At 38.6% G+C, this 71,932-nt stretch overlaps 3 protein-coding genes and 2 long non-coding RNA genes across 11 annotated transcripts; 3 read left to right on the top strand and 2 right to left on the bottom strand.

Moving 5' to 3' along the window:
* Positions 1–15,681: 15,681 nt before the first annotated feature.
* Positions 15,682–23,373, bottom strand: LOC138900569 (uncharacterized). Its single transcript, XR_011411675.1, has 3 exons — positions 23,013–23,373; positions 18,261–18,329; positions 15,682–17,994 (listed from the first exon to the last, which is right to left on the bottom strand). It is a non-coding gene; the product is annotated as an uncharacterized lncRNA (long non-coding RNA).
* Positions 23,374–25,547: 2,174 nt separating this feature from the next.
* Positions 25,548–29,437, top strand: LOC104106070 (heparanase-like protein 2). Its single transcript, XM_009614553.4, has 9 exons — positions 25,548–25,819; positions 25,959–25,995; positions 26,665–26,848; positions 27,598–27,752; positions 27,833–28,066; positions 28,278–28,467; positions 28,555–28,680; positions 28,774–28,873; positions 28,977–29,437. Exons 1-9 carry the CDS (start codon positions 25,607–25,609, stop codon positions 29,286–29,288), a joined length of 1,551 nt encoding a protein of 516 aa, XP_009612848.1. The 5' UTR covers positions 25,548–25,606; the 3' UTR covers positions 29,289–29,437.
* Positions 29,438–29,628: 191 nt separating this feature from the next.
* LOC104106069 (uncharacterized protein At3g61260-like) lies at positions 29,629–32,199 on the top strand. 3 transcript variants are annotated; one of them, XM_009614551.4, is made up of 6 exons: positions 29,629–29,772; positions 29,849–29,943; positions 30,046–30,285; positions 30,560–30,992; positions 31,683–31,764; positions 31,885–32,199. In XM_009614551.4, exons 1-6 carry the CDS (start codon positions 29,750–29,752, stop codon positions 32,074–32,076), a joined length of 1,065 nt encoding a protein of 354 aa, XP_009612846.1. In that variant the 5' UTR covers positions 29,629–29,749; the 3' UTR covers positions 32,077–32,199. The 3 variants fall into 3 exon arrangements, with proteins under 3 accessions (XP_009612846.1, XP_009612845.1, XP_009612847.1); XM_009614550.4 differs by having other exon boundaries at positions 31,846–32,199; XM_009614552.4 differs by having other exon boundaries at positions 29,633–29,772; positions 29,869–29,943; positions 31,846–32,199.
* Positions 32,200–32,284: 85 nt separating this feature from the next.
* LOC104106071 (uncharacterized) lies at positions 32,285–36,569 on the bottom strand. Of its 2 annotated transcripts, none has more exons than XM_009614555.4 (2): positions 36,380–36,569; positions 32,285–33,354 (listed from the first exon to the last, which is right to left on the bottom strand). In XM_009614555.4, exon 2 carries the CDS (start codon positions 33,248–33,250, stop codon positions 32,468–32,470), a length of 783 nt encoding a protein of 260 aa, XP_009612850.1. In that variant the 5' UTR covers positions 33,251–33,354; positions 36,380–36,569; the 3' UTR covers positions 32,285–32,467. The 2 variants fall into 2 exon arrangements, with proteins under 2 accessions (XP_009612850.1, XP_009612849.1); XM_009614554.4 differs by having other exon boundaries at positions 32,285–33,332; positions 36,380–36,568.
* Positions 36,570–36,690: 121 nt separating this feature from the next.
* On the top strand, positions 36,691–64,499 carry LOC138900510 (uncharacterized). 4 transcript variants are annotated; one of them, XR_011411569.1, is made up of 6 exons: positions 36,691–37,041; positions 38,687–38,738; positions 55,021–55,088; positions 56,094–56,160; positions 63,137–63,204; positions 64,203–64,499. It is a non-coding gene; the product is annotated as an uncharacterized lncRNA (long non-coding RNA). The 4 variants fall into 4 exon arrangements; XR_011411568.1 differs by lacking the exon at positions 36,691–37,041 and adding an exon at positions 37,048–37,554; XR_011411571.1 differs by lacking the exon at positions 56,094–56,160.
* The last annotated feature ends 7,433 nt before the right edge of the window (positions 64,500–71,932 follow it).

Raw genomic sequence — 71,932 nt, 5'->3', positions numbered from 1 at the left:
CGGATTGTACGCCGCAACAGACTTATTTAAAAGTCTATACAACAGACTTATTTAAAAGTCTATATATGTACTTGATTGAAATAAATATATGACATGCTTGATTAAAAGAAAAATATTGGGAGAGCGGGTTGCACGCTGCAACAGAATTTATGGAAATGATAATTGGTTATAACTGCTGAGTTGGCTTCAACCATTATAAATGAGTTACCTGATTTATTTCTATTATTGATGTTGTTACTAATATTGCGTACAGGTTAATGTAAGTGAACCGCCTTAGCCTCGTCACTACTTCGTCGAGGTTAGGCTCAGCACTTACCAGTACATGGGGTCGGTTGTACTGATACTACACTCTGCACTTCTTGTGCAGATTTCAGAGTTGGTCCCAGCGGCGTACCATAGATTTGCTCGGATTTCAGCTACTCAGAGGAGACTTGAAGTATAACTGCATGGCGTTCGCAGTTCTGAAGTTCCCGTCTACTGTACCTTAGCTGTGTGTTTATTTCCAGACAGCTTTATTTTATTCAGACCTTTATTTTTATTATTTTAGAAGCTCGTGCACTTGTGACACCAATTCTGGGATGGTATTCAGACGTCGTTATTTTTATGGATTATTCACTATATTTCAGACCTTACTTCTGCATTTTGTTTCTTTATTATTAATAAATTTAAAAATTGTTTAAAAATGGCTAATATTATTTTAACATTGGCTTGCCTAGCAAGTAAAATGTTAGGCGTTATCACGGTCTGAAGGTGGGAATTTTGGGTCGTGACAGTTTGTAGCAGAGCACTAGGTTACATAGGTTTCACGAGCAAGCTTAGTAGAGTCTGAAAGATCGGTACGGAGACGTCTGTACTTATCTCTCAGAGGCTATGAAGTTTAGGAACAATATCACTTCTTTCTTATTCTGTCGTGCGATTTTATTCTATCATCGATGATTGAATCATTCTACTCTTATTCACTCGCAGATGGTGAGAACGCGTAATACCTCTACCGATGGACAGGGACCAGAACCCCCGGTGGCAACTATGGCCAGGGGTAGAGGTCGAGGCCGAGGTCGTGCTAGAGGCCGAGGTCGTGCTAGAGGCCGAGGAGAGGCCGAGGTCGTGCTAGAGGCCGAGGAGAGGCCGAGGCAGAGGCCGAGGTAGAGCTCAGCCCAGAGCTCGAGCAACTGCACCTGTTGAAGAACCTCAGGTAGACCTTCAGGAGGAGGTCCCAGTTCAGAATGTACCAGTTGAACCAGTTCAGGTCCCGGAAGGATTCATAGCCACTCCAGTGCTTCAGGACGCTGTAGTCCGATTGGTGAGTCTTATGGAGGGTGTGGCTCAGAATGGTACATTTCCAGTGGCACCAGTCGTCTCACAGGCCGGGGGAGGAGCACAAACTGCCACTACTCCCGCCCCGGAGCAGATGGCTCCCCAGAATCAGGCTCCAGCAGCCCCGCCAGTTGGGGTAGTTCAGCCAGTTATTGCGGCACAGACCGGTGATAGGCCCGCCATGTCTTTTGAGGCCTTATTGAGACTGGATACGTTTACTAAGCTCTTTCCAGTTCACTTCACTGGTACACCTTCTGAGGACCCTCAGGATTATCTTGAACGCTGCCACGAGGTGCTGCGAAACATGGGTATAGTTGAGACCAATGTAGTTGATTTTGCTGTATTCCAGATGACGGGTTCCGCCAAGAGGTGGTGGAGAGATTATACATTGACCCGACCAGTCGGATCACATACACTTACCTGTGAGCAGTTCTCTCAGCTATTTCTGGAGAAGTTTCTCCCTATCACACTGAGAGAGGAATTCCGCAAGCAATTTGAGCGTCTACAACAGGGCAGTATGACTGTTACTCAGTATGAGTCCCGTTTTGTGGATTTGGCCCGTCATGCTCTCCTTTTACTACCTACGAAGGGAGAGAGAGTGAGGAGGTTCATTGAGGGACTCACTCACCCTATCAGACTTCAGATGGCCAAGGAGACCGGAAGTGAGATATCTTTTCAGGCGGATGCTAATGTCGCAAGGAGGATCGAGATGGTTCTTGCACAGGAAAGAGGGAAAAGGTCCGATAAGAGGCCTCGTCAGTTCGGTGGTTACAGTGGTGCCTCGTCTGGAGGCAGGGGTAATTTTGGTAGGGGTCATCTTCCCAGACTGTTTCATTCAGCACTTCATGTATCTCCCGGTGCTTCAGGGAGTAACGGTCCTATTATGCCTTACTCTGGGCAGCCAGTATTCAGTGCACATTCAGCTCCTATCAGTGCACCACCACTCCAGAGTTACTACAGTGGTTATCCGGCCCATCTGGGTCAGCTTCAGCTTCAGCAGCCACATCATCAGGATGGGTGTTATGATTGTGGGAACATTCGTCACATCAGGAGGTATTGCCCTAGATTGGCGAGTAATAGATCTCAGCAAGATTTTCGTGCCATCATACCGGCACCGGTTGCTTCACCGCCTGTTCAGCCAGCTAGAGGTAGGGGTCAGGCAGTTAGAGGTGGAGGTCAGGCCATTAGAGGTGGAGGTCAGACCGTTAGAGGTGGAGGCCAGCCAGTTAGAGGCTGTCCCAGAGATGCAGTTCAGAGTGGTGGGGCCCAGCCCCGATTTTATGCTTTTCCAGCTAGGCCTGAGGCCGAGTCATCTGATGCTATGATCACATGTATTATTCCAGTTTGCCATAGAGATGCTTCAGTTTTATTTGATCCAGGATCTACTTATTCCTATGTGTCCTCCTATTTTGCTTCATATTTGGTTGTGCCTTGTAATTCTCTGAGTGCTTTTGTGTGTGTATCTACACCGGTGGGAGACTCTGTGGTAGTAAATCATGTCTACCGTTCGTGTGTGGTTACTATTGGTAATATTGAAACTAGTGTGGATCTTCTACGTCTTGATATGGTAGATTTTGATGTCATCTTGGGTATGGATTGGCTGTCTCCTTATCATGCTATATTGGACTGTCATGCCAAGACAGTGACCCTAGCTATGCCGGGGTTACCTCGATTAGAGTGGAAAGGAACTCCTGGCCATTCTGCCAGCAGGGTTATTTCTTATATGAAAGCTCAGCGTATGGTAGAGAAAGGGTGTCTAGCCTATTTGGCTTATATTCGCGATCCCAGTGCGGATGTCCCTTCTATGGACTCAGTACCAGTTGTTCGTGAATTTTCGGAAGTATTTTCTGCAGATCTGCCGGGGATGCCACCCGACAGAGATATTGACATCTGTATTGATTTGGCTCCGGGCACTCAGCCCATTTCTATTCCACCATACCGTATGGCCCCGCCAGAGTTGAAATAATTGAAAGAGCAGTTACAAGCCTTGCTTGATCAGGGATTCATTAGACCCAGTGTCTCGCCCTGGGGTGCACCAGTATTATTTGTAAAGAAGAAAGATGGCTCGATGCGGATGTGTATAGATTATCGGCAGTTGAACAAGGCCAACTATCAAAAACAAATATCCGCTGCCAAGAATTGATGACTTATTTGATCAGCTTCAGGGTGCCAAGGTATTTTCGAAAATTGATTTGAGATCTGGTTACCATCAGTTGAAGATTAGGGCATCTGATATTTCTAAGACAACTTTTCGGACTCGGTATAGGCATTACGAGTTCCTAGTGATATCATTTGGGTTGACAAATGCTCCAACAACATTTATGGATTTGATAAATCGGGTGTTCAAGCCTTATTTGGATTCTTTTGTGGTTGTATTCATTGATGATATCTTGATTTACTCCAGCAGTCGAGAGGAGCATGAGCGGCATCTTCGAAGTGTGCTTCACACCTTGAAGAATAATCAGTTATATGCCAAATTTTCAAAATGTGAGTTTTGGTTAGACTCAGTTGCCTTTTTGGGACATGTTGTATCGGCAGAAGGCATAAAGATGGATCCTAAGAAGATTGAGGCTATTCAGAATTGGCCTAGACCTGCTTCGGTTACAGAGATCCGGAGTTTTCTAGGTTTGGCAGGTTATTATCGTCGGTGAAGGGTTTTCATCTATAGCAAGCACCTTGACCAGACTAACCCAGAAGGGTGTTCCATTCAGATGGTCAGACGAGTGTGAGTTGAGCTTTCAGAAGCTCAAGACCGCTTTGACTACGGCGCCAGTATTGGTATTACCCACAGGTTCAGGATCGTATACGGTATATTGTGACGCATCTCACATTGGGCTTGGTGCAGTATTAATGCAAGATGGCAAGGTAATTGCATATGCGTCGCGACAGTTGAAAGTTCACGAGAAGAATTATCATGTTCATGACTTAGAATTGGCAGCCATTGTCCATGCGCTGAAAATTTGGAGGCATTACCTCTACGGTGTCTCGTGTGAAGTATTTACTGATCATCGCAGCCTTCAGTACCTGTTCAAACAAAATGATCTTAATTTGAGGCAAAGAAGATGGATGGAGTTGTTGAAAGACTATGATATCACCATTTTGTATCACCCCGGAAAGGCCAATGTGGTGGCCGATGCTTTGAGTAGAAAGGCTGTGAGTATGGGCAGTCTTGCGTATATTCCGGTTGGTGAGAGGCCATTAGCTGCAGATGTTCAGACTTTGGCTAATCAGTTCGTAAGGTTAGATGTTTCAGAACCCAGTCGGGTTCTAGCTTGTATAGTCGCTCGGTCTTCTTTATATGAGCGCATCAGAGAGAGGCAGTATGATGATCCTCACTTACTTGTCCTTAAGGACACGGTGCGGCACGATGATGCCAAACAGGTTACTATGGGGGAAGATGGAATTCTGCGAATGCAGGGCTGTATTTGTGTGCCTAATGTGGATGGGCTTCGTGAATTAATTCTTGAAGAGGCACACAGTTCCAGGTATTCTATTCATCCAGGTGCCGCAAAAATGTATCAAGATTTGCGGCAACATTATTGGTGGAGGAGAATGAAAAAGGATATAGTTGCACATGTAACTTGGTGTCTGAATTGTCAGTAAGTTAAGTACGAGCATCAGAGACCTGGTGGTTTGTTTCAGAAGTTAGAAATTCCTGAGTGGAAGTGGGAGCATATCACAATGGATTTTGTTGTTGGGCTCCCACGGACTCGGAGAAAATTTGACGCAGTTTGGGTCATTGTGGACAGGTTGACCAAGTGAGCCCATTTCATTCCAGTGGCAGTTACTTATTCTTCAGAGAGGTTAGCTGAAATTTACATTGGTTAGATTGTCCGCCTTCACGGTGTGCCCGTGTCTATTATTTTAGATTGAGGTACGCAGTTTACCTCATATTTTTGGAGGGCTATACATCGTGAGTTAGGCACGCGGGTGGAGTTGAGTACAATATTTCATCCACAGACAGACGGACAGTCAGAGCGCACTATTCATATATTGGAAGATATGCTTCGCGCTTGTGTTATAGATTTTGGAGGTTCTTGGGATCATTTTTTGCCACTTGCGGAGTTTGCTTATAATAACAGCTACCAGTAGAGCATTCAGATAGCTCCATATGAGGCATTATACGGAAGGCGATGCCGATCGCCAGTTGGTTAGTTTGAACCGGGAGAGGCTCGGTTGTTGGGTATCGATTTGGTACAGGATGCCTTGGATAAGGTCAAGATTATTCAGGATCGACTTCGCACAGCTCAGTCTAGGCAAAAGAGTTATGCCGACCGTAAAGTTCGTGATATTGCATTCATGGTTGAGAACGAATATTGTTTCGGGTTTCACCTATGAAAAGTGTAATGAGGTTCGGAAAGAAGGGCAAGTTGAGCCCTAGGTATATCAGACCCTTTGAAATTCTTGAAAGGGTGGGTGAAGTAGCCTACAAGCTTGCATTACCACCTAGTTTATCAGCGGTTCATCCGGTGTTCCATGTGTCTATGTTCCGAAAATATCATGGTGATCCGTCCCATGTGTTAGATTTCAACTCAGTCCAATTGGACAAAGATTTGACTTACGAGGAGGAGCCGGTGGCTATTCTAGCTCGGCAGGTTCGACAATTGAGGTCTAAGAGTTATCCTTCAGTTCGGGTGCAATGGAGAGGTCAGTCGGTAGAGGCATCTACCTGGGAGTCCGAGTCGGACATGCGGAGTAAATATCCACACCTTTTCTCCAGCTCAGGTATTTTTTTTTCTAACTCCGTTCGAGGACGAACGCTTGTTTTAGAGGTGGAGAATGTGATGACCCAAAATATCATCTTTAAATTTAATAAGTAATTCTATGCTCTAAGACCTCGAAAATCACCATTTATCCTTCCTCGACTTGCGTGCGCAGTCCGTAAAATTTTCTGGAAAGTTTTTATGTGAAATATGAATTAAAATGTGAAATAGAGCTTTAAAATTCAAGTGAGTTGACTTTGGTCAATATGTTTAGCAAACAGACCCGGATTAGTGTTTTTCCAGTTCCGGTAGCTCCGTATCGTGATTTGGGACTTGGGCGTATGCCCGGAATTTTATTTGGAGGTCCCTAGCTTAAGTTATGACCATTTAACGGAACTAGCAATTTAAAGGCTAAAGATTTTCAAGTTTGACCACGGGGTTGACTTTTTGATATCGGGGTCGGAATCCGATTCGAAAAATTGAAATAGCTCCGTTATGTCATTTATGACTTGTGTGCCAAATTTAAAGTCATTCCGGATTCATTTAACATGTTTTGGCACAAGATTTGTAAATTGAAAAGTTTGAAAACTCAAAAGATCGAATCGAGGTGTGAATTGTAATTTCAGCGTCGTTTGACGTGATATGAGACCCCGAGTAAGTCCGTATAATGTTTTAGGACTTGTTGGTATATTTGGTTCAGATCCCGAGGGCCTCGGGTGGATTTCGGGTGGTCAACGGAATTTAATTTTGGCATTTCAAGAACGTTCGACGTCGTTTCTTCAAGAATAAGTGGTATCCCATCAAGCAAATGAATTCCAAATTCAGTTGTTATGGAAGAATTAGATCCGTATTGAAATTTTGGAGCCATAGCAAAAAGAATCATCGAATTCGGACATCGTATGAGAGAGTTATGCCCATTTTCGTGTCGGAAAAGATTTTTCGTAGCCGCCAGTGCCCAGGGTAGCGTGGGGCGCTAGCCCTAGCGCTGGGAATTATTGGTGTTCTGGAAAGTGCGCCACAGGCAGCGCCCCACGCTACCTGTGGTGCTCGAAAACGCCAGAAACCCCATAAAATGGGGAGTTTAGCCATTTTACTCATTTTTGAATTTGGGGAGCTCGATTAAGGCGATGTTTGGGCGATTTTCACGGGAAAAAATTGGGGTAAGTGTTCCTTATCCTATATTGATTATATTTCATGATTCCATACTCATTTACATCATGAATCCATGAATTTATGGAAGAAAAATCAGATTTTTACAAAACCTTCCAAAAATGTAAAACGAAGATACGAAGGTCAATCCGATGTCGGAATTTGATAATTTTTGTATGGTTGGACTCGTCTCGGAATGGGTGTTCGGATTTCGAAATTTTTTTCGAGATTTGATATGTGGGCCCCACTGTCAATTTTTAAAGTGAATTTTAGATTTTTATCCTGAAAATTAGTAAATTCATATGGAATTAAATCTTACGATTTGTATTGAGTATATCGAATTATTTGTGAATAGATTTGAAGATTTTGGAGACAAATTTAAAAGAAAAAGCTGTGGTCGAGTAATTTATTGGAATTTGCATAGCGAGGTAAGTGTCGTGGTTAACCTTGACTTGAGGAAATAGAACCCTTAAATTATTTGTTACGTGAAATGCATGTGAACGATGTATAGGCGAGGTGACGAGTGTCTATACGTCGTCAAATTAATTATTTGCATAATTATTTGAAAATCATATATTGTTCTAAGACACGAATTAATTATTATAATAATTATTTCTTTCCTATTCCTTCACAAATATTAATTCTTGAATTCTTACAATAATTGTTACATGCTATTTGATTTATGTGTATTAATTGCTACTTGACATTTAGCATATTAAATATTAAACTGTCTATTTTCTTCCCGATTTTCATAATAAATTGCTAATTGTCATTGTTTGTTTCATAATTAAATCATAACTATTGAATGCTTGTTGTTTTAAAATTTTATATTAATTATTGCATTTATTGGGGCAATCTATTCTATAAGAATTGGTAAATGAATATATTGGAGGAGCGGGTTGCGCGCCGCAACAGAGTTGATTGAAATGAATATATTGGAGGATCGGGTTGCACGCCGCAACAGACTTGTTTAAAAGTCCATATTGGAGAATCGGGTTGCACGCCGCAACAGACTTGTTTAAAAGTTAATATTGGAGGATCGGGTTGCACGACGCAATAGACTTATTGAAAAGTCAATATTGGGGGATCGGATTGCACGCCGCAACAAACTTATTTAAAAGTCTATATATATACTTGATTGAAATAAATATATGACATACTTGATTAAAAGGAAAATATTGGGAGAGCGGGTTGCACGCTGCAACAGAATTGAATGTGAATATATTGTGAGAGCGGGTTGCACGCTGCAACATAATTTATGGAAATGATAATTGGTTATAACTGCTGAGTTGACTTCAACCATTATAAATGAGTTACCTGATTTATTTCTATTATTGATGTTGTTACTAATATTGCGTACAGGTTAATGTAAGTGAACCGCCTTAGCCTCGTCACTACTTCATCGAGGTTAGGCTCAGCACTTACCAGTACATGGGGTCGGTTGTACTGATACTACACTCTGCACTTCTTGTGCAGATTTCGGAGTTGGTCCCAGCGGCGTATCATAGACTTGCTCGGATTTCAGCTACTCAGAGGAGACTTGAAGTATAACTGCACGGCGTTCGCAGTTCTGAAGTTCCTGTCTACTGTACCTTAGCTGTGTGTTTATTTCCAGACAGCTTTATTTTATTCAGACCTTTATTTTTATTATTTTAGAAGCTCGTGCACTTGTGACACCAATTCTGGGATGGTATTCAGATGCCGTTATTTTTATGGATTATTCACAATATTTCATACCTTACTTCCGCATTTTGTTTCTTTATTATTAATAAATTTAAAAATTGTTTAAAAATGGCTAATATTATTTTAATGTTGGCTTGCCTAGCAAGTGAAATATTAGGCGCCATCACGTTCCGAAGATGTGAATTTCGGGTCGTGACACTATACACTAGAGTGTCTATTAGATGTACATGCACATATAGATATTTTATCAAGAAACATGTTCGATGAATATACCTGCATTAATAAAAATTTAAAGCCCACATGCTGCCTGAAAAGTTACATCCCCTCCACCCCCTAAATCCCTCTTAATATATGAATGCTTAAATCTCCCTCCATCCCCAAGTTTACTAGTTACCTTTTGGACAACTGGACTGTCCTAGGAAATGTGAATGATCTGTATTTAGGTAGTGAAAGAATCAAAGAAGTTAAGACACACTTTACTTGTGTCAAACATGTATCTATCCAACATCTGTCATGTTGCACTAGAGCACATCTAGTCTGCAACTGCAGTGTCTTACATAGGGTCAGGCATGGTACAATGACCATTTGTAGTTGCCATTAAAGTGCCGTGCAACACAACCTTACCTGGGCTATACACTATGATGTTGCAGATGAATGGTCAACTCCCTCCCACATTTAAGCTTGTCTCCAAGTTATTTAGCAGCCCTCTGTTCTGGACCTTTCCAAGGGCTATACATTGTAATATTGAAGATGCATTGTCCTAGGCAATAGCATGTTATTGCAACTAACAACTCCAAACATAGGTTTAAATGTCAGTTTAGGTGCCTCCAACTGGTAAAGGTTGAGAGACTTGTGTCTTTTTTTTTTTTTTGATGAAGTAAGAGAATTGCATTAAAGGCATCGAGAAGATGCAAGAAGTACAAAAGAGAGAGATACATAAAGACATAGTGCTCTACAGACAAAAACTAGGCTAAAGCTAAGGAGCTGACGAAGTCCAAAAGATTAATAGGACAATTGACAGGAGCTAAGTTCTGCCAACTATATAACCATAAAAGACATCTAGTCTTAAGTGCGTATGTTGGAGTTGATATCCCATCAAAACATCTGCAATTCCTTTCTGTCCAAACTCCCCCCAAAATACAAGAAGGGATCATCTGCCAGACTTTACTGATGGATTTATCAACTTTCCATGAAGACCAGCTTTCATAGGCATCCTTAATGTTCTGAGGCATGACCCAGCTTAAACCAAAGATGGCAAAGAATATACACCAAATATCTGCTGCAACTAGGCAGTGAAGAAAGAGATGCTTGTTAGATTCTGGCTGCTGCAAACACATATAACATCTGTTGCCAATTGAAAACTTCTTCTGCTGAGATTGTCCTGGGTTAGGCATGCTTCATTTAGGGCTATCCAACTGAAACAAGAGATTTTTGTAGGTAGCTTGGTCTTCCAAATGTATTTCCAAGGCCATCTATCAATGATTTCATTGGTGGCGCAAAAGTGAGTGTAGCCTGCTTTCATGGTGTAAAAGCCATCCTTGGAACTTCCCCACCTTATACTGTCAAAAGTATTTTCTTTGAGAGGCCTTCCAATTTTGCCAGCAGATTTAGAAGTTGTGGAAGCTCCCAGTCTTGCATATCCCTCCTGAAAAGAATGTGCCAACTATTGTCTTGCCAATTTTGAGAAATAGTGGAATCTTGATTCTGAGCTATCCGATAGAGGCTAGGAAAGTCAAACATTAGGATGGATCCTAACCATTTATCTTTTCAGAACTTTATGTGATTGCCATTGCCCAATTTAAAATAGGAGTTCCGGGAAAATTCACTCCAGAGCTTCCTAATGTTCTTCCATGGACTGACCCCATATGGACTATGGACTTCTGGACAACTTAGTACACCAATGATTCTTGGACCCATGCTTGGCCCTGACCACCTCTTTCCATAGTGAATTCTCCTCTTGATTGAATCTCTATAGCCATTTCATCAGCATGCATTTGTTGTGGATGGAAAGATCTTTGATGCCTAGGCCACCCAAATACTTTGGCATGGTGACCTTTGACTACTTAGCTAGATGAAATTTATGAGCTTTGCTGTCTCCTTCCCATAGAAATGTTCTTCTGATCTTGTCAAGCTGCTTTACAATTTTGTTGGGGATTGGTATGAGGGACATTAGGTATGTTGGGATGCTATCTAGCACACTGTTGATAAATGTCTGCCTTCCTCCCATTGAAAGATACTGTTTTTGCCATGAAGCTAACTTCTTTTCAAAATTTTCAATGACTCCATTCCACACCTCAATTGAGTTATGTTTTGCTCCAAGAGGTAGACCAAGGTATGTAGTAGGTAATGCAGCAGTACCACAACATAGAATTCCAGCTAGTTCCTCCAGATTGTTGACTTCATTTACAGGGTAGATAGTGTTTTTGCCATGTTAATGTGCTAACCTGAAATAGCTTCAAACAGATTCAAAGTTAGGTTAAGGTATAGGACTTGGGATCTTTCAGCCCCACAGAAGATCAGAGTATCATCTGCATAAAGCAAATGAGATACTGAGAGAGATGGCCCAGAGTTAAGCCCCACTTGAAAGTCACTAATCCATTGGAGCTGCTTCGCTTTGTCCAATATCTTGCTAAGTCTCTCCATGGCCAGAATAAAAAGGAAAGGAGAGAGAGGGTCCCCTTGTCTAAGACCTTTATGAGGGGAAAAGAATCCCACTGGCCCTCTGTTGACAAGTACTGAGAATTTAACAGTGGTAATGCAAAATCTATTTAATCCACCTGTCACCAAAGTCCATCTTCCTAAGCACGGTTAGAAGATATGCCCAATTCACCTTATCAAAGGCTTTTTCTACAGCTAGCTTGCATAAAATACCAGGATTTCCATTCTTCAATTGCCAGTCTAATACTTCATTTGCAATGAGGGCTGCATCAGTGATTTGTCTGCCTTTTATAAAGGCATTCTAATGTCCAGAAACTAGACCACCGACCACTTTCTTGAGCCTTTCTGCAAGTAGTTTGGCTGCTATTTTGTAAACACTACCAATCAGACTGGTTGGTCTATGGTCCTTGAGTTCAATGACTCCCTTTTTTTTCAGAACTAAGGCTATAAAAGAGGCATTGCAAGACTTCACCATGTGACAGTTATGATGAAAGAAATTCGGGGTAGCCATCACCTCTTCTTTAATGATCAACCATGCTTTCTGGAAAAATGCCATTGTGTAACCATCTGGCCCTGGAGGCTTATCTCGATAGCATGCTTTAATAGTAGAAAGGACCTCCTCCTCCTCAAAAGGAATTTCCAACCATGCTTTGTCTTCTTCTGATATTCTTTCTAGATCATCAAGACTATTAAAGCATATCAAAAGAAGACAAAGCATAGTTGGAAATTCCTTTTGAGGAGGAGGAGGTCCTTTCTACTATTAAAGCATGCTATCCAGATAAGGCTCCAGGGCCAGATGGTTACACAATTGAGAGACTTGTGTCTTAGGTCACAGGTTCGAGCCCTGCGCCAAGCGAACTAACTCTGGTATTTAAGTGGAGAATGGTAGAGGGGAGGGCCCATCATTCCCGAGTTTCGAAGGCTATGGTTGGCCCAAAGAGTCGGCTCCAAATGGATTTCTCGGTAATCAAAGAAAAAAATGTCAGTTTATGTCTGGCTCTTCTCCCCAGTCCTCTTCCCCCAACCACCAAAAGAAAGATGGATCGAAAAGGGTATGCTTTGAGCAGTGAAGACTCTGTCGCGATATGAAGCTTAACCCAAATATATTTGGGAAATAAGCTCGTCATTTATAGTACTTGTTTCTTTCACATGATGGTCGTAGGCCTGCCAAGAAATGAGCATGTTAGTCTATCAACATATATTCCTTCTAGTACTCAAAGCTCACTATGTAGGAGTCCATACTTGAATCGACCAAATCAAAGTTATTCAAGTTTGTTCCTTGTCCATTTTAAGTGGTTAACGATAATCTCTTTACTCTTCATGACTGTATAATAGATCCTGTACTTGCAAACCATCTTTCAGCGTCCATTTGATTTTGACTCTTGAATCGCGGTGTCTGAAGCTGTATCTGTTTTCAGGTATCTTGATCACAATCAGTTTTCTGGGAGGATCCCTGATACCTTCTACAAACACCCTATCTTGAAAGAAATGTAAGTTGTAACTATAAGCAACTAAACTTTCTGGGTACCATGCAGATACTGATATTAAATTATGTTACAGGTACATTGAGGGCAATGCGTTCCAGCGTGGTGTAAATCCAATAGGTGTGCACGAAGTTCTAGAACTTTCAGATTCAAACTTCCTGTTTTAGAGCGCTATGCCAATTATTTAGTCATGATCAGCCTAGAGTAATTACCTCATTGAAAGAAACAAAATTCATTTGTCCCTATTCTTTAGTTTCCAGCTGAATGTAGGTTATATTTTTCTGTGCAAATAAGCGTAGTCCAAAATTGTGGTTGGTCTAGCTTATAGTGCCACCTGCAATCAGCTTTCTTTCTCGCTTATTTAGTTATTAGGGTTGGTCTCAATTACACACGGGTCTCTCGTTTCATTGACCTACTCGCAATGACACGCTGATAGGACTAAACATATTGCAGAACAGACTTTAAGTTTTGTGCTCCCTAGCCAAGCTACTTGCGACAGGTTTTGATCTGCAAAATCTTTCTTTGACTTGTATTTATGGATCACATTATGTAATGCAATGTGACAGGAATTTGCTTTTTTTCAGGCGTTTTTTCATTTTCTGATGGATCATAGGAAACTTTAGTCACGTAACAGGCAGCAGACTCTAAGGTATGGCTGTCTAACGGGACGGGACAAAATTAACGGGACGGGACGATATTTAGTCGGGACGGTGGCGGAACGGGACGAACCCGCTAACAAACGGGACAGGACGGTTTCGCGGGCCTTAAGTGGGCCTTTTTTTAAAAAAAAAAATTATTTAAGCATTAAGATTGGCAATAGCTAGTTTTTGATAATGACTAAGTTCTTAAAGTTTGCAACGGCTAGTTTTTTGACTTATTTAATAAACTTAAAAGTTAAAACGGAAATTAGAAAACTAAATAAAGAATTATAAAATATTAAAACAAAAGACTTGTAATAAAATATTCTAGTAATTATAATAGAGTTATAATTTATTTAATATAATTTCAAGCCATTAAGTAACTAAGTAAGAGTGTAAGACAATTCATAAAAAAATTCAACGCTTAGAGCCTTTTATTTTATTAATAGAACTTTCAAATCTCGCATACAAATATAATTCTTTTGAAGAGCACCAAATCTACGCAACCACCTTCTAGGAAGGGTTTTGTTTGAACTAGGCCTCTTAGTAGCCAATTACAAATTATCATACTAATATTTGTAAGCTCCTATATAGCTTCGTTGTAACTTATCTATAAAGCACGGTGATAAGGAAAAGTAAAAGGTAAGCCACAGACAGTCACCATTTTTGCTAAGTTCTCACCATCTCTATCTTTGTTATAGGGGCGTAAAATAGCACCAGAAGCAGGGTCAAGCTGCTGTTGTAAAAAATTAGAACCCCCGCCAGATTCACTAGGAGTGCCAGTACCGGTGCTAGGATCGAGTATTTTTCCGGCTTCTATTTTAGCTTGTATCCATAAAGATTTGTGCTCCTTAACTAAATGCCTAGTTAAACCCCCGTCCCACCACTTTTGGTGTGCACAAATCGTTGCTTACATTTTTCACATATAGCACGTTCATTGACTTTATCATGTTTAAAATTTTTTCATACAAGTGATATTTTGGGACGTTCACCCTTAGGCTTACCCCTTACAGGAAGTACAAGGGGGTAAAGCTCCAGATCGAGATTAACTCTGAGTTAGAGCTTGTGTTGCGGGACTAGTGGGTATTTCATCTAATTCTTCTTCCTCATTTTCTTCGTCCTCAATAAAAATATCATTGCCAAATTGTCTTTGTAAAGTTTCATGATCTAGTTGTTCTCCGAAATTAATATTATAACATGCGGGGGTTGGGAAAATGGAGTTTCATCAACATGAGTTATTTCATCTATATGTTTTTTAATTTTAGGAGAAGGATTAGGATTAGGATTAGAATTAGGATTAGGATTAGAACTAGGATTAGGATTACTACTACTTTTACCTTTACTACTTTTTTTAAATACGCCAAATATATTTTTAGGTGCCATAATTTAAATACTAAATTAAATTTAAAAAGTTAACACAAAAATTAAACACACAAATAAAATACGAAAATAGAACACGTAAAGTAAACACAAAAATTAAGCACTATCATGATAAGAAAAAATTATATATTAAAATTTGGACATGAAACGAGTACACCATGATTAAATATTGAAACTTAAAAAAATTGCCCAAAATATTGCTCCAAATACTTGACGAATTAATTTGAAGCTTGAAAGTTGCTCCAAAAATATAGATAGAATATAAGAGATTTGAGAGAAAATATTAATTTTTTATGGAAAAAAATAAAGAAGGATGGGGGTATTTATAGTAACAAAATAAGGCCAAAGTATAATTTAATAAACTTAGGGGTTATATTAAAAATTAGGGGGGGAGGGGGGGGGGGGCAAATATGGACGTTTTTGGCCGTTGGGAACGATTACATTTGCAATTGTGGCCGTTGCCCAACGACTATATTTCAAAAAAAAAAAATTAAAAAAACAAGTGGGACGGACGGGACAGATGGGAAGTTAGAGAGGAAAACGGGAAGTTAGAGAGGAATCATGAATGAAGAGTTATTCCATTATAATTAGAGAGGAAAACGGAATAACTCTTCATTCATGATTCTTCCAAATGACAAGTACAACTGACATATTGAAAAATAAAAGAGGGACTAGGAAACAAATAAGAAACACTATTAATAAAGATAAAGGACTAAACTGCAATTCCACTCTTATTTGTAATAACTAATTTCTAACAAACTTAGTACTCTTCTACAAGCCTAAGGTACTGCCTGGTACAGCTTGGGACCTCTCAAAATTGGATCATTACTCCCTCATTTGAAAGCTTCCTTGACCTCAAGGAAGAAATGTAGGAAATCTAGTCTTCACCACAACAACATCTTCCTAGGTTGCCTGCTCTTCAGGAACTTGTTCCCATTGCATCAACCACTGTGTGATAGCTTTGTTACCTTTTTGAACCATTCTACGCTTTGGGATTTTTACAGGTTTTGGACAATAGGGATTAGAGATGTCTAGTATAGGGGTGGTTAACCTGCTTAGGAATGTCATAACAAGATTTTAACAAGGACACATGAAAGGTGGAATGAATCAATAGCTCAGGAGGAAGAGCGAGCTTGTATGCAACTGAACCTACTCTGTCTGTGATCAAATATGGACCATAGTATTTGTAAGACTACTCATTGAAGTGGTGCGTAGACATCGTGATCTGCCTGTAAGGCTTCATCTTCAAGAACACCCAATCTCCAATGTTGAATTGTCTATCAGATCTGTGTTTATTAGCCTGAGAAATCATCCTTTGTTGAGACCTCACAAAATGATATTTGAGCAACTGCAATTTGAATTCCCTAGTTACTAGATTCCTGTCCACCTCCTCAATCTCAGAATCTCCAGATACATATGGCAAATAGATAGGAGGAGGTTGTCCATATAGGGCCTCATAAGGTGTGCAATGGATAGAAGAATGGAAAGTAGTGTTATACTACCACTCCGCAAAGATTAGATAATTGAACCAGCCTGCAGGTGTCTCTGAATAAAAACATCTGAGATACGTCTCCAAATATCTATTCAGTACCTCAGTTTGTCCATCGGACTAAGGGTGGTAAGCAGTTGAAGTGCTCAAGGTAACTCCTTGGACTGAAAAGAGCTCTTGCCGTAGTTTGCTAGTGAATATAGGATCTCGATCACTGACAATGTCTGATGGCATCCCATGTAACTTGTAGATGTATTCCATGAACAACTTAGCAAGCTCACTAGCGGTGTAAGGATGAGATAGGGCAACGAAAGGGGCATATTTGGCCAGTCTATCGACTACAACCCATATAACTGATCGCCCCTTCGATTTTGGAAGGCCTTCAATGAAGTCCATGCTAATGCTACTCCAAGCGGTTGCGGATATTTCGAGGGGTTGAAGTAACCCAGGGTAAGCAGAGGTATCATACTTGCTTCTTTGGCAGATGTCACACTGTTTGACAAAAGTGACAACATCTTCCTTCAACTTCTTCTAGTAAAAGATGGAAGATACCCTCGTATAAGTATTATCAATCCCAGAATTTCCTCCTTGAGGGGAAGAATGCCACATTTTTAGGATTTCACTTCTCAGTTCAGCATTGGCCCCTACGACCAATTTCCTTTTTCTTCTTAGTTGCTGATTAACAAAACTGTACCCCTTCTGTTCTCCAGTTTGGTTTTGTAACTGATGTATGATCGTCTGAATGGTAGTATCCCCCTCCCAGCTATCCATGATTGATTGTAGTAAGTTAGTTCTAACAGTGGACAATGTCAGAGCAGCCAATTCAATTGCAGGCATCCTTGATAATGCATCTGCAGCCTTATTCTCCTTACCTCTTTTGTATTCGATTTCAAAATCAAACTGTAATAGTTTGGTAATCCATTTAAGCTGAGATCCAGTATGCAATTGTTATTCAAGCAAATACTTCAAAGCCTTCTGATATGTTCTAACTATGAAATGCCTCTCTACCAAATACTGACCCCATCTAGTGACAACCATCACCAACGCCAGTAACTCCTTATCATAAACTGAGAGTGACTGATGTTTAATTGATAATCCCTTGCTAAGATAAGCAATAGGTTGTACCTGTTGCATCAACATAACTCCTATACCAACATCACATGCATCGGTTTCCACTACAAATGGAAGAGCAAAGTTTGACATAGCCAACACAGGTGCTGAAGTTAGGACTGATTTTAGTGTTTCAAATGCTTGAGTAGCTGCTTCAGTCCATTTGAAACTATCTTTCTTCAATAAATCAGTCAAGGGTTTGCTCAATAATCCATACCTCTGAATTAATCTTCTATAATACCCGGCTAAGCCCAAGAAGCCTCTCAACTGCTTGAGCGTAGTAGGAACATGCCAATTTTGAACTGCCAGTATCTTTCTAGGATCTGTTGTGTCAGGACTCGAAATTCCCACCTTTGAGGCCGTGATGGCGCCTAACATTTCACTTGCTAGGCAAGCCAACATTAGAATAATATTAGCCATTTTAAAACTATTTTAAATTAATTAATAACAAAGAAACAAATGCTAAAATCAAGTGAATAATCCATAATAATAGCAATGTCTAAATACCATCCAAGAACTGGAGTCACAAGTGCACGAGCTTCTAGAATGATACAAATAAAGGTCTAAATAAAATAAAGCTGTCTGAAAGCAAACATACAGCTAAAATAGAGTAGACGGGGACTTCAGAACTGCGAACGTTGTGCAGTTATACCTCAAGTCTCCTCTGGGTAGCTGAAATCCGAGCAAGTCTATGGTACGCCGCTGGGAGCAATTCCGAAATCTGCACAAGAAGTGCAGAGTGTAGTATCAGTACAACCGACCCCATGTACTGGTAAGTGCCGAGCCTAACCTCGACGAAGTAGTGACAAGGTTAAGGCAAGTCACTTACATTAACCTGTACGTTATAATAGTAATAACAACAATAATAGAGATAAATTAGGTAACTCATTTTAATAGTTGAAGCCAACTCAGCAGTTATAACCAATTATAATTTCGATCAATTTTCGTTGCGGCGTGCAACCCGATCCCAATATATCTTTTCAATCAATTCTGTTGCGGCGTGCAATCCGCTCATCCAATATATTCATTCCAATCAATTCTGCTGCGGCGTGCAACCCGCTCCTCTAATATATTCACTTTCATTTCCGTTGCGGCGTGCAACCCGCTCCTCCAATATTTTCATTTACCAATTCTTATAAAAGAAATTACTCCAATAAATGCAATAATTAATATGAAATTATAAGACAACAAGCATATAATAATTATGATTTATTAGAAATAAGTGATGACAAGTAGCAATTCATTATGGAAATTAAGGATGTAATAAGCATTTTAATAATTAGTATACTAAACGTCAAGTGGAAATTATGTCACATAAATCAAATAAGCATGTAGCAATTATAACATGGATTCAAGGCATGAAATTGAACAAAGAACATGAGAGAAATAATTAATTCATGATTTAAAACGATTTATAATTTTTCAAGTAATTATGCAAACAATTAATTTGACGACATATAGACACTCGTCACCTCGCTTATACGTCGTTCACATGCATTTCACATAACAAATAATTTAAGGGTTCTATTCCCTCAAATCAAGGTTAACCACGATACTTACCTCGCTTTGCAACCAAATTCAAGAATCCAATAAACCCTTGCCTCGCGAATTCGTGTCCAAAATTCTCAAATCTAGTCATAAACAATTCAATATACTCAATACAAATCGTATAAATTAATTCCATATGAATTTATAAATTTTTCGGATAAAAATACGAAATTCATTTTAAAAATCAATAGTGAGATCCACGTCTCGAATCCCGAAAAAACTCGCAAAATCTGAACACTCGTCCCGATACGAGTTCAACCATACAAAAATTATCGAATTCCGACATCAGATTGGCTTTCAAATCATCAATTAAAGTTTTGTTTGAAGATTTCTACCATTTTCAATCCAATCTTTACCCATTTGAACTCAACAATCTTCTCATAACCTTATTGGTACAAGCATGTATAACTAATACTCTCACATGCAAGAATCATATTTACAATCACCCATCTTTACCCAAACTCGAAATTGAAGAATAGGGGCTAGAACCTTACCTCTTGGGTGAAGATTTTGTGATAATTCCTTGTTGGATTTCAAAGCTTGAACAAGATTTTTGATGAACAAAGCACTTGAGCTTCTTCCTCTCTCTAAAACACTCTCACTTCTCTCTAAAATCATCAGATAATTGTCCCACAATAAGCCCCATAACCTATTTATCAAAATGGGGTTGGGTTATGAAAATAGAAAAATTAACCCTCCGAAATCGGGTCTGCAGTCGCATAATGGACAGCATGATGGGTATGCGGGCCGCACAATGGTCGCAAAAATTGGTGCCCAGAACTGGGCTGTTCTGGTCCATTCTGCGACCAGTTTGCGGTCGCAGAAGCAGTTTCGTGATCGAATAACTATTTTGCGATCGCAGAATTGGTCGCAAAATCGCATTTTTTTCAGCTTTTGGTAATTTGGTCATAACTTCTTGTAGGAGTGTCCAAATGATTAATGGTTTAAAGCGTTAGAAACTAGACTCGAAAACCTTTCATTTGATAGGTAGATCATCACATAATTCCTTATATATAGGTATATATGCTTGTTTAAAGTTTGATCTTGTGTGTACCCATTTGAAACCTTAGTCTATTATGAAATTTTCCAACTTGACTTAGACTTAGGCCTCTCTCTAGACCTCACATCACTTATAATATGCCTCGTACACTTGTTATCATATCCAATTGGTATCTATAATATTAATAGTCCTCAAATGAGAAGTAGTGTCCGCCCCCAAACACATAACATAACTTATCTCTTCTTTCACCCATTTCAATTTACCGAATTTTTACTAACTTCCAAAATTTCCAAAACTTTCGCCAAAGTTTCCTTTATAACCGGGACTATCCACCTGCTAGAGAATCTCAGAAGCCAATCCTAACAATACATACATAATCCAATCAACGTAACATAACATGAAAATAATACTGACAGTGGCATCATAAGTAATATATTACTAGAAAAGGAACGCCATTAACATCAACTATTCAGTTGAGACATAACTCATAGAAGGTAAGCTCTCAATATCTTCATAGAATACATAAATGAACGTTTAAATTAAAGATGACATTTTTGGGTCATCACATATTGCAACCCCATTGGCAGAGATATAATGTCCCAAGTACTCAACCGTGGTAGCAGCAAACACACACTTTGATCTCCTAGCATACATGTGATGTTGTCTTAACAGAGCAAAAGTAACTCTGAGATGTTCCTCACGCTCCTTAATATTCTTGCTGAACACTAGAATAACATTAAAGAATACCAAAATGAACTTCCTCAGGTGTTGTTGAAAAAACTGGTTCATCAACCCTTGAAAACTAGAGGGAGCATTAGTTAAACCAAAAGGCATGACTAAGTACTCATAGTGCCCCGAATAAGTATTGAATGCAGTTTTTGAAACATCTGCAGGGGACATCCTGATTTGATGGTATCCGTACCTCAGATCAATTTTAGAATATACCTTAGAACCCTAGGTTCATCCGGCAGTTTCTCAATAATTGGAATGTGGAACTTGTCTTTAATAGTTATCTGGTTCAATGCCCTCTAATCCATACACATTCTCCAACTTCCATTCTTCTTCCTAACTAGGACCACTGGTGAAGCAAATGGATTACTACTGTGTTGAATTAAACCTTGGGCTAATAACTCATGCACCATTTTCTCTATAACATCCTTTTGCATGGGGGAATACCTGTAGGGTCTGGTATTCATTGGTTTGGCCCCTTCCTGTAAAGGTATGTGGTGATCAAATGGTCCTCTGGTGGTGGTATGGTCTTTGGTTTACTGAACACCTCCTGAAATTCTTCCAGGACAACCTGTATAGCACTAGGATTTTCAGTTGTTGTCTTACCAACAGATGCTTCTACACTGGACACCATAGGACTGACTTTTATCATAAAGAAATGGGCATTAGTGCCGCTGGGTACTGGCCTGGTGCAGGGACTCAACTTCTACAGACAGTGCCTCCGAGCAACCATTCCCATGCTAGACAACACTTGTGCACTTGAATAGAGTTTCCATCAACAACACCAACATTCAGGGGAGGATCTAGGGTTTCTATTTTCCACCCCATCTTAATTGCAAGTCCTTCATTAAGGAAATTATGTGTAGATCCACTATCGATTAAGATATTAAGCCCCCTATGTTGGCAAAACCTCGGAACTCTCAAAGTATGATACCCTCTGCTACCATTGAGGGCCTGCAGAGAATTCTAACAATTCTCAATCACTCCAGGTTCTCCTTTTGTCACCACCTCTTCCTCTTCATAGCCTTCACTTTTCTCCAGTTCCAACAGAAATACCCGAGCCTTGTGTTTACAAACATGTCTTTTTTCACTCAACTCAGTATGGGTGAGTCTCTTCTTCTTGTTCTGACTATTATATATTGCCATCAAATACAACCGGAACCTGCTTTGGAAGATGGTTAATAGGTGTAGTCACAGTCCTGGGATTCTGAGTAGTGGGTCCAGGATAGTAACCCTTGATAGCCTTAGCTTGTTTAAGAAAAATAGATTCTTGTAGGCTTGTAGCCTAGCAAGGTGATAGGCTTGGGGTAAAGAATAAGGCCGGTGAATCCTCACAACATCACTTATCTCTGGCTTCAGTCCCCATAGGAATACACCCCAATATGTTTTACTTTAAACAATTCACACATGGGATCGTCATACTCAGCCTCAAATCTGTCGGCTAACACAAATAAATACTCATCCCACAAGGGAATGGATAAATGAGCTCGACTTCTCATGTATGCTTTATGCCACTCAATGCAATGTCATCCAAGTGCAAAGCAGCCACTGTGACCCTTTCTTCTGGTAAGACCTCATCCAGTGAAAAAAATTGATCTGCCTTATACCACCAATCAACAAAATTCTTCCCATTAAAGAGCGAAAATTCTATTTTGGATAAACGAGTGAGTGAATGAGAGGCTTAGTGAGAAGGACCATTATGTGGGTGGACGGGTTGAGGAACGTGTAGGGTGGGCAATTGCTGGTCCTGAAATGGATACTGAGGAAGAGAATATTTAGTTGAAAATGAGGAATAAGGAGCAAAGGAGCTACAGGGGAAAGGAATCTGGCCAGTTACTGATGGATATGGAATCTGAAAACTAGGAATATAGGTCTGGTTATAGTTGGGTGGAATTTGCATCTGGTGAAGTGGGTTGAGGTTGGGTATAGCTGGTAATTGACTCGTAGAGATTGGCATAGATGATACGTGGCTAGTAAAAAGTGGAATAGAAATGGGGGGAATCAGAGCACGCAAAATCGGGGTAGACACAGGTTTAAGGTTACCGTAATTTTGGGAACTATAGAAACGACTAGGTGTCGAAGTAGTAGAAGAGGAATTTTGAGGATTGGAGCTTAAATTCACAATACCTGAGCGTTGTTGAGGTCCCGCCGTCGTAGAATATAAGCTCTGCCCAGTATCACGCATCATCACTGTCGATTTAGCTTTATCCAGTTGTCGACCTTCATCGATGGACTCCTTAAGCTCACGGAAGGAACGCTCATGCACTGATTTGAGCTGATTCTGTCGCATGCCTAAATTGACTATATCAATTGCCATTCGATCTAGCCGATTAAGAACCTCCACCATATCGGTCGCCATAGTTGAGCTCTTCCATAGTGCGAGGATCAAAGTTCTGATACCACTGATGCACTTTGAAGCAATTGAAGCAGAAAAGTGTAAAAGAAGAAGGAAAAAGGGAAGTTGAGAGGAAAATATAATAACTCTTCATTCGTGATTCTTCCAAATGACAAGTACAACTGATATATTGGAAAATAAAAGAGGGACTAGGGAGCAAATAAGAAACACTATTAATAAAGATAAAGGACTAAACCGCAGTTCCACTCTTATTCGTAATAACTAATTCCTAACAAACTTAGTTCTCTTCTATAAGCCTAAGGTACTGCCTTGTACAACTTGGGACCTCTCAAAATTGTATCATTTTTCTCACTTAATGATGTAAGAGGGCCTTTGCAACATTCCCATTCATAGCAAATCCATAACAGATGAGATATCTTGTGGCATCATAGGATACAACAGTTTTACTGCTGCTCTAAATTAAAATCTTGTAGGAATGACCTAAATTAGTACAGAAATTTAATTAGAATTAAAATTTGAATCGTTTTCTTTCCAAAGCTAGTTGGATACTTAAATTAGTACTACAAAAGTTTTTACTTGAAACAACAACAACAACAATAATACATTTGTTCGAAATAAATTGGGGTAGGCGATATAAATCCTCATTCCTTTTAAATTCAATTCATTACCAAAAAAAAATTAAAGTGCAAGTAAAAAAATATAAATAATAATAGTAATTAATAATGATAGAAGTTCTCTACTAAGTCCAAAATCTATCACCTATAACTTTTTCTTCCATTTCATTGTGCCCTATTTTTAGATTCCAAAGAATTGTAGGTCTTTCAAGATAACTTTCTTCCATGTGGTTTTAGGTCTACCAAGTGATAGTTTTATATTTACGGTTCGGTGCATCTGCATATCGACGCAGGATATGACTAAACCATCTCAAGCGATCTTCTCTCATTTTATGCTCATGTGCAATATTTGCACCTTCTGACAAATGCGGCATTTTCTAATCTTATCTGATCTTAATTAGCGACTACTTTCCTAAAACTTGTCACTTAATTATGATTAGAATGCTTATTAGATTATTTTTATCTAGACGCTTAAGATGTAAATAGTACTTGAGGAAATGGACAGAAGCCAAAATCCGTTCACATGTTAGATACCGCAATTAAAATTTTACTTAATTGTAGCACTAACACCCAAAAATACCATAACTTTAGATTACGTTATGAATTACGAACATGATAATATTCTCTTTTCCCGAAACCTAACATGATTGTAAATGATGTGCGCAAGTATTTCATGACAAGTAATTACCTTACTAGCTAATCGCTTTTGTCCTATGTATTTTCTACGGAGCCAAACTTCTCGTTTCGTCGTTAGTACTTTTTGTACATTTTATCTTTAGTAAATACCTGATGCGGGTAAGTTTTTACCTTTAGATCATGATTTAGTACATTTTGTGGTATTTCTTTACTTTTGATTGTTATATATCATCGATAGGCAATTATCGTATCAAACCTTTAAAGTGGGAAAGCTTTCTAGTGGTTGGGTGGGCCGGCTATATGGGTTAATTCTTCATAAATTTATTTATCTGTACCAGATATTTATATCAAATTAGATTTTCTTACTAGAGCTAAGAGATTTAGTAAGATGAAATTATGTAATATTTAACAATTGTTAAATGGAAAAACGTACATGTAAATTCGTATCATGCATCTATCAGTTTGATCTAAACATCAGATAAGAGTAAGTCTTTACGTTGACTTCGGTATCTCAATAGTATATCATAAGTTGTGTTTGTCTTAAATCCTACTGAATCTTAAAATCGTCTTCTATAACCTATTTTTATAACATAAAGTAGGAATTTCAGACTACAAACTATAAATTAATTTTCCTAGTTAAAGTAAACAGCTTAATTTAGTAGTCAACAATGGGTGAGTTTAACTATATTGGTAACTGTTCGTATAAAAAACAAAAGCTTAAATTAGTAACCTAAAAAATAAAATAAATTATTAGTACAACAAGTTAAAGTATATTAATAATGTAAAAAAATTTAATTGTGTGTATATAAGTTAATCCTACAATTGAATCCTACCAAATCTTGAACTCTTCTTCTATATTATCCCATTTTTAGCAAACGAATTTTAAGTAAAAGAGGATAATTACTGGATATGTTTTTTTTTTTTTTTTTTTTTGAATATATAGAATCCTAGTTGAAATAGTGCGCTCATTTGTAGCAGTAGCCAACGAGGATTTAAAATCCTTAGCTATTATATCTCTATATAAACTTTCCAAGCTATCATAATTTTATATATCCTTCTTCTTTCTTTCTCCTTTTTTTATTCTTTCACGTATTTCATTAATTGTTCGTTAAACAATGGATTCAAGAACTAGGTTGTTTTGTTTGGTTCTTTTAGTGTTTTCTTGTTTTTGTTTGTCTAAGGCAGATGAATTGAAGGTAATGGTAAAAGGAGTGACATCTATAGCTAAAACAGATGATAATTTCATATGTGCAACTTTAGATTGGTGGCCAGAAAACAAGTGTGATTATAATCAATGTCCATGGGGAAAAGCTGGTATTCTTAATCTGGTAATTTCTTTTTCTAAATTTTGATCTCTCCAAGTTTTTTAGCTTTTTTTTATATATAAGATATTCATGAAAATAAGAAGGAAAATTAGGAGAGTTTAAATCAAGTTTTTATTGATTGATTGTGAAAAAAATCATGCAGGATTTGAAGAACAAGATTCTTACAAACGCCGTTAAAGGTTGGTACTAAAGTTCATTGCTTTTTAATATATCTTATGTGTGTAAATAATATTGTGCTAAAAATATATGTATACATAGGTCGATAACACTCGAAAATAAGACAAAGGAAATATATACTTGCGACTAGAAGTACAATCTTAAAACTCCCACAGTCTCATGCTATCACTTAAAATTTAGGCGAAGCCATAATTTGAAATTTATAGGTTTAGAATTCTTGGTTTACGTTACTAGGTCTACACTTTTAAGTTACTAGGTTTTATGTTAATAATTTATACATATTAAATAAAATTTTAAGACAAATAAAGGAAATTTTGGCCGTACACTAACTCTGTCACTGCTTACAAGTAGAATTGTGACAATAAATTGACATTGCTTGCACTAACAATGTGCAGCTTCATAGAATGCAAGAACGAAATAGAAAAGAGTTTAGAGAATATAATAGAAACGGAAAACAGCTAGAGAATATAATGCAAACAAAGGAACATTTTGCTTGAAAATAGAGTTTAATTATGGAAACTTGTCTTTTCCTTTAGATGTTCTCATGGTTTTCATGACCCAATCTTGTTTTTATTCCAAAACATTTGAACCCCAAAAAAAAAAGGACGTTAAAAATTTGCAGTTTTTTTTTTTCCTCTAAATTAGTTTGATTATTTTTGAAAATTTTGCAGCATTCAATCCACTAAGAATCAGAATAGGAGGTTCACTACAAGATCAGGTTTACTACAAAGTTGGAAAATTCCCAAAGCAATGCTCAAACTTAGAGAAAAAATCAGATGGCCTTTTTGGATTTGCTGAAGGCTGTCTCCACATGAATAGATGGGATGAATTGCATGATTTGTTTAACAAAACAGGGTAAGCTCATCATTTTTCTTCTCCTTTAATTTATTTTCTCTTAAATATACTGCACCACTTAAATTTTATATAGTAATATTCTACATTCTTTTACTTTTATATATAAATGTACATGGTCACGAGTGAGACAGTGAGTGTAGATGGATCTTAATTAGTTGTAGTACAATATGGGGTCGATTTATGGACTAGTTATACGGAGATTATAATACATAAATGTTATGTGCGGCATAATATAATAGGTGTTGTTATGTGCGAATTGATACTTTAAGAGTCTTTTTGTCTTTGGTTATTCTTATTCATGTATCTTTACTACTTCTATAAAGAAAAAAACTGGAACTCCGTGGTTTGAAAAAACCATTAAAAGCATGTCATTAAAGGTAAATTAAGAAATATAAAGCTAAATTGTTTGGTAAAATTGAATGGTGTGATTTTTTAGAACATACTAATAAGGAAATAATGTCACATAAAATAGAATAAAGGGAGTATTACTTTTGCAAAATTTTATGCTGAGATTATTTTTTATTAGTGTGTCAAACCAAATGACTCCTATGCAGGGGTAGAGCTAGGGGACGGACTTCGCCGAAAAACTACATTGTATATATTAAAATTATTTTGATGCATAAATATAAATGTTTAATCCTGTTGGCTTGTTCATATATTTACTTTTTAATATTCTGAATCCCCTTAGTAAAACTTCTGGGTCCGCCATTTCTCTATGTTAACATTTTTATCTTTGTGAATTTATGCAGGGCTGCATTAACATTTTCATTGAATGCCTTACTTGGAAGGATACAATCAGATGAAGATGATACTCTTTGGGAAGGAGATTGGAATCAGTATAATGCAAAATCATTGATGAAATACACTGTTAAAAAAGGATACAAGATTGACTCATATGAATTAGGTAAAAATACAAACTATAATCCTAAGCCAATGAATTATGTTTCTTGTTTATAAAAGTACTTAACATATTTCTTTTGGTAGGTAATGAGCTTTGTGCAGGAGGGGTTGCTGCAAAAATAAAAGCTCAGCAATATGGCAAAGATGTCAAGAAATTGAAGAAACTTGTAACACATATGTACCCTGACCCTGCTTCTAGACCAAAAATCTTGGCCCCTGGTGGATTTTATGATGAAGAATGGTTCAAAATCTTCCTTCAAACTACCGGTCCGGACGTCGTCGATGGATTAACACATCATATTTACAACCTTGGAGCAGGTACATAACAATGTTCTTACATCCAGAGGCCGATCCAGGATTTAAACTTCAAAGTTTTTCAGCCTTTTAATTTCCTACTACTGAACTTGTCACAATTATCTCACATATATAAATCTATGTTCCGCATAAAAAATGTTGTATTGTCTCCTTGATTTCCCCCTCTGGTTTGAGTTTGACTTGTTTTTGGACTAAGAATCTTGGTAAATTGCAGGTGTTGATCCAACTTTGATTAACAAACTTCAGGATCCATTTTACCTTAGTCAAATAGCTCAAACTTTTAATGATGTTTCAAATACTGCTAAATTGTTTTCACCATCTTCTGGACCTTGGGTTGGTGAATCTGGTGGAGCTTATAATAGTGGTGGCAAAACCACTTCACATACCTTTGTCAACGGCTTCTGGTAACTCTTCATAGCAAGTCTGATATAGTAAATAACTCTTCCTCTCCGTTGGCTAGAATGTCTAATGTAGTAATCTTTGTGTTGCAGGTATTTGGATCAACTCGGAATGACATCAACTTTCAACCATAAGGTATACTGCAGACAATCCTTAATTGGTGGAAACTATGGTCTTCTCAACACTACAAGTTTCATCCCAAATCCAGATTACTATGGGTATTTAACGCGATTCTCATCATCTCAAATCGCCTTTTTCTCATATTTTAAGTCTAGCTGTTTTACAATGTTTTTTCCTGATAACTTTTGCAGTGCTCTTTTGTGGCATAAGCTCATGGGAAAGAATGTGCTTTCTACTACTCATGAGGGCTCGCCTTACTTGCGCACTTATGCTCATTGCTCAAAGACAAGTGTAAGATACAACATTATCAAGAATTTCAACTTTACTATGATCTTATTAAGTATAACAAGATTTTAACAGTTGGAGAAAACATCTGTATTATTTGTGTTTTCAGGGTGTTACAGTTCTATTAATTAACATGGACAAGTCGACAACATTTGAAGTATCTGTGGTAGATGACTTGAACATGTATCCTAGTAGGATTGAGCCTATACATCAAAGGGAAGAGTACCATTTGACACCAAAAGATGGCAACATTCAAAGTGATGTTTTGTTGCTAAATGGCACTCCATTGAAGCTCACTGCCTCATTCGACATCCCAGAAATGAATCCTCAGCTCGTTGATCCAACGTTGCCTATCTCCGTTGCTCCTCGTTCTATCGTCTTTGCCACCTTGAGAGGGTTCCAAGCTCCTGCTTGTGCATAGATAAATTATAAATTTCATTTAGTTTTAGATTAGGATAAAGACGTTAGATTCCTTTCATCAACATGTTTAGAGAAGTTTCAGATCAAACTTAATACTTTGTTTTATTTTTCTAGTAAGTTGCTTTATATTACATTCTCAGTTTTGTTTTCTTTCTTTCTTCTATGGGATTCTGATAAAGGAATTTTTATCTATATAAAAGGAATCTGAATCACTTCAAGAAAAAGCAAACCATTTAACAGAAGAAAAGAATGCTTGATATCTTTGTTTTCAAGATCCAAAACCAACCCTTGCATGCAAAGATATCTTCTTTAATAAGTACATTCAAAGATATCAAAAAGCAGAACACAGCTTTTATCAAACTGAAAAAGAAAGCTTCCTTTTTTCTCCTGTGCTTCTCCTTCAAATTTCACTATTATCAAATCTTTGAGATATCAAAATAAGGTCCTCATTACAAAGAAAGAATGGATATGCTTAAGCAAATGAGGTAACGTAACACGTCAACTTCAAATTCTAACATAGAGATATAGCTTTTTCGCGTTACAATTAATATACTGTTCTAGGGTGAGATTCTCCGGTGTAGGAGAAGAAGAGAAAGGAGGAAGCAGCAGCACAAGAGATAGAACAATACCGCCACAGAAAACTCAACCTTTTAAAGGTAGTAACCTAGACTCAAAATCTCAATCTTAGGAAAACAAGAACATTGTAATAGTAAAACTTCTGAATAATATACTAAAAGTTTGGTTTTTGTTTTTGGCAGAGACAAAAAGAGCACCTAGCTGGTTGTACAGACAGTTTATAAGAACAATGAGTCGCGATTATGATTCTAGCGATAGTGTTGACTATCCAGCTGCAGTGGCAGCAGCTGCATTTGCTGTAAAATCAATCGAAGACAAGAGTGAAAAAGACCACAGAAGGACAAATAGTGGAGGAGCTGATAAACCTTTTACCAAGACTAAAGCAGATGATATTATCCCTAAGAAGCCCGAAAAGTTCTCAGGTAGGAAGAAATCTTGCAAAATTTCCATTTTTTTTGTTTTTTTGGGGGTATAATGGTGGTGTGCGGGCCTACTTGTACGAACCTCTAATACTTCATCGTAAGCCCGTTACCTCCCACCAACACAGGTATTAGGTAATTTTGTCCACCAAGAATAAAGCAGATGTGAAGTAACAACCTAACGTTGAATTTGATCCCCCGTCTCACACAGTTAAATTTATAGGTCTTTATTACTACTTTGTAACATAACTTTCTTCTTAACATTGAATCTTATCAGATGAAGTTTCAAAACCAAGACCAAAACTTCCAGATAAAAGTGTGCCAATAAGGACAGCAACAATCAATCCAGAGCCACTTAACACTGTTCCATCTATTAAGAAGAAACCAACTTTTGGAGATACCAAACCTGAAAGTGAAGTTGCTGAAAAGGCCAAAAGAGTTCCATCTATTAAAAAGACACCCACTTTTGGAGATACCAAACATGAAAGTGAAGTATCTGAAAAGGCCAAAAGAGTTCCATTAATGAAGAAAACTTCAACATTTCCAGACCAAAGCAAAGCTCCCAAAGCTCCTGAGGTTCCTGTTCGGCCAACTAGACAATCTTCATCTCAAACAGGCATGGCTAAAGGGCAAAATACAATGAAGCTTGGAAGTGGAAATTCTAAGGCAGATATTTGGGAGAAAGAAGAGATGGAGAAGATCACAGAAAGGTATTTTGTTAAACTGATGCCTTATAATTGACATCACACTAAAAACTTTCATTTTAGCCGAGGGTCAATAGTAAACAACCTCTTTGCCCTTCCATGGTAAGGGTAAGGCTGTGTACATCTTGGTGTTGTCTCCAAACTTTCATTCATACCCTTTTCATTAACTTTCCCTCCTTTCTTATTTTGCCTTTTAGAAAGAAAAAAATTTGGTGCAAGCTAATGTATTTTTCGTAACTTATTAGCTTTAGTTCTTCCAAATTTACATAATTCTCAAAGGCAACCCGGTGCATTAAGCTACCACTATGCGCGGGGTACGGAGAAGAGTCGGACCACAAAATTTACATAATTCTCAATCCCCAAATTTGATTTTGTATATTTTGGTTTACATTGCATTTTGACCCGTCGATTTACACAAATATTTGACCAATATTTACCCAATAATTTGATGGTTTGTTCTCGGGTTCAACCTGTTGAGTCAAGTCAACAAGCGGGTCATAGCCCAATCCATCAAAACCTGGACGAGTTGGCCAGGTTATTAGAAAATGGGTTGATTTTACCACCTCTAGCTGCAACATAAACATAGTCAAGGAGTTAACAATAATACTATTCTCTAACCTCAAAACAGGAAATGGGCTGATTTTGGTTGCTCTATTATATATGACCTACTTCTTTACCCTTTTACTAAAATTTCAGGTACAAGAAGCTCATAGCAGAAATTGTGGAATGGGAAACTAAGAAGAAGAAAAAGGCAAAGAGAGATTTGGAGAGAATTGAGGTAGACTCCCATCTTAAATTTTTTGTTATAGTTAATCTGCTGGAATTCATTTATTTACCAACACACTGAATGGAATTACAGGCTGAAATATTGTCAAATAAAAACAATATGAAATTACAGGCCGAATTAAACAGGCGTAGGGCGAAAGCCATGCGACATTTCAACAATGAAGTTGGAAGGATTGAAAGCATTGCAGGAGGAGCCAAAGAACAAGCAGATCAAAATCGCGAAAACGAAGAGCTTAAGGTTAAAGAGAAGGCAAATAAGATCAGATCAACTGGGAAAATGCCAGCAACATGTTTATGCTTTTAAATACTACCCTTCATAATAAAGCTGTAAAAATTTTAGAGATAGCTTTTCTACAGGGAAAAACATGTATATATATACTGAGGCACAACACTCAGCCGTATATAAGCTTTCATAAGATCATCACAAGTCAATACTGTTATAGTCGAAAAAATTGAATGTGAAAGGATCAGGCTGTGAACCGCGGTATCATAAGTCCAATAACAACAGCAGATTCAAATTTTCAAGGAAAATTAACATTAACTTCCACGAAAAACCAACAAATATTTACAACATCTCTTGATATAAAGACTAAGATCAAACTGATGAGACATTGTTTACTAGTGCAAGCAGTAATTTGTATTACAGACTCGAAACTCTAAGAAATAATTCTCAAACAAATTGAACCGGCTACATTTCAAGCAGTAATCTCTCTCACCAACCAATCCAGAGCAGGATAAGCGAAGTATAATACTAGCAAAGATGGAAGTCCAAAGAGAATTGTGATCAGCAGGTATAGAAGTAGGATGCCCACACTGGAAGGTATCACGAATATAACAACCAGAAGAAGTACAATAACCAACGGAAACTTGGATGTCAGTCGGAAAAAGAAATCAAGGGACTTCTGAAGAGAAAACTGGGACCTTTGCATTGTAGTGATACCACTTGTATTGCTAGTTCTAGGACCAGTAGCGCTAGACACTGAAGAGCCTAGACGATGAGTCCGCCTACAGTTCGTGACAGAAGTCTGGTTCCCGGTAACTGAAGTTTGATCCCTGTAAATGGCAGATGGAGACGTCACCCTGTCGCCATTTCTGCTTTCCACCATCCAGAGGAGGAAGAAGTTCTTGCTAGGAAACTTGAGATTTCCCTGGTAAAACAACCGAAGTGTCAGCAAATTGCACCATGGGCAGGAAATGAATAATGGAATCTGGACTTGTTGAGTGGAAATCTTCACAGAAGCTGGTTTAAGTCCCAACAGACAATTCTTACAAAGAGAGTGGCCACACCATAATACATAGGGAACATTCTCGACAATGTTAAATGACTCCCAACATATTGGGCATTCTAGTCCTTCCTCGGAGCTGTCATTAGAACAGACATCATCATCATCTGAATATTCATGACAAGTTTGACTGGGCGCAGCAGAATCCTTCTTCTGACCGAAGCTTGTGATGGCATTTGAAATGGATTTCCACATAGCACAATGAAACAAGTGCTATAAGGATCTGGTAGGAAGAACTTGTTCAATGTAAAACACCTCTTTTGGAGCTCTTTTGAACCTGAAATATAGAGCAAAAAGAACTGCGGCATTTATCAGCCATCTCTAAGCAAACAATTATGGAGAGAGAGAAGCGATGATGTTTACACGCCTCATAAAACTGCAATCACAACCCTCTCAAATATCTTTCAAAGGCAAAAACGAATATATCCACTTTATTGTTCCTGCTGACAATCATTACGTATCAGCAAAAAGAAAAAAAGTACATATTCCCTAAATCCCTATTAAAAAAATCAGCTCCCTATCCAAAAAGAAATCCTGAATTGGACCTTGTTTCCCCTCTAAGTGGTGAAAATTGTAACCAAGGCCAAATTAATTCCTCCAAATGAACCCTTTCATTGGTATGAGCAGATGGGCTATTGACTGCTATATCGAACAGAAAAAGGGACTTTTACATGGCAGCCGCACCTTTGATGCTAGTTGTAAATCATATATTCTATATGCTGATAAAAAGAATGCAATTACAAGACAGAAGAGAAACTTTGAGAGAAAGATCTCTTGTTTGTGGTCTCTACCAATAGCTTGAAGAACGACACTGATATGAGAGAGTTGCATGAGAGTTTCCAGACATACCACCAAATATTGAGGTATGCAAATAGAAGTCCATGTACTAAATAACAAAATTATCATGACTGCTTCTAGGCATAGCTCATGCCCGTGCAGCAAAGGAGCTCACCTAACTCTATGTCAACTTACAACACCATGAGGGCTATGGAATCGTCTATTTGGTTTTCGTGTTTCCGTATCTTTTCAATGCCCAATAATTTGTTTTTCAAGACAAATTAGGGGTCCTCTAAAACTATTGTCTAATCTCACCATTATCCTTAATAAAAAAATCTCTAACCAAACTGAAAAAGCTCTTCGGAAACACCAACACTCGAATATAAGTTTTACAAGAACAACTAAAACTTATTAGGGATTTGGCCCCAAACCAGCTATTGAGCTGGTTTTGGGATTTGGGATTTTGCCAAAATATAGGCAAAATCTATGGCCAAACATGTGTTTGCCAAATAAAACCCAAGTTTATTTTGGCAAAATCTATGGCCAAACTGGTCCTTAGTCTCAACTACTTGGTATCGCCTATATGGATCCTTTGCTTCCAGTGTGTTCTCCTTTTAGCTAAATCTACGTGAATTCCGAGAGATTCTAAGTCTTTGAAACAACTCTCTTCCATAAGATTTTAAGTCTATCTTGTCCTCTTTTTTTTGGGTGTGGATAAGATAAGGTCCTCTTTTCTTATCACAGAGAAATCTCTAAGGGTCAATTGGCGCATGGTTTGAAAATCGGTAGATGATGGGCCCACCCTTCTACCTTTCTGCTTATATACCAAGTTTTTGTAAGTCTATCTTGTCTTCTTGTAATAGCTTCATGCGTCATATCAAACATATCCGCCAGAGCATTTGAAGGCCAAAATAGGAACAAGTCATTTTAGGCAATCGTTTTTATGTTATCATCTCTACTCGCACACTAGGTTGCGATATTTCAAATCTTGTTTAATTAAAAATGACTACACATCCATCTTAACATTCAAATCTTTACATCAATCATCCTGTGGATATTTTAGTGCTTCACTCCTATAAAACATCATTGTCTCACAACGTTTTTATAGAACTTGCCTTTCATTTTGGTAGGTATCTTCTTATTGCATAACACTCCTATAGCAAGCCTGCATTCAGTCACCCTATTTTAATTCCTGTCTTCATCTAAGAAATGAGTGTCATCATCCTTTAAAGTTTTTACCTTATACTTTGTAATCATAGCTCACATTCTAGTTTCACAATTGTTGCAATATATTATGGAAATCTATCATATATGCATACATCAATCTACCCCTCTGATGGTAGTTAGACTAACTCCTTCATTACAAAATTATGCTCTGAGAACAGATAATGCTCAAAAGGAGATATCTTAAGATTCTTAACAAGTACAAGACTCAACCCTTGGTTACTCCTTCAACCATTCCAGTCTCGAAATAAACACTCTTAAAGGCGAAAAGATGACCTTAATTGCTATAGCTCATTTTATTCCAACAACGACAATGCATTAATCCCAAGTTAGTTGGGGTCGAGTCGACTATATGAACCCTCACAACTATGTAAACTCCATACAGACCCGTATCAGTGCAATATGTAAAAGGGTAGATTCTCTAGCACTAGAGGTTCTCTACATTTTCTACGGGCATACAAATCTCTAACAAGACTATAGCCTACATCTATCTTTTCTTCCACCGCACACTTTTTGTGCTATCTGCATGTATTTCAAGAGATTGTTGGTCTTTCTAGATAACTTCCTAATACCTCATCCCCTTTAACAGATCCATCACCATTGTTTCACACCTATAAATTGGAGCATTGAGAGGCCAATGTAGGACATGAATAAATCATGTCAAGCGACCTTCTCTTATTTTTACTCTCTAAATGTGCTATTAGCATATTCTTCCGAATGTGATCGTTGCTAATCTTGTCTAATTTTGTACTAATGCACATTAATTTAGCAAACAATCACAGCTCTGGGATCTGAATCCATGCCCTCTCGGGCCAGAGCCTAAATCCGACACCTTAGACCACTCTACTTCATTTTACAGTTTTAAAAGTTTACTAATCCAATGACAAGAACTGAGTCAAACATTCATTAACAAATGCATACCAATCAGAAAAGTTTCAAAATCCAAACTTTCTTTCAACTCTTTCTTTTCAAACTAAAATTACATACACAAACAAGATGAAAAAAGAACAAGAAGCTAAAAACCCAAAAAAGGGTTAGAGCTAGAATTTGAATTCCACAATATTTGGCAGATCAATAGCATTGAACCAATCACAAAATACCCACAATAATTCAAACCAAGAAATGGATTTATCTCACATGTAACAATAATTTCAAGGCATAATAAACCCACAAATCTCATAAAAATCCAATCTTGAAATTTAGTTACCATCAAAACAAGATAAAAAAGAATTAAAAATTTGCAGAATCAGAAGCAGAATCAGAATGAGAATCAAAGATTCAAGAAACGGTGATGTGATTCATGAGATAGGGAAATGAACTTACTTGAATAAATGGGTGATTATAAAATTGCCAAAGAATTAAACAGAAAGAGAAAAGAGGGAGAGAGACCAAAAGAGAGAAAATGGGAAATTTATGTGTAAGGTCTCTCTCTTCTTTTTTCTCTCTGTACGTTTTCTGAGGAATCTGTGTGAGGAGATTTTACGTGGGACTATACTGTAGATACGAGGCAGCCAAGTGGAAATATTTGATTTTCTGTTTTCTTTTCATATATTTTAATTTAAACCTTTTTTTAGGTGGGGAATTAGGTATACTATTTTTTCTCGTCTTACGAATTTTGGAAATTTGTTAAAGACCCGTTTGGCCATGAGTTTTGCCAAAATAAATTTGGGATTTATTTGGCAAACATATATTTGGCCATAAATTTTGCCCATATTTTGACAAAATCCCAAATCCCAAAATCACCCCAATTGCTGATTTTGGGCCAAAACATGACCATTACATTTTTTTAAAATTTTTAAATATTACCCCAAACTTTTATAGTTTATAAAAGAGCCCACATTTATTACTACCAACTAAACCATATCTGCTCACTTGCCTCTCGTTAAACTCACACGTTTGCTTTGCCCTCTATAAACAGAAGAGAACTCCACCGCAAATTCTCCGTGCCAATCGATTGCAATCCACAGCAAAGACGAAATTTGAAGGTAATTTGGTAAAATCTGCTAATACTTGTTTAAATTTTCTGCATATTTGTATGAATTTTCTTCGGATTTGTTTCGCTAGTTCTGTATGAATTTTCTTCAGATTTATTTTGCTTAATTTGTATGAGTTTTTCTTCAGATTTGTAAACCCTCCCATGTATATGAGGTTTCTCATCTCCTACATTGACTAATCTTTGCTTGTGATGACGATAAATGGCTATCTCTTTTTTTTTTTTTTTTTCCGGTTATGTTTGGTTGAAACTGTGGTCTTGTGTTGGCTGGAAAAGTGCTTATGCCGTTATGTAATTTGGATATTGGGAAGCAGACGTAACTCAAAAAAAATAATTTCTTTCCCTTTTATATAGCATCTTTATGCTTTATTTTTTTCGTATCATTCGGCTGATGCAGCTAATGTTTTGGCCTTGCTTTTAAAGTTTTGTAATGCCCATAATACCTGAAGCTGGTTTTGAGATTTCCGACGAGAATTCTGTGGCTCTGCCTCTACCGGTTAATAGGGTAACATACTTTAAATTTTAATACTTCTGCTTGTGCTAGTATGCCTTCCATATAGTTTAAGGCATGCTTTTGGATTTTATGCACTCTAAGAAAATGAAGTTAGGCATGTGATATGTTGTCATATTATTGTTGTATTGTAGAAACGTAAAAGAATGTTTGGTACTATTGGATATTTGTGATAGTTTTTAAAATTTGTGGGTATAAGTCATGTTTCATGTTTTTTCAAATAAAAAGTGAAATATGTTTTGAAAAATCATGTCCAAACACATTTTCATCTTCAAACCAAACTTCACCCAAATCAGATTTTTCAAAACAAATTTGAGAATCTATGACCAAATGCTAGCTAAGAATGGATTCTTTGCTAATATTATTATGTACTTTGACTGATTAATTTCATCAAATGTAAGCACATGAAAAGAATTTTCCATATTTTGGAAAAGGTTGTTCTTTTTGTTTATTTTATTTCTGGTTCTAATTTGTTTACTTTTTCAGTAATGTTTTATTGTTTATTTTTCCTTTATAACTATATTTGTGGGATTATATTAGATATGTTGTTGTTGTTATTGAGAAGAATTATAAAACCGTCACATATTTTCTTTTTTCTTTATTAATGTTTGTTATAAAAATAAAAAATAAAAATTACAAACATCATCAGTATTTTTTTAAGTGTTAGTCAAAGCACATATAATATTATATCAAGAGCCACTTTTGGGCTTGCTTAGCCCAACGAACGGTATTAGCGTTCATAATTTGACGGAATGAGCATGGAGATGATACAAATATTGATGTCGATAAAGAGTAAAGAATTATAGCACAACAAAGTGATGGTGTGAAAGTGGTACCCTTGGTTCGTAGTTTGGAGATGCATACAATGGTGGCCTTAAAATATTATAGGTGACATATAGTGAATCTCTAGATAAAACTCGATTCTTGGTGATAAACAAGTGGTATTTAGGTCGGGGAGAAAACTGTTAGGTGCACAAACAAAGTCTTTAGTAGAAGAGAAATAGAAGTTACATATAGCAATGAGACCTCTTGAGCTGGCTTAACCCAACCCACACAAGATCTAACATAGAAAAATTTAGTTTTTAATTCACTTATCAAGGTTCTATATTTTCTTCGGATATTGCAGGAATTAATTGTCTTGGACATGGTCTTATGATGTATTATAAGAGACTTGGAAGGTAAGTTTATTAGTTTAAATTTTTCTTTCATCTGTGGAGCTATAAATGTTTAATTTTCACTGTTCAGTTCCAGTGGATTAACATATCCTGCTTAAGTCGTTGTCGTTTCTGTTTTTTGGGTGCTTTCGAAATGTGAAGGATCTTCAATATATGGTGAAGTTAAGGTATTGAGTTAGTAGTTCTTTTGTTATTTTATCCAAATGACATATTTGACTCTGCAAATACTTACTCAAACAGTATAACAACAACAACGCAGTAAAATTCCAGTATATTTATTTGTCCGTAAAACGGTACAGTTGAATTTATACGTGGTTTCTAGACAAGTGAATTAATTTGATCCTGAAATAATACAATAATTGAAGAAATATACAATACTTATCCTTGAAATATAGATGAAACAACAGAGATGACGGTTCCGGGAACAAGATTTTCGGGTATAGCAATGATATAATTGAAGAAATATACAATACTTAGCCTTGAAATATAGACAAAACAACAGAGATGACGGTTCCAGAAATAAGGTTTCCGGGCACAGCAATGATGGGATCAAAAAGTAAGAAAATAAGATTGTATTAAGCTTCGTATAAAATATAGTATAAGTTTTGCCAGAAAATTCGTGTCCCTTACAATGATAACTGAGCTCACTATTTATAGTTATCTCTAGGGAAGGAGGTCCTAGGATCATGTTCTCCTTAAATGGCAATTATGAGGGTCATTGATGAATGTGTAACGGTGAACATAAATGTCAAATTCTCTGTAATGGACCGTCGCTCTTAATGCTGCAGAATATTCCCTATTAAAGGTCACCGGGCGCAGAACATTTAATACACATTTATGAACGTTATCCTTTTCGGTGACAAGCGGAATGGTTGCGTTCGGTCTTCGGCCATCCTTGTCTTTGGTTTCACGTGTCCTCCCTTTAGGCGACCACGTGTCATATCATATTTCACCCTATACAGATAGTCCCCCTGCTTTTCGGTGACATAACTTTATGTTACCGAAAAGTTGGTAGAAATACCTTTTTGGCGGAAATTACTATAACTCCCTCTGAAGGTCCCTGACAGTTGATTAGACGCACGTCTCTCCACATTTAATTCCTCGAACACACGTCATCCCATGATTCAGTACGGCTTTTGCCGATTATCGAGGTAATCATGGCCATGAATTTAGCCACCAAAATTTTGCTTATACACCACTTCTTTTCCTTTTCGTTTCATAATTTCTCGAACTCCTGATTTGCATCTTTGCTTTCTATTCTTCCTCTAGTTTTCTTCAAACACAAAACCTTTTTCATCTTCTTTTTCAATGGCTTCTTCCTCTAAGCGAGCTGGTTCTACAAAGAACAAGAATAAAACCGAGGACTCTGTTCCTCTAACGGTGGGTTCCATCATCCCAAGAAGACTTAGTACTTCAAAGGATTTTGAAGAGAAATTCCTTACTGGTAACCCTCGTGCATGGGCTGTTAGTCGGTACCCTTCTTCCATTCGTCCTTACAGTATTCCTGCTGTGAAGGAGGACTGTCGCTGCCATGAGTTAGATATTATTGCTCCTGATCTATCGGAGCGAGTGACCCTTCCCAAGGAAGGTTTTACATGCTTTATTACGTATCCCTTTATTTTGGGTGCGTTTTCTTTGAGCGGAGATCTTGATTCCATGATTGCGGAGTTTTGCCTTCGTTACCAGGTGTGTTTGGCACAGGTAAGTCCTTCAGTGTGGAGGACGGTCGCCTGCCTTCGACGTTTATGCCAAGAAACTGGAGAGGAGCTAACCTTATCTCATATGATAAATCTCTATTCCCCCAAAATCTTTCGCGGGGGAATGATAAACCTCTACAAGCGTGGCCACCATGCTTTGCCGTCTAGTATGGATGATGACAACGACCGTGGGTGGATGGAATGGTTCGTTGCAGTTGCCACTAACGACATCATTCCGACAACGGCTTCATCCTTTCCGGTCGCTTGTAACCGCACTCGTAAGTTCTTCGTATAGTATTCCTTTTTGCTAGATATTCTTTTAGGGCCTTATCATCTCTTTACTCTTCGCATGTTTCAGCAACTCGATGGATTCCACCGGTGGTAGCCGTTTTGGACCAGTGGGTTCAAAAGATTTTGGATGTCACAATGCCCGAACTCGTTTATGGAAAGAGCTGGCCCTTAAATACGGGTGGAAGACCAAAAATCATGGTAATTTTGATTTACCTTGCTTTTATTATGAAGAACTTGGTTGAACCCTTCTGACTTGTTCATGAAATTAGGTCTACCTGCGGGCTCTGTTGCTGTCCCCGAGGAGGACATTTTAGCTGATCCTGTTGATGCAGTGAGGCTGCTTCAGCAAGCACTTACTCGAACAGGTATCTCCAGGCCTGCTTCGGGCGCAAACTCTTCTCTATGGAGTCCCCGGTCGGAGGATAAGAAACCAAAGAGAAGGCGTTCCTCCGCGGCCAAGAAAAAGAATAAGAGGGCAAAGACGGATGCCCCCAAGTCATGGCGATGACGACTGGTCCTCCTTCCGGGCCGGTCATAGACACTGTGATAATTGATGATGATGAAGAAGTTGTTGATGAGGGAGCTTATTTACATAGAAGGTGACGATCCTCATCATCTCAACATGATGCTCGACCTGTTGAGATAGTTACACCAACTGAAGATGATGTCTCGGCACTTTGGGGAGAATCTGATTTGGTAGAATATGCCAACTCCCATTTTTGGGCGCCAATTGCTGTAACCGGTGCTGCGGGGCAGAGTACCGGGTCCTTTCCGTCATTGGTTGGTGAGCATTAAATAGCCGGCACTGCATTTGATGTAGCTGCTTCTCATTCTTCAACTCCATCAGCCTCATCTCCACCTTCGCCAACAGCAACTGCTACATCACTTCCATCTTCATCCACTCTTCCACCAGTAGTCGCTATATCACCTCCATCGGCCGCACCTGATTATAAAGAAGGTGTTCCTCTTCCACAGTCCCCAGTTCATGGGAATTTAGGGCAAATTATGTTGCCCCTTCTAAGATCCACAAAGGAGGAGGAACGTTACTCTTTCGGTCTCTACTGGATGCAACTTGCTATCCCGGCCGGTGGAGCTTGTTAGCTATCTGAAGCCTTTGGCTTCAGAAAAAGACTGGGAGAAGATTCAGGCACTCTCGGGAGAGTGCTTGTTGAACAATACCATGTACAATGCCGCATCAGTACGTTCTTTTCTCCCTTCATTACTTCTTCTACTTTTGTATGGATGTATTCTAAGTTTTACTTCTTCTTATCTTGTAGGCCAATTTTCTTGCTTCGGAGGGCCTTCAAAGGTTGATTCGCGAAAAGGAAGAACTTACTTCTGAACGGAATCAGCTTTTGGAGGAACGGGACCAAACTACTCTCTGCCTCTCGGAACTGGAAACCAAAGCCACTGAGGCTGCTGTTTTGGAGGCTCGTTTGCAGCAGAGCGAGCAAGAAGTGGTAACCCTTAGCCAAAGATTGGCCCGCTGAGGGTTAGATTTGATGAAGCGAAGGCCAAATGGGCTGAAGTCCAGGATGCCGTTCTTTTTGCAACCGATCGTGAGGCTACCTCCGCTGAAAGAGTGATTAACTTGGAGGCAGCCTTGAACTCGAAAATCGAAGAGCTTGCTGCTGTGGGGGCGAAACATGCTCAACTAGAAGAGAAGTATAGGAAAACTATCGAGCATAACAGGCTCTTTAGTTCAACTGTTCGCGACCTTGACGTCAGCCTCAAGTCTGCTAGGTTCGCCCAGGAAAGCCTTACTGCCGAGGTTTCCCAACTCAAAGAAGAACTTAAGCACCGAGCGGCTTCCTTCGTTGTTGAAAAAACTTATGCCATGTACAACATGAGGAGAAAAACCTTGGACGAGGCCAAAGCTGGTATCATTGATGTTGATGCCGAAATTGCTAAGGCCCGAGAGCTTGAGTTGGCTGCAAATAATGGACTCCCGGCACAGTCTGATGCTCTAGGTTCTTCTGATTCCGGTTCCGAATTTTCGAAAACTGAAGAGGGATCAGAAGGCGATGATGTCGAAGACTAAACTGGGGAAAATATTGAGCCATCGGTGGAAACACCTACTTTTCCCGTGGATGCGAATACTTCTCTTCCTCCAGGTTTCGGAGGCCCTGCAGTTTAGCTTTTCTTTCTTTCCTTATTTTGTACTTTTATCGTTTTGGCCCGTTCTTGTAAATAAAGACATATTTTTGCTCAAGTATCGTTTGAGTCTTACTTTCGTTTGAATATCCATGTAAGTCTTTAACTTTTACACTTGCTCAAGCATTCTGTGCATGTTGTTTTATTTGCACTTTACTATGTGTAGTCTCGAATGCCTTTTCTTCGAAGCATTTTGGTTCCGAGTATAATCCCTATTACGTGAGGGTTTCTATGAATATTTGCGCAAGTTTTTCTTTTACGTGAGGGTTTCTATGAATATTTGCGCATGTTTCCCTTTTACGTTAGGGTTTCTGTGAATATTCACGCAAGTATGCTTTTTGGGTCTTCCATATGCGGCTTCAGGTGTATTTTTCCCCGATGGAATTTTAGATTTTGGGCATTGATTCTTCTGGAACCAACCCTTTAACGTGAGGGTTTTTATAAGAGAAGGGCCCCTCTTATGTTTATGGTGTTGTTGAAGAGGACTTCTCCTGTTCATTACGTAACTAACATTTGAAGTACTTGTTTAAATTTCAAATGACAAAGTTAGCTCATCGTTCGGACAAGAAACAAGATAAAAGCAAAAGGATTTCATTTTATTCCCCGATAAAGCCTTTCTGCCGAGGTTGCCTAACTCAAAGAAGAACTTAAGCGCCGAGCGGCTTCCCCCGTTATTGAAAAAACTTATGTCATGTACATCATGAGTAGAAAAACCTTGAAAACTGGTATCATTGATATTGATGCCGAAATTGCTAAGGCCCGAGAGCTTGAGTTGGCTGCAAACAATGGGCTCCCAGTGCAGTCTGATGCTCCAGGTTCTTCTAATTCCAGTTTCGAGTTTTTGGAAATTGAAGAGGGATCAGAAGGAGATGATCTCGAAGACCAAACTGGGGAAAACGTTGAGCCATCGGTGGAAACACCTATCTTTCCCGGGGATGCGTATACTTCTCTTCCTCCTGGTTCCGGAGGCGCTGCAGTTTAGCTTTTTCTTTCTTTTCCTATTTTGTACTTTTATCGTTTTGGCCCGTTCTTGTAAATAAAGATATATTTTTGCTCAAGTATCGTTTGAGTCTTACTTTCATTTGAATATCTATGAAAGTCTTTAACTTTTGCACTTGCTCAAGCATTCTGCGCATGTTATTCTATTCGCGCTTTACTATGTGTAGTCTCGGATGCCTTTTCTTCGAAGCATTTTGGTTCTGAATATTATCCCTTTTACCTAATGGTTTCTATGAATATTTGCGCAAGTTTTTCTTTTACATGAGGGTTTCTATGAATATTTGCGCAAGTTTCCCTTTTACGTCAGGGTTTCTGTGAATATTTGCGCAAGTATGCTTTTTGCGTCCTTTCCATAGGCGGCTTCGGGTGTATTTTTCTTCGATGACATTTTAGATTCCGGGCATTGATTCTTTCGGAACCAACCCTTTAACGTGAGAGTTTTTATAAGAGAGGGCCCTCTTATGTTTACGGTGCTCTTGAAGAGGATGTTTCCTATTTATTACGGCACTAACATTTGAAGTACTTGTTTAACTTTCAAATGACAAAGTTAGCTTATTGTTCGGACAAGAAACAAGATAAAAGCAAAATACATTTTATTCCCTGGGAAAGCCTTTCTGCCGAAGTTTCCCAACTCAAAGAAGAACTTAAGCGCCGAATGGCTTCCCTCGTTGTTGAAAAAACTTATGCCATATACAATATGAGTAGAAAAACTTTGGAAGAGGCCAAAGCTGGTATCATTGATGTTGATGTCGAAATTGCTAAGGCCCGAGAGCTTAAATTGGCTGCAAAAAATGGACTCCCGGCGTAGTCTGATGCTCCAGGTTCTTCTAATTCTGGTTCCGAGTTTTCGAAAATTGAAGAGAGATCGGAAGGCGATGATGCCGAAGACCAAACTGGGGAAAACGTTGAGCCATCGGTGGAAACACCTACTTTTCCCGGGGATGTGGATACTTCTCTTCCTCCTAGTTTCGGAGGCGCTACAGTTTAGCTTTTTCTTTCTTTTCCCATTTTGTACTTTTATCGTTTTGGCCCGTTCTTGTAAATAAAGACATATTTTTTCTCAAGTATCATTTGAGTCTTACTTTCGTTTGAATATCTGTGCATGTCTTTAACTTTTGCAGTTGCTCAAGCATTCTGTGCATGTTATTATATTCGCGCTTTACTATGAGTAGTCTCGGATGCCTTTTCTTCGAAGCATTTTGGTTCCGAGTATTATCCCTTTTACGTGAGGGTTTCTATGAATATTTGCCCAAGTTTCCCTTTAACATGAGCGTTTCTATGAATATTTGCGCAAGTTTGATTTTTGCGTCCTCTCCATATACGACTTCAGGAGTATTTTTCCCCGATGGCATTTTAGATTTCGGGCATTGATTCTTTCGGAACCAACCCTTTAATGTGAGGGTTTTATAAGAGAGAGCCCTCTTATATTTACGAGGCTCTTGAAGAGGACGTCTCATGTTCATTACGACACTAACATTCGAAGTACTTGTTTAACTTTCAAATGACAAAGTTAGCTCATCATTCAGACAAGAAACAAGATATAAAAAGCAAAAGGATTTCATTTTATTCCTTTTATTTCAAATAATACATAAGCATCTTGTTATGCAGAAAATAAATTGCCATTACTTGTGGCTATCTTGTACAACTTGGTACCTACGGGGCTGGTTGCGTAGTCCCCGGTCCCGATGATGCATTTTATTTCCAGATTTTTGTTTCCCTATTGACGTGGCAGTCATTGTTGTTGTATCTTCATATTATTCCCCCCCCCCCCGTATTCGAATACGGAGAGTACGAATTGGAACACTAGAAGTCTTGTATCTTTGAAGTTTTCACCAATGAATTGCTAGGTAATCCTTCACTCGGAAACATGCCTTACTTCCCCTTAGGAGTCCATGCTATCGAGCGAAAGAATACCTAACAGTCCTCTAGTGGTTTGTGCTCGTGAATGGTCGGGTAACCTTTATTCGGTAGCAAACTTAACTTCCCGGTGGAAATTTGCTATCGAACCAAAGATTATCTAATCGTCCCCGAGTGGAAGCTTGTTTGTTTGCCTTGTTATCAAAGGTCTTATTATTGTTGTCTTCGTAGTATGCTTTCTGTCGCTGCCTCATTAAAAACCTATCCAGAAAAACCCAATTGGGACAAAAACTGAACGAAGGGAAAAGAGTGCAGCACATACTTTCTGCTTGAATAATGTTCATCAGCAATAATATCTTTTGAGGTGTGCCACATTCCAGTTGCTGGAAAACTTGTCTCCATTATAGTTCTCCAACTCGTATGAACCTTTCCCAGCGATAGTTGAAATCCAGTAGGGACCTTCCCACGTTGGACCTAGCTTCCCCGCGTTGAGCTCCCGAGTACTTTGGGTTACTTTCCTTAGAACCAAGTCTCCTACTTTAAAATAACGGAAGTTGGCTCTTCGATTATAATATCGCTTCATTCTCTGCTTTTGAACTGTCATTCTTGCATGCTGCGAACAACTAATTTTTGACCACACCCAAATTCTATACTATTTTTGTGTAAATAGTTTTTCTAGGTCTAATCTTGATATTTTAAACTTTTATATTATTTTTTAAAATTTATTTGAGAAAAGTTAAAATTACAAAAAAATATTCACATGCTTATAGTATAAATGTTATTTCTATTTATAAAGAGAAAAAGAAAATTTACAAAAATATATGGTTTCTTTTAATTAGAATTATAGTAAATAAGTTAGCTTAGCTTTAGTATATTTTGGGTATCATTTAAATTATAGTGTAATAATTTAGTTTGCCTATATTACTTTAGTCTAAAAATTAGTTAGTTAATTATCTTATCTTTATATTTTATCTTTTAAAGAAAAAAATAAAAAAAGGAAAAAAAACGAAAATAAAACCAAAAGATTAGCAAATTTCCAATCTAACTAATCACTACCTACACACAGCACTCCTCATGTCCCAACGCCATATCCCCATTTTCTTTCACACACACACCACCAGCCCCCTCTCCCTCACATCTTATTGCCTGCTCCTCCACTCATCACTTTTTAAGCACACACATTCTATATATAGTTGGCATACACTTTATATTAAAGACGAATTTTTCACATATACGGAGAGGAAGCCATTGATTATATTCCACAGAGAACTAAGTGAGAAGGATCAAGAGAAAAATATTTTTCTTTGAAAGAGACGAAGTTTTGATTTCGAGTTTCGGATCCGGGTTACGTTTGCTGTCTTTATCCGTTTTCTTGTTATTGCTGGGTGTTCTTTTATATTCTTGAAAGCTTCTGCAAAGGTTCATATCCTCTATCTTTGTTTCTTCAGCCTTTTAATTTGTATGTATTTTGTGTGCTTTTAATGTTTAATGTGATGTTTATCTTATTTAATATTATTTTTATTATTTAGTTATCTCCTTAGTTTCTTTTTAACGTGATTCTGATACCCTAGATAGTGCTAAATAACTTATAGTTAGTTGAATACTCATTTGCTGCTAAAGTTAAAAATTAATTATAGGAAGTATTTTATTATACAACACTAAGTATTTATTATTTTATATTCTAGTATATAATAATTTTTACTAGTTTTCGTAAAGATTGTTAAATAAAAAATGAGAATATCATTCTTAAAGTTTGGTTAAAGTATTGTTAAGGTATCTTATACCTACTGTTTGATTTAATTTTTGTTCAGAAGTTCAGATGGTCCTTTAGCTAAATGGATAACGTATTTTTGAAGAAGAAGATTCACAGTTTGCCCGTTTCTTTATATTTTCTTAACATGGGTAAGAAAAATATATATATTAATTCAGAGGTCTCCACTAGTCCTTAAAAAATTTTCAATTTTGCATCGTAAAAAATAATGATAATAAAACTGATTTACCTTCAATGTAGAAATCCATATAAAATTTCGCATAAGGACTTTCTTTTTTGCAAATTGCAGACTTTAGTATAGGTTGAAGTACTCTAATTAGTATATATGTGATGTGAATGTCCTTCTAGTATAACATATTAAATATTCTGTATGTGATTTAGTTTTAAGATGATTTAGCTAGTTAATTTTACTTCTTTGCTTAATTTTCACTTTTAAATCTTTAGAAAGTAATAGTAACAGTAACATATTAAATAGTTTAATCATAGTGATAATTTTAAAAATTGCAAAAGATGATTAAACTTTAGTTGCTCTTAAATATTTTTAGCAAGTTTAGGTTTGAATTAATAAAGAATGAAAGGCTGAGCTTAAATCGATGAGAAATTAAGTATGCCAAGGATTGGTCTTATAAAATAACTTAGGATTAATAATCAAGTCTTGCATTCCAAAGCAATTGTTTAGTTAACTAACTCAAACTCTTTTAATATCCTATAATTCAAGTGCTAAAAGATTATGAGAAAGCGAGATGAATTACGAATTAACTCAAGGCTCGTAGCAATAAGTAAAAGGAAAAATGCATATAAATAAATGTCTTGGATGAGAAAAGATAAATGGAATACTCTAAATATGCTAGTATGCTTTAGGTGTGTGTTAACCAATCAGTTATTGTGATTATGTACACGTTCGCGTGACATATTTACGATTTTCCAAATTAAAGGCAAAGAATGCGTTCGCGCAACTTTGACAAAACAATCTTAAAAATAATAAAATGTTATTAATTATGTACACGTCCGCTTGATATGATTCATGACACACTAAACAAAACGAATACACGTACGTATGATTCGTTTTAAGATAATTTCATAATTACAAATAATCAAGCAATTAAAAGCAGTTTAAGTCAAAAGTGCACAAAGTTCCCTAGAACCTAAAATATCCAGAATTGGTTAAGCCAGGTATAATTATTAAAGTGACCGTGCTAGAACCACGGAACTCCGAAGTGCCTAACACCTTCTTCCAGGTTAACAGAATTCCTTACTCGGTCTTCTGTGTTTCGCAGACTTAAACAGAGTCAAAACTTCCTCGATTTGGGATTTAAAATAAATCGGTGACTTGGGACACCATAATAATTATCCCAAGTGGCGACTCTGATTAAATAAATAATCTCATTTCGAATAATGTCACTTTAATTGGAAAAACTCCCTCACCCCCTCGGGAAAAAAGAGGTGTGACACATGCGCTAAGTCCATACGTTCCTCGAGCAGTTCCAAGTTGATTAGCATTGCTTCGTCGTTCGATTCTCCATTTGTCTGAGAATATCTCAAAGTGGGTTCGCCCACTTCTACCGAGATTAGGGCTTCAACACCGTAAACAAGAGAAAATGAAGTTTCTCCTGTGCTCGATTTTGCCGTAGTTCGGTAGGCCCATAGAACTCTGGACAATTCTTCAGGCCATTTGCCTTTTGCTGCTTCCAACCTTTTCTTGAGGTTTTGAATAATCACTTTGTTCGTTGACTCCGCTTGACCATTTGAGCTTGGATAATAAGGAGAAGATGCGATCCTCTTTATTTTCAAGTCTTCGAGGAATTTTGTAACTTTTGCACCGATAAACTATGGCCCATTGTTGTATGTTATCTCTTTTGGTATCCCGAACCTGCAAATTATATTTCCCACAGGAAATCGACCACTTCGCGTTCTCCGATCTTCTAATAAGAACCTGCTTCCACCCATTTAGAAAAATAATTAGTCAAAATTAAAAGAAACCATACCTTTCCGGGAGCCGGTGGCAGTGGTCCGACGATGTCCATCCCCCATTTCATGAACGACCATGAGGATATAACTAAATGTAAGGGTTTTGCTGGTTGATGTATTAGTGATGCGTAGCATTGGCACTTATCACATTTTCGTAGGAAATCTTTGGCGTCTTGTTCCATGCGAAGCTAATAATATCCTGCCCGTACCAATTTCAGCACCAAAGACCCTGCGCTTGAGTGATTTCCGCATATCCCTTCGTGGATTTCTCTCATGATATAGTCAGCTTCTGACTCTCCTAAACACTGGGCCAACGGGCCTTAGAAATATTTTCTATACAACTGGCCTTTCCTGAAGCTATAACGTGCAGCTTTGTCACGTAACGCCCGTGATGCCTTGGGGTCGTCGGGCAACTTTCCGTGCTCGAGGTAGTTGATTATTTCATTTCTCTAGTCCCAGACCAGACTAGCCAAATTCACCTCATCGTAACCATTTGTATCCAGGATTGAGCTCATCAGTTACACCACCGTTCCGAACTCCGATCCCTTTATTTCCGTCAATGATCCTAAGTTTGCTAATGCATCCGCTTCTGCGTTATCCTCTCTCGGGATATGAGTAATTGACCATTCCCAGAATCGTACCAAAAGAGCCTGGACATTTACCACGTATTGTTGCATACATTTTTCTTTAGTATCAAAGATCCCGTAGACTTGATTTACCACCAGCTGTGAGTCACATTTGATTTTGATAACCTTGGAATCAAGTCCCCGGACCAATTTGAGCCCTGCAATTAAAGCTTCATACTCTACTTCATTGTTAGTTAAAGGTATTATTCTGATGGCCTTCCTTAAGGTTTCCCCCGAAGGCGTAATTAAGACTATTATGAGTCCGGAACCTTTTACGTTCGAAGCTCTATCCATAAATAAGGTACAAATCCCCGATGTCGATTCCGCCACCATTACTGCCTCCTTGGTTGCCAGAGGTAGTAATCCCGAACTAAAATCAGCCACGAAGTCAGCCAAGACTTGTGACTTAATTGCAGTCCTTGGTTTATATTCTTTGTCGAATTCGCTCATTTCGATGACCTATTTGACCAATCTACCGGAGAGCTCGGGTTTGTGGAGGATATTCCGCAAAGGGAAACTAGTCACCACAGCTATCAGGTGGTATTGGAAGTAGGGCCTCAGCTTTCGAGCGGCGACTACGAGAGCTAAGGCGAGTTTTTCCAAATATGGATAGCGAGTTTCTGCTCCCGTTAAAATTTTCCTAACGTAATAAATGGGAAATTTCATACCTTCGTCCTCCCGGACTAAAACCGCACTTAGCGCAATTTCTGAAACTGCGAGGTAGACTAGCAATGTTTCACCTTCTTTTGGTTTTGAGAGCAATGGAGGACATGATAAGTATTTATTCAGGTCCCTCAAAGCCTCCTGGCACTCCGGTGTCCATTCGAAATTATTCTTCTTTTTGAGCAATGTGAAGAAGCGATGACATTTTTTCGACGATCGGGAAATGAACTTGCTCAAAGCTTCTAACCTTCCTGTGAGCCTTTGGACTTCCTTTACGTTTGACAATTGATCTAGGATATCTTCTATGGCATTTATTTTGTCGGGTTTTACCTCAATCTCCTTTGTGAGATCAGAAACCCCAAGAACTTACCAGAACTGACCCCGAAAGCGCACTTCTCGGGGTTGAGTTTCATGTTACGCTTCCTCAGGATGTCGAATGTTTCTTATAAATGCTTAAGGTGGTCATCTGCATTCAAAGACTTAACGAGCGTATCGTCTATATAAACTTCCATGGTCTTTCCTATTTGCTTTTCAAACATCTTATTTACATGCCGTTGATAAGTGGATTCGGCATTTTTTAACCCCGAAGGGCATTACATTGTAACAATATGTACCGAAATTCGTTATAAACGATGTTTTTTCCTAATCTTTCGGGTTCATCTTAATTTGGTTGTACCCGGAATTAGCATCAAGGAAACTCATCAACTCGTGCCTGGCCGAGGCATCAATCATTTGATCTATATTTGGCAGTGGGAACAAGTCTTTCAGGCACGCCTTGTTAAGATCTTTATAGTCTACGCACATGCAAAATTTATTGTTCTTCTTAGGAACTACTACTACATTGGCTAGCTAGTCTGGATATCTTATCTCCCTGACCGAATCGATTTTTAGCAAGCGGGTTACCTCTTCTTTGGCGAATTTATTCCTGGCCTCAGCAATAGGCATTTCTTCTGTCGTACCGGTGGTACGTTGGGATCCAAACTCAGCTTGTGTATGGCTATTTTAGTCAGGATACATGTCATATCCTCGTGCGACCATGTAAAACAATAAGCGTTAAGTTTAAGGAATTCAATAAAACCAGACCTGAGCTCGGAGTGCAGTCTTGTCCCCAAATGAAAATTTCTTTCTAGGAATTCTTCGAACAATGCCACTTGCTCCAGTTCCTCCGCCATAGACTTCGTTGAGTCCGTCTCTTCCGAAACTTGGAAATATCTCGGCACCTGATATTATTCTAACAACTCTACTCCTGGGCTAACTCCTTCTAACTCGGGAAAAGGCGTCGGTTCCTATAATTGCTATGACGTGCATTCCTCCCCTTTGCTACTAGAAAATGAGATTGCATTCATCTCCCTTGCTACCGGTTGATCACCTCTTATCTGCTTGATTCCTTCGGGCATTGGAAACTTCAACAATTAGTGATATGTTGAAGGTACAACTTTCATATCGTGTAACCATGGCCTCCCCGGGATGTTGTTGTATCCCATATCACCATCTACAGGTTGAATCCAATTCGAGAGCAGCAATTCGTGAGCAGCAAGATCTCTCCCAGGGTCGTCACGCTCACAAGTTTGAATCCAGCGAGGAGCTTTGTTGCCGGAATAATGCTTCCGGTGAGTTTAGCTTATTCCAATACTCTCCATTGTATGATATTAGCCAAACTTCCTGGATCCACTAGAACACGTTTAATCTTGAAATCTTACACATTTAAAGAGATTACCAGTGCGTCATTGTGTGGTAATAACAATTCGTATGCGTCTTCCTCCGTGAAAGTGATATCGTCTACCCGGAGTCTTTTAATATGAGTTATCGATACTTTTGTTTTCTTTGCTGCCGAAAAGGTGACCCCATTAATCTCATTCCCCCCGAAGATCATATTGATCGTTTGGTGTGGGGGTTCTTCTCCTGCTTTTGGAAGTTTCGCGTTGTCTCTGTTACGACCATAATATTTCTTAGCTAGGTCACTCAAGAATTCTCTAAGGTGGCCATTCTTCAATAATGTTGCCACCTCCTCTCGGAGGTGTCGGCAGTCCCATGTCCGGTGACAGTTCGTCCCATGGTACTCGCACCATAAGTTGGGATCTCTCTGGCTGGAATCAGATATCATAGGTCTCGGGAATCGTACATCTTTAATGTTTCTCATGGACCAACTCCAATATACTGACGTTGAAGTTATATTCCTATAACTTGGGGTATGAAGGATCCCGATACCCCGACGTCTCCTTATCCTGGAGTGATCTATTATTTCAACTATGATCGGTCCCTCTGTTAGCAATGAACTTGTTTGCTGCCCAAAAGTTTCCGCCACGGTCTTCGGTGCGCTCGTAGGGCAAAAACCGGCCCCTCGAAGTCCGTCTATCTGCATCGTAGTCATCCTTTGATTTTTATCCACTTTTCTCCCGTTCTCTGGCCGATGATGAAGAACCGACCTGGTCATCTTTGATCCTTATCTTTTACTCGTACCGGTTGTGTACATCTTCCCAAGTTGTTGCTTGAAATTCAAGCAGGCTCTCTTTCAGCTTCCGGGAAGCGTCTGAACTTCTTGGATTCAATCCTTTGGTGAATGCTTCAGCTGCCCATTCATCCGGGACGGCCGGGAGCAACATTTGTTCTTTCTGAAATCGAGTAACAAACTCTCGTAATAATTCAGATTCACCCTGTGTGATCCTGAATATGTCGGCCTTCTGGGCTTGCACTTTTCTGGCCCGACATAAGCCTTAATTAAATAATTCGTGAGCATTTCGAAGAAATATATGGAATGCTCGGGTAATAATAAATACCACATTAGAGCTTCCATCGTGAGAGTATAACGACTCGACCGGTCATTTTGAGTATTATAACCCCGTTTCTCCATTTACTGCTCAATTTATACTTTACAGTTATTTTATGATTTACCGAGTTTGTTGGTTCGGGTCCGGAAGGATTTCAGAGTGAAATGAGACACTTAGTCTCTTAATTGAAAACTTAAGTTGGAAAAGTTGATAGGATATTGACTTATATGTAAACGACCTCGGAATTTAAATCTGATGATTCCAATAGTTCCGTATGGTGATTTTGGACTTAGGAGCGTGTCCGGAAAATTATTTGGAGGTCCGTAGTGGAATTAGGCTTGAAATGGCGAAAGTCAAAGTTTTGAGAAGTTTGACCAGGGGGTTGACTTTTTGATATCGGGGTCGAAATCCGATTTTGAAAATTGGAATACCTCCGTTATTTCATTTATGACTTGTGTGCAAAACATGAGGTCAATCGGACGTGATCTGATAGGTTTCGGCGTTGTTTGTAGAAATTTGAAATTTCAAAGTTCATTAGCCTTGAATTGGGGTATGATTTGTATTTTTGATATTATTTGATGTGATTTGAGGCTTCGACTAAGTTTGTATGATATTTTAGGACTTGTTGGTATATTTGGTTGAGGTCCCGGGGGCCTCGGGTGAGTTTCAGATGGTTAACGGATCAATTTTGGACTTGGCATTCCAGCTAAAGAATGCTGGTTTTCTGTCACTGGTTTCCTTCTACGCGATCGCATGAGAATGTCCGTGATCGCGTAGGCTTGTTTGAGGCAGTGATGATTTTATTCTTCACGATCGCGTGAAGAGGGCCGCGATCGCGTAGATGTGCGAGTTTGTTATTTGCAAAAGCGTGAAGAAGGTCGCGTTCGCGTAGAGTAAGTGGAGCAGAAGTAGAGGTCATGCGTTTTGTACTTCACGATCGCGTAGGCCTATAAGAGTGAGCTTCGCGATCACGTGGAAAAGTCCACAATCGCGTAAGGTTAAATCTGGGCAATGGAAATTTGTGCTTCACAATCGTGTGTTTGTTGTCCGTGATCGCGTAGAGCAAATAACTGGACAGAGAGTTTAATTTCTGAAAATGAGATTTCATTTTTACCGATTTAGAGCTCGGAGAGAGAGAATTTTCAGGAGATTTTCAAGAAAAATAACGGGGTAAGTGTTCCTAACTCAATATTGGTTAAATTATCCGAATCCATGGTTGTATTTGACATTTAATTAGCGAATTAAGTTGGAAGATTTAGAAAACTCTCTTGGTTTAAATTGAAGATTTGAGGGTCGAGTTGAGGTTGGATTTTGGTAAAATTGGTATGGTTAGACTCGTGGTTGAATGAGCTTTCGGATTTTACAACTTTTGTCGGGTTCCGAGAAATGCGATCTTTGAGCTAAATTTCGGATTTTGTTGGAAATCTAGTATTTGCTTATGGAATTAATTCCATTAAATTTTATTGACTGAATCGAATTATTTGTGGCTAGATTCGAGGCGTTTAGAGGCCAATTCATGAGGAAAAGACATTACAGAATAAAGAATTACACGGCTTGAGGTAAGTAACCGTTCTAAATTTGGTCCTGAGGGTATGAAACCCCGGAATATGTGTAATGTGATTGGTTTTGAGGTGACACACATGCTAGGTGACGGGCGTGTGGGCGTGCACCGTAGGAATTATGACTTAGTCAATTCCATGGAACTATGTAGTTGAAAAATCTATTAATATTCATACATTTTTCCCCGTATTAGAAAAATTGATCTATGAATCATGTTTAAATCATATGTTTACACTTTTTGGACCCATAGAGGTCGTGTACTTGTGAAATTATTTGCTAAATTGCTGTTTTGCACTCAGTCACAGTTCTATTTGCACATTTTTACCTCAGTCTCTCTTATTCTTTATTGATGCATCATATCATTGTTGTTGGGCTGCTTATCATGATTTCTGAGAGCCTGAGAGACTGGAGAGGTTGATGACTGAGTGAGGCAGAGGGCCTGATTGTGAGGATATTTATGGATCGGGCTGCACGCCGTAGCATGTTTCAATTGATTTATGCCATGATTGGCTTGATATAGCGCTTGGGCTGAAGGAGCCCCTCCGGAATCTGTTCACATCCGCAGTGAGCGCAGGTACCTACTGAGTGCGAGTTTCGAGTTCGAGTGCCGAGTGACTGTGAGGAATGAGCAACTGTGAGGAAAGAGTGACTGTGAGGAAAGAGTGACTGTGAGGAAAGAGTGACTATGAGGTTGGAGTGAATTGGAGGACTAAGTGACTGTTACTCTGAGAGGATGCATTGATTTCATTATTTGCTGCATTTCAGCTGATTTATCACTATTTTGGAAATTTCGGAAAAACATTATTTTCTGTTTCGGTCAAATTTGATATGAAATTTCAGTGAAATCTTAAATGTTGAACTTGAGAGCATGCCTACCCTTTTATATTGGAAAGTACTGTATTTGGACTTAGCTGAGAAGCTCGTCACTACTTTTAGTTCTTTATTTATTATTGTTACTTACTGATTTGGTTGTACTCATACTACACCCTGCACTTCGTGTGCAGATCCAGGTGATCCCGGATACAGTGGGTGTTGATTCTTTTACACAGTCAATTTTTCGTAGATTTATAGGTAGTTTCCATGTTTCGCAGACATTGTCTCTCCTTCCCTATCCTTTTGTTTATTGTATTTGGTCTCAGATTATTATAGACCACATTTTTCAGACTTGTAATGTATAGATGCTCATGTACTCAGTGACACCGGGTTTTGGGAGTGTGTTTATTTCCAATGTTTGTGGGATTTACTCTTAAATATAATTATTATGTTTTCAGTATTTAAAAGAAATTGTGGGTTATTGGTGTTGTCGGCTTGCCTAGTATTGATATAGGCGCCATCACGACATGTTAGGATTTTGGGTCGTGACAAGTTGGTATCAGATCCTAGGTTACATAGGTCTTACGAGTCATGAGCATGTTTAGTAGAGTCTTGCGGATCGGTACGAAGATGTCTTTACTTATCTTTGAGAGGCTGCCTAACCCTTAGGAAAATTTCACTTTCTTATATTCTTTTGTGCTAATTGTTGATTCCGGAAACTAAATTTCTGTTATTCTATTCTCTTAGAAATGGTGAGGACACGTACTACCGAATCGGACGGTCAGCCACCAGTGCCACCAGCTAGGGACGCGAGAGGTCGGGGCCGAGGTAGAGGTCGAGGTGTAGCTCGTACAACAGTTGGAGCAGCACCTGTATGACCACCAGTTGCTCCAGCTCAGGAGAAGATTCCAGATATAGTTGAGCCGACAGGATCAGCTCAGGCACCAGTTGTGCCCATTGAGATTCCAGGCCTTCAGGAGACTTTGGCCCAGATATTGACAGTTTGCACTGGCCTTGCTCAGGTGGTTTCGGCTAAGGCACACCTGCCACTTCTCAGGCCGGGGGAGGCACTCATACCCCTGTTGCCCGTACTCCAGATCAGGTGGTACATGGACTTCAGATACCGGGGACACTACCAACCCAGCTGGCTGCAACTGTTTAGGCCCCGGTAGTCCCCGTTATGGCAGATGATGAGCAGAGGAGACTTGAGAGATTTGGGAGGCTTCGACCTCCATCATTTAGCGGTGCTGAGTCAAAGGATGCTTAGGGTTTTCTGGATAAGTGCCACCGGATGATTTGGACAGCGGGTATTTTAGAGACCAGTGGGGTCTCGTTCACTACTTTTCAGTTTTCTGGAGCTGCCTTCAGATGGTGGGAGACTTATGAGAGGCGCAGACCCGTCAATGCTGTACCACTTACATGGCAGGAATTCTCCGGTCTTTTTTTGGACAAGTTTGTGCCGCAGTCTCGCAGAGAGGAGCTGCGCAGACAGTCTAAGCAGTTACGTTAGGATGGTATGTCTGTGATGCAGTACGAGATGAGATTTTCTGAGTTGACTCGTCACACAGTTTGGTTGGTTCCCACTGATAGGGAGAGGATTAGGAGGTTCATTGATGGCCTCACATATCAGCTACGATTACTTATCACTCGGGAGAGAGTATCTAGTGCTACTTTTGATGAGGTAGTTGACATTGCTCGGCAGATAGAGATGGTTCGTAGCTAGGAGCATGGGGAGAGGGAGGCCAAGAGGCCTCGTGGTCCAGGTGATTTTAGCGATGTTCCTTCAGGGGGTTAGTTTTACCGCGGTAGGGGTAGTCCTTACAGACACGCTCAGGCGGGTCGTCCAGTTCACCGTGGTGCATCATCCAGCCAGGGTTCCTATAGTTCTCATCAGGGTCAGTCATCTCTTAGTGCCCTGCCAGACCAAAGTTCGTCCCGTGCTCCTTTAGTTCAGGGTTCATTTGCACCGGGTGCTTCTAGCAGTTATTCTGGTTCTCGGGGCCCGATTCAGTAAGCACCACCACCAGTACCAGGGAGTTGCTTTGAGTGCGGGGAATTTGGGCATATATGGAGACAATGTCCTCGTCGCTCGGGAGGTCCAGTGCAGCAGAGAAGTCAGGCTACAACTTCAGCACCAGTTACTTCTCCACTCGCCCAGCTAGCTCGGGGTGGGGGTTAATCAGTTAGGGGTCGCCCAAGAGGGGGAGGCCGATCAGGTGGCAGTCAGGCCCGATTCTATGCTTTTCCTGCCAGGCCAGATGTCGTTGCTTCAGATGCAGTGATCACATGTATTGTCTCAGTGTGCCACAGGGAAGCTTCTATATTATTTGACCCTGGTTCTACTTATTCGTATGTATCATCATACTTTACTCATTATCTGGATATGCCCCGTGAGTCCTTAGTTTCACCTGTTCGTGTATCTACACTGGTGGGCGATACTATTATTGTGGACCGTGTACATCGGTCATGTGTGGTAACTATTGAGGGACTGGAGACTAAAGTTGATCTTTTATTGCTTAGTATGGTTGATTTCGATGCAATACTGGGCATGGATTAGTTGTCTCCATGTCATGCTATTCTGTACTGTCACGCAAAAACTGTGACGTTGGCAATGCCAGGGTTGTCGAGGGTCGAATGGAAAGGTTCTCTAGATTATGTTCCTAGCAGGGTAATTTCTTATTTGAAAGCCTAACGTATGGTTGGGAAGGGGTGTTTGTCATATTTGGCTTTTGTGAGAGAATTCGATGCAGATACTCCTACTATTGATTCAGTACCGGTAGTGAGAGACTTTCTGGATGTATTTCCTGCAGACCTGTTGGGTATGCCGCCTGACATGGATATTGATTTCGTTATTGACTTGGTGTCGGGCACTCAGCCCATTTCTATTCCTCTATATCGTATGGCACCAACTGAGTTAAAAGAATTGAAAGAGCAACTTCAAGAGCTTCTTGATAATGGGTTTATTAGGCCTAGTGTGTCGCCTTGGGGTGCGCCAGTTCTGTTTGTGAAAAAGAAAGATGGTACTATGCGAATGTGTATCAATTATAGGCAGTTGAACAAAGTTACAATCAAGAATAAGTATCCTTTGCCGCATATTGATGATTTATTTGACTAACTTTAGGGAGCAAGGGTATTCTCCAAAATTGATTTGAGATCGGGATATCACCAGTTGAAAATTAGAGATTTGGATATTCTAAAAACGCCATTCAGGACTCGTTATGGTCACTATGAATTTCTTGTGATGTCATTTGGGCTAACCAATGCCCCAACAACATTTATGCACTTGATGAATAGCGTATTCCAACCATATCTTGACTCATTTGTCGTGGTATTTATTGATGATATCCTGGTGTACTCACGTAGCCAGGAGGAACATGCACAACATTTGAGTATTGTACTACAGAGGCCTAGGGAAGAGAAACTTTATGCCAAATTCTCTAAGTGTGGGTTATGGCTTAGTTCGGTGGCATTCTTGGGACACATAGTGTCCAGTGAAGGGATTAAGGTGGATCCGAAGAAAATAGAGGCAGTTTAGAGTTGGCACAGACCATCTTCAGTTACTGAGATTCGGAGTTTTCTCGGCTTGGCTGGTTATTATCGTCGCTTCATAGAGGGTTTCTCGTCTATTGCATCGCCTATGACTAAATTGACCCAGAAAGGTGCTCCGTTCAGGTGGTTGGATAAATGTGAAGAGATCTTTCAGAAGCTCAAGATAGCTTTGACTACAGCTCCAGTATTGGTGTTGCCTACAGGTTCATGGTCTTATATTATGTATTGTGGCGCATCGCGTATTGGTCTCGGTGCAGTGCTTATGCAAGATGGTAGGGTGATTGCCTATGCGTCCATACAGTTAAAGGTACATGATAAGAATTATCCGGTCCACGACCTTGAGTTAGCAGTTATTGTTCACGCCTTGAAACTTTGGCGGCATTACTTGTACGGTGTCCATTGTGAGGTTTATACCGATCACCAGAGTCTACAATATCTGTTTAAACAGAAGGATCTTAATTTGCGGCAGCGAAGGTGGTTAGAGTTGCTTAAGGATTATGACATCACCATTCTCTATCATCCCGGAAAGGCCAATATGGTGGGCGATGCCTTGAGTCGTAAGGCGGAGAGTTTGGGAAGCTTAGCATACTTACCGGTAGCAGAGAGGCCTTTAGCCTTGGATGTTCAGGCCTTGGCCAACTAGTTTGTTAGATTGGATGTTTCCAAGCCAAATCAAGTTCTGGCTTGTGTGGTTTCTCGATCTTCTTTATATGATTGCATCAGAGAGAGCCAATATGATGATCCCCATCTGTTTGTCCTTAAAAACACGGTTAGCATGGTGATGCCAAGGAAGTCACTATTGGGGATGACAATATATTACGGATGCAGGGCAGGCTACGTGTGCCTAATGTAGATGGTTTGCGTGAGTTGATTCTCCAGGAAGCTCACAGTTCGCGGTACTCCATTCATCCAGGTGCCGCGAAGATGTATCAGGATTTCAGGCAGCATTATTGGTGGAGGCGAATGAAGAAAGATATAGTTGGGTTTGTAGCTCGGTGTTTAAATTGTCAACAGGTGAAATACGAGTATCAGAGACCGGGAGGATTGCTTCAGGGACTTGAAATTCTGGAGTGGAAATGGGACAGTATTACCATGGATTTCGTAGTTGGACTTCCACGGACTTTGAGGAAGTTTAATATTATTTGGGTGATTATGGATCGATTGACTAAGTCCGCGCATTTTATTCCAGTTGGTACTACTTATTCTTCAGAACGGTTGGCTGAAATTTATATCCGCGAGATTGTTCGCATACACGGTGTGCTAGTGTCAATCATTTCAGATCGGGGCACGCAGTTTACATCACAGTTTTGGAGAGTAGTGCAGCGCGAATTAGGTATAAAGGTTCAGCTAAGTACAACATTTCACCCTCAGACGGACGGACAGTCCGAGCGCACTATTCAGATATTAGAGAATATGCTACGCACTTGTGTCATTGATTTTTGAGGTTCTTGGTATAAATTTCTGCCATTGGCAGAGTTTTCTTACAATAACAACTACCAATCGAGCATTCAGATGGCTCCGTATGAGGCTTTATATGAGAGACGGTGTCGGTTTCCGGTGGGTTGGTTTGAGCCGGGTGAGCCTAGGCTATTGAGTATTGATTTGGTTCAGGATACTTTGGAGAAGGTTAAATCGATTCAGGAGCGGCTTCACACGGCACAATCTAGACATAAGATTTATGGCGACCGGAAGGTCCGTGATGTTGCTTACATGGTTGGGTAAAAGGTTCTGCTCAAGATTTCACCCATGAAGGGTGTGTTGAGGTTCAGGAAGAAGGGCAAGTTGAGCCCTCGGTATATTGGGCCTTTTGAGATACTTAAGAAAATTGGAGAGGTGGCTTATGAACTTGCCTTGCCACCTAGTCTATCAGGTGTTCATCCAGTATTCCATGTATCCATGCTCCGAAAGTATGTCGGGGATCCGTATCATATTCTGGATTTCAGTACAGTGCAGCTGGATGGTAATTTGACTTATGATGTGGAGTCGGTGGCTATTTTAGACCGGAAGGTTCGAAAGCTGATGTCAAAGAACATAACATCAGTGAAGGTATAGTGGAGAGGCCAGCCAGTCGGAGAAGCTACTTGGGAGATTGAGCAGGAGATCCAGAGCAAATATCCACACCTATTTGAGACTCCAGGTATGATTTTAAACCCGTTCGAGGACGAACGTTTGTTTAAGAGGGGGAGAATGTAACGACCCGGCCGATCGTTTTGAGTATTATAATTCCGTTCCCCCATTTATTGCTTAATTTATACTTTATAGTTGTTTTATGACTTACCGAGTTAGTTGGTTTGGGTCCGGAAGGATTTCGGAGTGAAATGAGACACTTAGTCTCTTAATTGAAAACTTAAGTTGGAAAAGTTGATCGAATATTGACTTATGTGTAAACGACCTCGGAATTTAATTCTGATGATTTCAATAGTTCCGTATGGTAATTTTGGACTTAGGAGAGTGTCCGAAAAATTATTTGGAGGTCCGTAGTGGAACTAGGCTTGAAATGGCGAAAGTTAAATTTTTGGGGAGTTTGACCGGGGGGTTGACTTTCTGATATCGGGGCCGGAATACAATTCTGAAAATTACAATACCTTTGTTATGTCATTTATGACTTATGTGCAAAAGTTGAGGTCAATCGGACGTGATTTGATAGGTTTCGGCGTTGTTTGTAGAAATTTAAAATTTCAAAGTTCATTAGGCTTGAATTGGGGTATGATTTATGTTTTTGATGTTATTTGATGTGATTCGAGGCTTTGACTAGGTTTATAAGATATTTTAGGACTTGTTGGTGTATTTGGTTGAGGTCCGAGGGGTCTCGGATGAGTTTCGGATGGTTAACGGATCAATTTTGGACTTGGCATTCCAGCTGAAGAATGTTGGTTTTCTGTCATTGGTTTCCTTCTATGCAATCGCATGAGAATGTCTGCGATCGTGTAGGCTTGTTTAAGGTAGTGATGATTTTGTTCTTCGCAATCGCGTGAAGAGGGCCACGATCGCGTAGCTGTGCGAGTTTGTTATTCGCGAATGCGTGAAGAAGGTCGCGTTCGCGTAGTGTAAGTGGAGCAGAAGTAGAGGTCACGCGTTTTGTGCTTCGCGATCGCGTGGACGAGTCTGCGATGGCGTAGGCCTGTGAGGGTGAGCTTCGCGATCGCGTGAAAAAGTCCGCGATCGTGTAGGGTTAAATCTGGGTAGTGGAAATTTGTGCTTCGCGATCGCGTGTGGTTGTCCGCGATCGCGTAGAGCAAATGACTGGGCTGAGAGTTTAATTTCTGAAAATGGGACTTCGTCCCATTTTCCATTTTTACCGATTTGGAGCTCGGAGAGAGAATATTCGGGAGATTTTCAATAAAAACAACGGGGTAAGTGTTCCAAACTTAATATTGGTTAAATTACCCGAATCCATGGTTGTTTTTGACATTTAATTAGTGAATTAAGTTGGATGATTTAGAAAACCCTCTTGGTTTAAATTGAAGATTTGAGGGTCGAGTTGAGGTCGGATTTTGATAAAATTGATATGGTTAGACTCGTGGTTGAATGTGCTTTCGGATTTTATAATTTTTGTCAGGTTCCGAGACGTGGTCCCCACAGGCGATGTTTGAGCTAAATTTTGGATTTTGTTGGAAAATTTGTATTTTCTTATGGAATTAATTTCAATAAATTTTATTGACTGAATCGAATTATTTGTGGCTAGATTCGAGGCATTTGGAGGCTAATTCACGAGGAAAAGACATTGCAGAATAAAGAATTACATGGCTTGAGGTAAGTAACAGTTCTAAATTTGGTCCTGAGGGTATGAAACCCCGGAATATGTATTATGTGATTGGTTTTGAGGTGACACACATGCTAGGTGATGGGCGTGTGGGCGTGCACCATAGGAATTATGACTTGGTCAATTCCATGAAACTGTGTAGTTGAAAAATCTATTAATATTCGTACATTTTTCCCCGTATTAGACAAATTGATCTATGAATCATGTTTAAATCATATGTTTACACTGTTGGGACCCATAGAGGTCGTGTACTTGTGAAATTATTTACTAAATTACTATTTTGCACTCAGTCACAGTTATATTGGCATATTTTTACCTCAGTCTCTCTTATTCATTATTGATGCATCATATCATTGTTGTTAGGATGCTTATCATGATTTCTGAGAGCCCGAGAGACTGGAGAGGTTGATGACTGAGTGAAGCCGAGGACCTGATTATGAGGATATTTATGGATCGGGCTGCACGTCGTAGCATGTTTCAATTGATTCATGCTATGATTGGCTTGATATAGAACTTGGGCTGAAGGAGACCCTCCGAAGTCTGTACACACCCCCAGTGAGCGCAGGTACCTACTGAATGCCGAGTGCGAGTGCCGAGTGCCGAGTGATGAGTGACTGTGAGGAATGAGCGACTGTGAGAAAAGAGTGATTGTGAGGAAAGAGTGACTGTGAGGTTGGAGTGAATGGGAGGACTGAGTGACTGTTACTCTGAGAGGATGCATTGATTTCATTATTTGCTGCATTTCAGCTATCATATATCACTATTTTGGAAATGTCGGAAAAATATTATTTACTGTTTCGGTCAAACTTGATATGAAATTTCAGTGAAATCTTAAATGTTGAACTTGAGAGCATGCCTACCCTTTTATATTGGAAAGTACTGTATTTGGACTTAGCTGAGAAGCTCGTCACTACTTTCAGTTCTTTTTTTATTATTCTTACTTACTGAGTTTGTTGTACTCATACTACACCCTACACTTCGTGTGCAGATCCAGGTGATCCCGGATACAGTGGATGTTGATTCTTTCATACAGTCGATTTTTCGGAGATTCAGAGGTAGCTGCCATGTTTTGCAGACCTTGTCTCTCCTTCCCTATCCTTTTATTTATTGTATTTGGTCTCAGATTATTATAGACCATGTTTTTCAGACTTGTAATGTATAGATGCTCATATACTCAGTGACACCGGGTTTTGGGAGTGTGTTTATTTCCAATATTTATGGGATTTACTCTTAAACTTAATTATTATGTTTTTAGTATTTAAAATAAATTGTGGGTTATTGGTGTTGTCGGCTTACCTAGTATTGAGATAGGCGCCATCATGACAGGTTAGGATTTTGGGTCGTGACAGAGAGTTTCTCCGAATTTCTTTAGCAATACAGATTCAATTTCGTGAGGGGCTAAATCATTTCCTTTCACCGCCGTCGTATATGTAGTAATATGCTCATGTGAGTCTGAAGTTCCATCATACTTTGGAATTTTAGGCATTTTAAACTGCTTCGGGATTAGTTCCGGTGCAGCACTAGGCTTGTACGGTAATTGAATATACTTCTTCGAGTTCGGGCCTTTCAATACTGGTGGCGCGCCCGGGATTTGATCCATGCGGGCATTTACTTCCTTCATGAACCGCAAAAGTTCATCCTTGAACGGATCGTTATCGTTGTTAAGATCGGGTCTGCTCCCCCCAGCCGCGTCGGAGCCAACTTAACCCCTGGGAGTGTTGTTGTCAACTCTCTGCGTTGTTTGTCTGCGGGAACAACGGGGGGAATTAGATTTCGTATGTTTTCATTATTCAAAGTACCTTATAGCGCCTGCTTCAGTTCCGTCATAACCTGATCCTGCCGCGTGAGATAGCCTAGAATGATTGCATATTTCTCTTGCAGGACCCTCACCGCATCCGCTACATGCTCCCCATCAGCATCATCGGGAGTTGTCTCCCAAACCTGTTGAGGGTACCGTCTGTCATGTATCGGCGTGGCGTCATTCACCTCACTACGGGTGTCACTGATTGAATCCTCCAAATGAGGCTGATACACCTCAAATTTCAGGATTGCGTGTGTCGTTAACAGTGTTATCTGCCATTTTTCGTGATTTGTTTTTCTAAGACAAAGTAATCAAAACACGTTAGTAAAAAAGGCAAGGATCAATTTAATTGCACGGGTGTCTAGGCACCACAGTGGGCGCCAAACTGTTTGTCCGTAAAATAGTACAGCTGAATTTATACGTGGTTTCTAGACAAGTGAATTAATTTGATCCTAAAATAATACAATAATTGAAGAAATATACAATACTTAACGTTGAGATATAGACGAAACAACAGAGATGACGGTTCCGGGAACAAGGTTTTCGGACACAACAATGATATAATTAAAGAAATGTACAATACTTAGCCTTGAAATATAGACAAAACAACAGAGATGACGGTTCCGGGAATAAGGTTTTCGGGCACAGCAATGATGAGATCAAAAAGCAAGAAAATAAGATTGTATTAAATTTCATATAGAATATAGTATAAGTTTTGCTAGAAAATTCGTGTCCCTTACAATGATAACTGAGTTCACTATTTATAGCTATCTCTAAAGAAGGAGGTCCTAGGATCATGTTCTCCTTAAATTTTAATTATGAGGGTCATTGATGAATGCGTAACGGTGAACATAAATGCCAAATTCTCTATAACGACCGTTGCTTTTAATTCTACAGAATATTCCCTATTAAATGTCACCGGGCGCAGAACATATAATACGCCTTTATGAACATTATCCTTTCCGGTGACAAGCAGAATGGCTGCGTTCGGTCTTCGGCCATCCTTGTCTTGGGTTCCACGTGTCCTCCCTTTAGACGATCACGTGTCATATCATATTTCACCATATACATTATCTTTGATATATCATATATATACCTTTCAAATGTTCGAGAACTCTCATACTTCCTATGTTATATTACTCAGAGGGCTCGGGCCACGCGACAACTTTTTCTGCTTCGAATATGCATGAAAATTGAGCTTAATTATAATTAATAGATATTGACCTACTTGCCTTGTTTTTTATTAAAACAAATAATCATATTTAGCTTGAATGAATGAGGTTAAATTTCATTATTATGGGATTCTTTGTTGTGTGAATACAGGAATGACATTGAAGAAGAGGTTATAAACCAAGCTTTACATCTTCCAATCATTTTTCCAAAAGTTCCTTGCCATTTTTACTTTTACTTCGGGAAGCCAATTGAAAAAGAAGGTAAATTCCAAACGTGTAATGACCCGGCCTGTCGTTCCGAGAGTTGTAGTCTCGTTTTTTCCATTTTTTTTTATTTATGTGTTGTTCAGTTGTGTTGAGTTGTATCGAGTTGGTAGGTTTGGGTTCAGAGTAGTTTTAGAATGAAATGAACACTTAGTCTCTTAGTTAGAAAGCTAAGTTAGAAAAGTCAACCGAAAATTGACTTATGAATAAACGAATTCGGATTTGGATTTTTATGATTTGGTTAGCTTCGTTGAGTTATTTTAGACTTAAGAGTGTGTCCAAAATATAATTTGGAGGTCCGTGGTATAATTAGGCTTGAATTGGCGAAAGTTAGAAATTTGGCAATTTTGGTCGGCAGTGAAAAATTAGGTATCGGGGTCAGAATAGAATTCCAGAAGTTGGAGTAGGTTCGTAGTGTCATTTGTGACGTGTGTGCAAAATTTGAGTTAATTCCGAGTTGATTTGATATGTTTCGGCGCGAGTTTTTGGAAGTCGAAAGTTCATTTAGTTTGATTTGAGGCGCGTTTCGTCGTTTAAATGTTGTTATGCAAGATTTGAGGCCTTGAGTTAGTCTGTGTTATGTTATGGGACTTGTTAGTATGTTCGTCCGGGGTCCCGAGGAGCTCGGGTGAGTTTCGGATAGGTTTGGGCTGCGTTGTGCTCGTTTTTCTTATGTTTCGACGTCGTTTCTTCCAGCATAAATAGTACCATATTAAGCAAATGAGCTCCGATTTCTGTTTTGATTGAAATATTAGATCCGTATCGTAATCACAGAGCCATAGCAAAAAGAATCGTCGAATTTAGGCATCGTATGACGAATTTATGGTCATTTTAAAAAATAATTGGATTGCCAGATTTTTTAGATTAATTACAAAATTATCACTGAATTCGTATTTAAAAATCTGCACTATTTGCAAATATTAAAACCTACATATCTCCTTCATTATAAGGTCAAATTGAGTGATTCAAAATCCTAACTTGACTAAAATTTCACAAAGAATTCATTGGAGGCAGAAAAAGTGAGTTTCGAGATCGTTTGACATGAGAAACAAGGCAGAATAGCTGCCAGAAAAATATATAAAACGAGGGTTTGTTCATTCGGTCATATTTTGAGTTGGAGAGCTCGGATTTGGGCGATTGTGGGGTCGATTTTCACCATAAGGATTGGGTTAAGTGTTCTCTACTTAATTTTGGTTATATTTCATGAATCCATCTTCGTTTTTGGGATTTGATTGATGATTTCAAAGTGAAATTGAGGGAGTTAGGGTTTGAGTTTTGGAGAGTTTAGGTGAGAATTTGAGGGACCAAACGGAGTCCGATTTTGATAAATTTTATATGGTTAGACTCGGGAGAGGACGAGGTTTATTATTCTGCCATTTTTGACTGATTTGGAGATGTGGGGCTGGGGGCTGGGTTTTGGCCGATTTCGGATTTTTGGCATATTTATGTAGTTTTTATTGTGGAATTTAATTTTTTAGACTATGTTGATAGTAGTATTCTGATTTTTGGTTAGATTCGGAGCTTTTGGAGACCGATTCCAGAGACGAGGGCATCACGGGATAGGATTTTACGCTGTTAAGGTAAGTAACAGTTTTAACTCTGGTTTTGAGGGTTTAAACCCGAAGAATTTGATATCGTGTGACTGTTTGGAGGTGATACCCACGCTAGGTGATGGGCGTATGGGTGTATACCTCGAGGGATTGAGACTTGATCCGTCCCGTGAGGCCTCATAGCCATCATCTGTGTTTACGTAGTTACTTGTTGTTGAACTTGTCTGCCTTCATGTTAGAGATCATGCTTAGGCTTTATTCATGCTCACATTATTTGTACTCAGTCATAGAAATTATTGTACATATTTACCTCAGTCTCTATTATTTGCTAATATGTTGTGATACTTGATGTAGGATGTGTTCCCTTATTTGTTGATGATGGTGAGGCTAGTGAAGTACATGATTGAGTGAGGTCGAGGGTCTGGTTGTGAGGATATTAATACCATAGCGCGTGAGTTGTCCGCATAGCACGTGAGTTGACCGTGCGGGTTCAGGTATTGATATCATAGTACGTGAGTTGTCCGCGTAGCACGTGAGTTGACCGTGCGGATCCAGGTATTGATATGATGGCACATGAGTTGTCTGTGCTTAGAGCTTGGGCTTTGGGAGCCCCTCCGGAGTCTGTACATACCCCCTGTGAGCGCAGAGTGTTAAGCGTTGAGTGTTGAGTGCGAGTGTTGAGTGATGGAGTGACATTGCTATGAGGTTGCATTTACTTTTGTTGTTGCTGCATTTACCTGTTAATTTTCCTTATAGTCTTACTGATTTATGAAATTACCTGTCTATTCCTGTTTGTACTTAATTGTGGAAATAATAATTGGATTATTTTGCTTAGCTCGTCACTACTGCTCAGTTCTTTAATTATTTCTGTTACTATTGAGTCGGTTGTACTCATACTATACTCTGCACTTTATGTGCAGATCCAGGTGAGTTAGAAGGCGGCGATCGTTGAGTTCAGGCCGGCTATCGACTGCAAGGTAGCTGTTAGCGTCTGCATGACCTTGTTACTCCTCTTGTCATTTCTTCTTTTGGACAGTTAGACCGCTTATATATCTTGGTTCATAGTTTTAGATGCTCATGACTTAGTGACGCCCCGATGTTTGGGGCTCGTTTCCGTATTTTCTATATTATATTTAGAGTTGATTTAGTTTATGAGAAATTCAAATATTGATATTATTTTATTAAATTCTTATAATCGATTTAGTAGTAATATTTTGGGAAATAGGCTTGCCTTGTAACACGATAGGTGCCATCACGACCATGGTTAGATTTTGGGTTGTGACAAAAAGCTTCTTATTACTTACTAATTCTATGCACCATTGCTAATCTCCTATGTTACCTGATGATATGTTCATTGTTTTTCATAATTTTGTATGAAGGTCCTTATTTATCAACCTTATGCAATATCTTCATCTATCGTCATGCGATATCAATTGTTAGTACAGTCAAACCTTTATATAATAGTATCATTTGTGCAGACATTTTTTGGATACTATAATGGAATGTTGTCATAGTGAACATATAATATAACATGACATTAAAGATCAGTTCCAAAAAATACTTACTGAAATGTTGCCATAGAAGATGACTATTATAGACAACTCCCGAGTTAGGAGAGTCTAGGACCCAAAAATATCTTTTTCAAGTCGAAATAGGACAATTCCATAGATTGGGCGCCCTGGGCAGCGCGTCGCGCTAGCCTGGGCGCTGAAAATTTTGGTCTTCTGTTTCTAGCGCCACAGTAGCGCGTCGTGCTGCCCTGGGCGCTAGAATTCGATGCTTGTCCATTTTCTTCTTTTTTTAGCTTTAACTCATGCGCATTCAATGCATTTCACTCCCAATTGATTTTTAAACATATAAACACCAAAAGTTAGCTCAACTCATTGCAATTACACATTAGAACCAATAAGAAAAGAGCAAAATACGAGGCTTTGATTCTCAAGTTTCTACCTTTTCACCCCTAAGAATAACCTAAATAACTACTTACCCAACCACTTAAAAAAACAATAGTGGGGAATGCAGATTTATGTATAATATGTGTTAGTGTATAATCTATTAAACCGGCTAGGAAGAATAAATTAGCAATGAATTTGACCGACTATTACTACTAGAAATCAGGAAAAAATCGACCAAGCCATACCGACCAACATTGGTCGGTCAAAAAAAGCAACCAAAAACCGTCCAACACGGACGGAAACAAAAAAAAATATTTTATATTTTTTTAAAATTAAATACCGACCAAAGTTGGTCGGTATAATGGTCAAAAAGTTGACCGAAGTGGTCAGACTTGCTTAGTCAAAGCAACTTTTTGATTACCAACCAACTTTGGTCGGTAATGTGGACCCAAATTTTTAAATTTTAATAATTATATTATTATTTAAAATATTTTATAAAATTTTAAAAAAATTATATTAAAGATTACCGACCAAAGTTGGTCGGTTATTGCAGGGGAAGCATTTACCGACCAACTTTGGTCGGTATATTTTCTTTTCTGGAAAATAACAGACAAAAGTTGGTCGGTTATTAGGTCAAACATGGTCAAACTTTTAAATCACTTTAATATTTACTATCTAAATAATATAAATGTAATTCGTTAACACTTTATTTTGTAATACAAATAATGAATACACTAACATAGACTATAACAAGCTATATATAGTTAAAGTAGTACAAGTGTGTGTGTGTGTGTGTGTGTGTGTGTGTGTGTATATATATATATATATATATATATATATATATATATAGGTATAGCCGTATATATATAAGAACACGAAGCGCTAGGACCACAGGGTCAGGTTCTTTTGGGGATAGACTTGTGAAGAAGCAATAATCTAATTAGTATATATAATTGATCATCATTAAATATATCTATTTGTAAATTGATTCATCGACTTATAACTTACTTAGATGCATCGATGAATATTAAAAACAAAACGTTTCCACCTATATCGATGAATATTAAAAACAAACCGTCTCGACCTATATCGATTAATCTATGTCATGCATTATTAGTGATGAATTAATAAAATATAGAAGAATTAATACTAAACATCTTTGACATGTATATATATATATATATGGATTACAAATTAAAGAAACGAAAGAAGTTATTAGCGTTAAGTAAACGAGTTAATAGGTCAAACATGGTCAAACTTTTAATTTGAATCACATTAATATTTACTATCTAAATCATATAAATGTAATCCGTTAACACTTTATTTTGTAATACAAATAATGAATACACTAACATATACTATAACATGCTATATATATAGTTAAAGTAGTACAACAAAGTATGTGTATGTATATATATATATATATATATATATATATATATATATATATATATATATATATATATATATATATATATATAGGTATAGCCTATATATATATATAAGAACACGAAGTGCTAGGACCACATGGTCGGATTCTTTTGGGGATAGACTTGTGAAGAAGCAATAATCTAATTAGTATATATAATTGATCATCATCAAATATATCTATTTGTAAATTGATTCATCGACTTATAACTTACTTAGATGCATCGATGAATATTAAAAATAAAACGTTTTCACCTATATCGATGAATATTAAAAACAAACCGTCTCGACCTATATCGATTAATCTATGTCATGCATTATTAGTGATGAATTAATAAAATATAGAAGAATTAATATTAAACATCTTTGACATATATATATATATATATATATATATATATATGGAATAAAAATTAAAGAAACGAAAGAAGTTATTAGCATTAAGTAAACGAAAAAAGTTATTAGCATTAAGTAAACGAGTTAATAGGTCATTGATGCTATTAAAATTTATAATTTATTACTCATATACTTAATTATAACTTAAAAAATTTACTTAGATAGATGCTATTATAATTTATTAAAAGTAATTAGTTAATATAATTATTTAT

Source organism: Nicotiana tomentosiformis, chromosome 10 (assembly GCF_000390325.3).
Source record: "Nicotiana tomentosiformis chromosome 10, ASM39032v3, whole genome shotgun sequence".
Classification (NCBI taxonomy): Eukaryota; Viridiplantae; Streptophyta; class Magnoliopsida; order Solanales; family Solanaceae; genus Nicotiana; species Nicotiana tomentosiformis.
The sequence above is the reverse complement of the archived record's forward strand: the minus strand, read 5'-3'. Positions and strand labels throughout refer to the sequence as shown.

What these genes read in the sequence shown, in the direction of transcription:
- LOC104106069 (XM_009614550.4), top strand. Translation starts at nt 29,750, where the DNA reads ATGGATATGCTTAAGCAAATGAG. An exon ending in GAAAACTCAACCTTTTAAAG is followed by an intron (nt 29,944 to 30,045) that starts GTAGTAACCTAG and finishes TGTTTTTGGCAG; the next exon opens with AGACAAAAAGAGCACCTAGC. An exon ending in GAGATTTGGAGAGAATTGAG is followed by an intron (nt 31,765 to 31,845) that starts GTAGACTCCCAT and finishes ATGGAATTACAG; the next exon opens with GCTGAAATATTGTCAAATAA.
- LOC104106070 (XM_009614553.4), top strand. Translation starts at nt 25,607, where the DNA reads ATGGATTCAAGAACTAGGTTGTTTTGTTTGGTTCTTTTAGTGTTTTCT. An exon ending in GATTTGTTTAACAAAACAGG is followed by an intron (nt 26,849 to 27,597) that starts GTAAGCTCATCA and finishes GAATTTATGCAG; the next exon opens with GGCTGCATTAACATTTTCAT. An exon ending in CTCATTGCTCAAAGACAAGT is followed by an intron (nt 28,874 to 28,976) that starts GTAAGATACAAC and finishes TTGTGTTTTCAG; the next exon opens with GGTGTTACAGTTCTATTAAT.
- LOC104106071 (XM_009614555.4), bottom strand. Translation starts at nt 33,250, where the DNA reads ATGTGGAAATCCATTTCAAATGCCATCACAAGCTTCGGTCAGAAGAAG.